Below are 72,089 nucleotides of genomic sequence, written 5' to 3' on the forward strand. Positions count from 1 at the left end.
TGCCATCCAGTATAAACAGAATTAGAAAATTCGCGTGGCCGCGTATAAGCTATTTGGGAATTTTCTCATATGTCTGACAAAAATAGAAACAATCCTCATTCGAATGTCATTCCACTGCAAAGTATTTTCTTATCATATCTTGTTTGTCACATGCTGCAGCATAAAGATAAAAATAAAGTTTGAAAGCAATTTGCTTGATGGTATGACGTCACAATTATTCGAAAATATAAACCAGCACATTTCGTCTGCCGGAGCCAATAAATTCTCCAGATAGTGGTAATTCGGCTGGTGTAAGGACATTGAATACATGTGCACGTTTTCAAATCGTACAAATCGTGATGGGGTTACCAAACAGCTGAACAGTATTCTAATCGTGAAAGAACTAAAGAGCAATACAAAATTTTGATGGCATTTACGTTCTTAAAATGCTTAGAAACTCTATTGATGAAGTCTAAGGTACGGAACGCAGCACTGGATATATTTAAAATATGAGTAGCGAAAGATAAGTTGAAAGAGAAAATGAGACCAAGATCACGTATTTCTGTTCTAGAGTTCAGCACATAATCATTTATAACGTAATTATATGTTAAGCAATTCTTTGAATGTGAGAAAGGGATCGTTGAGCATTTAGATATACTTAAAAAAAAGTTTGTTACGTTGGCGCCAGGTAGCTAGGTTATCAAGGTCTTGTTTAATAAGTACAGTACTAGTAAAATCCTCAATAGCAGGAAAGAATTTTAAATTGTCGGCAAAGAACAGAAAGAAAGAATAAAGAAAACATTCAGAAATATCGTTAATGAAAAGAATAAATAGTAAAGGACCGAGGTGAGAACCCTGAGGAACTCCAGACGTTACACTAATGACATAGGATCAAATTTTTGAACTAGATTGAACCGGAATTTTTGAATTTTACAATTTGTGATCTAGATGATATGAAGCTACTGGTCCATGTTAGTAAGTTACCAGAGATACCATGTACATTAAGTTTTACAAGAAGAATGGAATGATTAACTGAATCAAATGCCTTCTTAAAATCAGTATAAATAGCATCAAGCTGCATTCTTTGCTCAACTGCATTTGATAGATAATGTTGGTATAACGTAAGATTTGTTTCAGTTGACCTAGCCAACACAAAACGATGCTGCTCATTTATTATAACATTTCTACAAAGAAAAGAAAGTTTTTTTAGTAATTATCCCTTCAAAGATCTTAGAAAATACATTCTATAAAGTGATCGGTTTATAATTAATAATATCAGATGGATCGCCACCTTTGAAAGTAGTGTTGTGTCAGACAACGCCCATCCGTGTAACTTAGTTGCGTCACCCGAGAACGGTATAGAAAGACACGCGTTCCGCTAAGCACGTTCCGCTAATTCAGCATCGACATCTTAACGTTGTCGCTAACAGAATCATATATGGTAATGTGTGACCTTATCAAAAAACGTTGAGCAGAATTTGAGATAGGTAGTTGGAAATCGAGGAGTTCGAAGCAAACCACGACCGAAGACAAGTGGATGCGATCACTGTAAGCTCTTGGTCAGTTCAGCTCTTTGCTCAATAAACGGAGTTTTGTTGAAATCACCTGGTGGGTTTAATCCTTTAACCGCTCATGGACCCAAAGGTCATATCTCGTCCCTAGTCCTGCGAAGCCACCACGCGGGGCACAACAATATTGATATACGAAACAGATGAAATACATTAACCTTCTGCCAGTGAATGTGTGGTTACAAATACTCCTTATCGTTTCGTGTAAGAAACAAATACTAATGATTCTTAAACATGTTATAGCACTAATTGAGAATACGGGTAGAAAAGAAAAATGAAAGAAAAGTTATACAGGAAAGGAATTGCCTCTCTTCTCTTTATTTGTCCACATACAGGGCTTATTACTGATCGATTGAATTTTTCATACCGATCCGCACAGTTTATATCTCCTTAGCGCCATTGTTTCGCAGGTAACCGGAGAGCCAGAGCGGTCGACCCGTCGTGACCCAAACTTGTCATTAAACATAAATATTTTCAATTAACCCCATTAACGATTCTCGTGACTCTTCCTGTAGCCTGGCGGCCCCGGATTGACCATTTTTGATCTCACCGTGCACGCTTTTTAACCTTCACACTCAGGGAGATGGCCTCCCTCTTGAGGTTTATGGCGGCCTAAGGTCGACGTTTTCACGTCTACCTTTGCACGCTCGGCTTGAACCACGACTAAACGCTGCTGCGTAGTCGAATGTTTCTGTCAGCGAGAATTCGCGCGTTTTTTAGGGTAGACCCGCGCGCTTGAAGCCAATGCATCCGCAGATGCATACATGTCGGGACATCAATTTTCACTCCGTACCCCCCCGCTATGGCTCTCTTTTTGGGACCTTCCTAGCCGCGTACACTCTCATCCTCATACAATTTCGCCCTTAATCTTACACATTCGTTGGATTCAATCATCTTACAATGTTTTGATCTCGTCAACGCACTCACATTGGACGCGGAAGCATTCACTCATTCAGAGCTTCTCGGATAATTTGGAAACGGCGTTCCTTGTCGAGTTTTTTAGTCAACTATGATCTAAACATAATCCGTACCACGATGCGAGTGAGTCAATCACACTCCACACACTCTTACCTGTCCGCAACAAAAATAACGCACTTATACCTATCCACAACAAAAGTTATATTATATTTATTACTTTATAGTAATGTCAGTAATTTTTAATAGTTAGAAATGCATTAATTAGTATATATTATATGAATCTGTAATAATATATAACAATATTAAGGTTGCCAGATGTCCTGAGTTTCCAGGATTATCCTGATTTGTGGCCTCCGATCCCTATGTCCCGATAAAAGGTATTGGGACCGTCGAATATACCAGTTGATCAAAATTAACAGCAAAGTCCTGGAAATCGCGCTCGTTCGCTTGTTTTGTTATTAATATTTAATTACTAATTGTTAAAATAAAAGCAACTATCACGTTTAATGTTTAAAACTTTAGTTCGTTTCAGTCGATTTCCTGCATCATAAACTGTGTTGTGTTGGGTTCTTATTATTATTGTCTTGTGTGTTGCAACCTTGTCAACGATATTTTTGATAACAATGTGCGTTCAATATTTAAGTTATCGAAAATTAGGTTTTGAATCAATAATTTTAAAAAATACCAAAAAGGCAATGCAAATATTTAGATAGATACAGCAAAGAATATCCATTCATGAAAAAAGGAAGAACTGAAAATGAAGCGTATCGCAAGCATTGCAATTGTTATTTAAGCATTGGTAATGGAGGAATTGACGATCTAAAAGATCATATAAGCAATCGAAAGCGGAATTATGTTATGCATATCACATAATTAAGCAACACTGATCTTTTGACTCTTCAGACTGCATGAATAAACTTATACGAAAGGTACTGGATGATTCGAAAAGAGCAACAAAATGTACTTCAGCTAGGACAATGTTACGTGTAGAGACCAATATTAATTCGCAAGAATAAATTTATTTCCTTTTTTACATGACTAATATTGCACATGGCACAATACGGAAAAACCTTCAGCTCCTCTTCTTAGTGAATTCATTTAAGAACTTAACAGGGATGAGGAGTAGTTAACGTGTTGGGGTTTTTCTGTCCTTTTCCTACTGAATGCTCAGTTCAGATTAAACCTAACTTTGTCAAATGGAGGTTGTTCCTTGCGCAATTTAGGAGAAAAGGAAAGTCCAAGTGCAAGACCGAATGCAAGGAGCCCACCCAATTTTAGGCATCTCCTATTGTTAAAAGTATCGACACACAGACCAGCCGAGAGACACTGACTCTCCAAAACATCCGGGCACCATCCATGCCAAAGATTTTTGGAAAACTTGAACGCGCGCTCTATTCAATGTCAGGATTATTGCACTGAACCCATGCGACCCCGTTTGCATTGTTTGATGGTCCTGCAACGCACATGTGCATGCCTTTCTTTAGCACTTTCTCTCTCTCCTGTCTATGAAACGAAAGTTTCGTTACGGACGTAATATCAAAAACGATAAGTTTAATTAATCAAGTCCTCGCATTATATTCAATTGAAATTGTTTGTAATGACTTAAAAACATGTTCATTCTATAGTATTAGCACCGCTGCTATCAACCATAAAGATCAGAAAATGTATCCACATCTAGTTCTAAATTTTACAAAGGCTGGTATCAATTTAAAGTTTTTAAAACTAGCAAACGTAAAAGTGGAGACTTCTCACCCGGTTTTAAGTTTTTGTATAAAACTCTAGAAAATTAAAAAATTGTCATAAAAGTATGTATTGGGTTTGATGGTGCTAACGCAAGTGTCAATTTTGGCGGATGTGGGAGAAAAGGGGTTAATAACGTTTAGAGTAAACTGAAAGTAGAAATTGGTGCAGATATTGAAGGAATTGATTGCCGTGTACATATATTGCATAATACATTGCAATCCACCGCTGATCAGTTACTCTGAGAGGTTGATTAAATGTTCTACAATTATTTAATTATTTCACAATATACACCGTTAGAACGCAAAGACTGAAAATTTTTTGTGACTCTGTGAGTGCTGAAAGAGAGAGAGAGAGAGGGGGGGGGGGGGGGGGGAGGGAGGGATGCTGTCACAGGATGTACTCTAACTTACATGCTCCGCGCTTGCACAAAGACGCCCGCTAGTCTCACAGACAGACTTGCACCAGTCCGTACACCGGACTCCTGCTCACCCAACAAGTGACAATTTGATGAGGTTTGCGGTCTTGGAAGCGGGGGTTGTTCCGATTCTGCGAGTTTCTTCTTCGTCAAGCTGGGGTGAGACCGCTCCCTCATTAATTACGAAGCTACAGCACACAACAGACAGGGCTATCGTACGTGCTTATACACTCTGTAGCAGCCCCCTACGCGACGAACACATGCACACGGTGACGTTAACGGCACGTCGTCGAGCCTCTGGCCGTTCTCTGCCACCAGGACTGACATCTACTACCTATACCGTGCCCCATCGCTCGCGAATCATCGCTTTAATCGGTATTTGTGCGAAGCAGGCCTTGCTCTATGGTGCAAAAAACGAAATTAAGGGGCCCCCTCCACTTCGGCTAGTAGTCGGAGCATGGACTCAGGAGGATTAGGTCTAGCACGAAAGATATACTCTCCCTTACCGGTGCGGTTCCACCGCTCTATCGTTTTTTTCCAGATGTCAGCGTCGATGACCAGAGTCGATGCCTAAGGAGGGCTCCACACTCCCTAGCAGGACCAATCGCCCCGCGAAAGAACAGGAGCCGCCCGAAACTTACTTCTAAATAATGGTCGTTCAGCTCTTTTCACGGCCAACCAATTTAAATTGACAGCGTGCAACTTCTTTCCAATCTTATCTCTCACAACTTATCTGGACCTCGTTAGTTCCCTTAATCTAAGCAATGCTAACACAAACTATTATCACATTCGAAAACTAGATGGCTGTTAGTGCAACCTGCAATTGAGAGAATTTTAAAGTTATCTGATACGCTACAATCGTTTGCTGGTCAGAGGATAGAACACCTAAAATTTCACTTGGCTTTTTTTAACAATGCTCTAAGTGAAGTTTATCTTCATTTCATACACAGCCAAGCCAGCGCACTCAATACTCAAATTTAAAAACTGAAGGGAGAGAGAAATCAATAATAGAAGTCTTGTCTGTCATAAAGTTGACTGTAAACTTGGGAATGGAAAGATCAAAGTGTCATCTTATACCTAATAATGCCGAGACAATTTTATGTGTACATGAATTAAATGTAACAATTTCTAAAAGAGATATTAATAAGTTCTATGATAAAATATGGACATTTTATGAAATAATGACTCAGTATTTAATAAATGGATAACTCGCCTTGAAAAATATTCAATGTGACGTTGCGCATAGCGCCGTCTACGGGTTTAGTGAAAGTGGTGACAAGAAGGACCGTACGGCTCGTTTGCGGAACACGTGCCAGAGACGCCTCCTGGAGGAAAATACCGGGAATTTGAATCGCCGCTAATTTCGGGTGATTCCATGCCGAGCTATCATGACGTTTTAGGGCCGTAGAAAGAACCTGTGTGACCCCGAGGCCGTCCCCATCCCCTGACCCAATTCGGATCCGCAGTTTCCGGATTCAGGCGCGCTATCAACACCGGATGGTACAAGAGCCCTCCATCCCCGATGTTGAGAGACTTACTGCCTCCGTGGAGGACCAGTGCACCCGGAAGAAATCTACTGAATACGAGTCAACAGAGGCTCAAGAGGAAAGCAAACGTGAAGGCGAACCGGGAGATCGCTGCCCAGGTGACAGGGGCCATAGGAAGTCCTATGGAAATCTCCGCGATACCGAAGAAACGCGGATCGTCGCCGGAGAGGAACGGCCTGCTCGAAGGTCCTGCTCCTCGCATACGTGCCTGGACTATAGCACGACGAAGACTGACAGCGAAGCGATCAGCGAATAATTAGGGTAAGCTGCACAGATTACTTTGGTCTTGATTATCGGGCATGAAGTGCTGTACTGCTAAGCGCGATTCGGGTTTCCTTCATGGTGGTCACAAATGTTGCCGTATCGGATAATTCGTCTCGATTGTTCTAGCGTAATTTCGGTGTCATTATGACCGACACGAACTTTGTAACGGGCGAGACCGTGCGTGTCGATTTTTGCGGGTGCCTATCTGTTTCTGTCACCGAAAATCTGCACGATCTTCCGTTGCCGTGCTGTATGCGTGGACAATAATTATTGTCGAATAAACACCTGTGGAAGATACACACCATGTCATTATTGCTTTGCCGTGAAAGCTAGATTCCTCCACGCGTCCGGACTACTATTGTTCCTTTCTTCCTGCGAGCTAGTTGAGGTTTCCGCCGTACCTGCACTGCAAGGGTCGCGTATTATCCGAATTTTCTCGTACTCGGCAGGAAGATGCCTAGAGCCCATCTGGACGACTGTCCTGTTTATCGAGCGACTTGTAGGGCGGATACGCCGAAGTTTATCAGGCACCCCTGCCTCGATCTCACAGCAGCTTAATACAGTGAAAACACCTAATTAGGTGTTTGAAAAGTATTTGAAGTATTTGAAAAATAAAAATATTAGTACAAATGACACATTTTTATTCAGTCAAATAACTGTTGTAAAAAACATTGTAGAAATTGAACTAAAGTATTTGGATAGGAACAAAAATGTAGCTGCAGAGAAATGGGTAAATATATTCTCTAAAATGGAAACAGAATTTCCTGAGCAATACGTGGATTTGTACGCAATGTGTCAATACATTTTTTCAATACCAGACTATAATGGCAATGTAGAAAAAATATTTTCTTTAATGAAAATGCAGTGGCTAGACGAAAGGAATCGTCTTTCTACAAATATAGTAGAAGGAATTCTGCAGTACTTAGAAAATTATAATCTGAGTTATTATGAAATGTTCGATTTTTATTTATTTATTTTACATAAAACAATTAAAGATTGTAGTTACACTGAAAATTACATATAGAACATAAATACAAAACAGTTGCTTAATAACAGTTATTCAATAAGATAATTCGTAAAAGTAATTTTAAGCTTCAGAAATCTTTAAAATTCTCAAATAAATATTTATTAGTAAATATATCATTAGTTACGTTCTTTTTAATAATACTGCATTCATAACTGGAATTATTCGTAACTCGCATTGCACGTGCCCGTTCCTCACGACTGCTTAAATATTCTCTATATATTTCGCTAGCTTCTACATAATCATAATTTGAATGTTCTTGAAGCTGCAACGAAAATTTCTAAGATGTTGTGACAAGATGCTGGCGAAATTATAGGAAGTAAGAAATCACTTAAAATAACTATTATAGAAAAGAATAATATTAAAAACAGTGAGACTTGATCGAAGGTAATCCTTGTACGAAAGTATGTTTCTCTATATTTCACTCGTCCGAATGCATACAAAGGATATTCATGATAAGCGTGACGCGATCCTCGCGGCCTTTGGTCTCCGGTACCGATGGCTCCTTTCAACTTGCAGGGCAATACCTGCGGCCATAAACGGCCACATCTGCGAGATACTTGTTACAGTCTCGTACACTAATCCGATATGCCTTTGCTTTCCCCCATGAATTTGTTCGCGATTTTTTCAACCTGGAGCAGACACCTTCACTACCACCTTCACTAGAAAAAGTAACCGGGGAACACTCAATCCCGTTGGTATCAATAAACAAATCAAATCTGAGTATTTCGACGAAGCTACACCCCGAGAAGTCGCGCTAGATGGATGCTAGAGCACGAGGAAAGAGACTTCGGGAAAAAACGGCAGTATCGATCGTAATTTCGCCGACGAAATGTGTAACATCTTCTTTTTATTTACGGAATGCCACGACATTCGAGCATCGCGCCGCAAAACGTTTCAAAATGATCCACAACCGTGGAATGTTTAAATTTGGTGCGTTCCGCGATTGTCGGTCATTAAAAGGTCAAGTGCACGTTTGGTGAGGTGATCAGTGTTAGTGATCGCGACGTGTCATAAATACAAGGTGGCTACCTGTGGCGTAGGATATCTGCGATCAGCAGACCATGTGCTGTACGCTGCCGGGCATCATTCTCCAACGATCGGGATCGACGCAGTGACTCACAAGGAAGGGTTTTTAGGTGTCCGAGTCCGATTCTTTTGATTTTCAGATATGCTATAGAGGACCATAAAATAAGAGACACATCGGCCCGTTTTCATATTTAGGGGGTGAAACTACCCCTCAAAGTTGATAAGATGAAATACGAGAAATACCTTAAGTTAGTTACAAAATTATTATCAGACTTGATACATATTTAATTTACGGCATATCCGGGTGGGTGCATAATGTCCCTGTTGTTAGACACCCTTATCACGGGGTAAATTACTCCTAATCGTTTAAATACACATTTAGGACTTGAAACCTGCAAGAAGATTCTTAAAATCTTTAAGAAATCTTGGATTTTATACTAATAAATTATTCCATGATATCAAATTACTGGTTTTATTACCTCTGACCCCTACTGAGGGGTGCACCACCCCTGACTGGTGAATTACATTTGTCATACTATGAGCTGATCAAATTCAAATAAAGATTACTTCTTGAAAATTGAGTTCTGCATAAGTACTTCATGAATAAAAATTAATTCTTTTAAAAAAATTGTATTAAATTATTGTTTAAAATTTAAGTTGAAATTAAAATATTATAAAAAATAAAAAAAAATGAAGAAATCAAATATCTCTGAAATGACACTTGTTTTCATTCGTACGAAATACATACAGTCAGCTGGATAGTTTTTATTTTTAGAACATTATCAAGTTACGCGTTATTTGTGGCAAGACGTTGCTATTCTCTTCTTCGAAAACGCGTTCTTTAGTCACAGCCGAGTACTTGTTAGCAGAAGTAATTTTGCTATTCCAGTGGTTAAAAATGGTTACTAATCCGATAAACGTGTTGAATTTATTTTGGCAACATTCAAAACAATGTACTTGATGGAAACTCCTATAACAAGGGAAGAAATTCATTTGAAAGAGTCTATACAGAAAATTTTACTTGATAGCATATTTGAATTTAACGCAATTGAAATTTCGGAAGAGTCTTCACTGGATTTTCTGAATCAGTTTAAAGAGTGTGAAGTTGAAGCTGTTGATGAAAATGATAACGATGAAAATTAGTCTGAAGAAACATATACAGGAGTTTGTTCACAGCGTGATGAAGATGTTGATATTGACTATAAGCAGAGAGCTGTTGCATTCTGGAAAGGTGGAGCAAAAAAACGTAAACTTAATACAGTTCAACATAATTTTAAGCTTGTCTCTTCTAAACGGCAATTACGTCGATGGGCTAATCAGATCGAAGGAGGAGGAACCAAACAAGATTAGCAAAAGTTTCCGAGTATGTAATAAAAAATTTCAAGAAGGCTATTGATGCCGGTTATATCTTGCATGACAGAGACATTCGACGATGGGCATCGAAAGCATATGCAGAGAAAAGTAATAATAATATGGAATTTGTAGCTTCCAGAACATGGTTATACAATTTTAAAAAAGCTCATGACATTGTTTCACGAAAAGTAACTAAATTTGTTACCCGAAAGGCAATAGAAGACGATGAAGTTTTGAAGACTAATGCTGCAGACTTTGTTAACGTGGTAAAGGCTCTGGTTACAACACATGGATCAGAAAATGTATATAATTCAGACCAGAGTGAATTTCAGTTGGAAATACATTCTGGACGAACCTTACAAACGGAAGGCGTGAAAAAAGTAGAATGTGTCGTGCAATCTGCGTCTTCTACGACACATAGTTATACAATACAACCAACGGTAACTGCTGATGGAAGATTGTTGTCGCCTCTCTTTATGGTCTTACAGGAAGTAAGCGGACAATTTGGATCAACAGTTCAGAAAACACTATTTAAGCCGACGAACGTGTACGTGACTGCATCAAAATCTCGGAGACTCACTTCAGGTAAAGAAGTATTTTAAAATTATCATAATTAAGATATCTTTTAATAATAATTAATATATACATAGTTAATGTGGATATTATTTTAATATTGCAGCTCATTTTAAAATCTGGTTGGAAGAGGTATTTTTTCCTAAAACTGGAACCACAAGTGGGTTGCTGCTAGACTCTTAAAGTGGACACTGTGAAAAAGATGTACATGATATAAAACCAATCGGCAAAGAAATTATAATTAAGACAATTCCAAAAGGCACCACTGGACAAATCGAGCCTTTAGATGGTTACAGATTCAGGGTGTGGAAGAATTATGTTAAGCAATTCTCCGACGATGAATTGTTACATGACTACGACGTTAATCTTCATTAGAGAAGTAATATTATTAAATTACAATCGCTTGTACACAATCAGTTGTCTTGACTAAGATATAAAAATCTATTTGAGTGTGCTTGGTATAAAAGTGGATACATAGAAAATAAATTAGGAGATTTTGAGAATCGTGTAGGTTTTGCTTTCGAACAGAATACGCAAAGAAAGTGTGCACTATGATAATACACTATAGTTCGAAGCTTCCGTATGAAGTTAAAAAATGGGAAAAAATGTTGGACAATGGTGAAGGAATGGTTGGTAGGTAAAATAATACCGTTTCCAATATGCGCGACGATTCCAGGCTTTATTTACGCGAGTTGACCTTTACACTCTCGGTCTGTGCGAGACTCCTCTCAACTCTACATTCGTCTTCCTCCTAGGCTCGGTTCCTTGGAGGAGCTGTTTAACTAATTTTCATTAGTCAAAGCAAATCATTTCTTAACCAATGAAAATGTCCTCAGACAATCTACCCACTCTGCTCCCTTAGCGCGCTCCATCAGAGTGGGGCGAACTGTCGAAGGCTAATTTCTTAACGTAAATATTGGTGATGCAGCGGGGTCTCATCAGGACCAAATCTAAACGACCCGTCAGACCCTGGAAGTTACGTGTCACCACGTGATACTTCGCAAGCCAACAGCAATCCAGGCTTCGGCTCGCCTGAAACCCAAGATTTATGACACTTGCGAACGCTATTGAGGCTGTCGTAGAAAATTCCTAAAGAACACTTAATTGTTCGACTCAGACGGTTAAAACCGGTGAAAACAGCGTACTCAAAAATAGCTTCTCTGGCGCGGACGTCATAAAACTTTCTAAACATTTGTACGGCAAGAAAACATTTCTTCATATGCAGCTAGCCGCTACAATGACATTAATGATATTTATGTACTGAATTAATATGATCATAATCCAGCTTTGCTACAATACTAAATCGGCATTTTTCAATACTTTTCTCTCGTTTTTTATTTTTTATAACTTGGACAATTAATTTAAAAATCTGAAAAAATTCCATAATATCGCGATAGCTAACGTGTCCCTGATTTTTTTCATAATTTTTATTCCAATAGTTTAAGAGAAATTGGGCAATAATGTAAAGATTTTGAGTTTCTTGTACAATGCTAGAGCATGGCGAGTAGTGACCGTTACGCGTAGCTTGTACGCTGTCATTGGACGGCTGTCCGTCCGATATAGGCGCTGTCTGATTGGTTGATGTTTTTCGTTAATAACTCGTTAACAAAGCTTTAGAGAACGTTTTTGCAAAGGAAAAGGTTGTTTAGAATCATCCTAGGAATCTTCCTTTAACAAATCCGTCCCCTTTTTATGGGACACTCTGTATAATATTTTTTGGAAATTACTCATATCTTACTCAATAAAAAATTCGACAAAGAAACAAAGATATTTCAGGCACCAAGAGGCTTACTATAGAATTTTTTGAGATTTTTAATCAATAATTGAAGCCGTGAAAAATAAAAAATGCCAAAATACACGGATTTCGCATTGAACCAATTGCGGAACTACAAGCATATTTCTACAGTAAGTATACAGGGCGTAACAAAAATGTCACTTTTCCTTGAAAGGAGTGATTCCGGGAGTGATTGGAAACAACTTTTTCCTTGGCGAAAATGTTATCCGAGGCTTCGTTAACGAGATATTAACAAAAAACCCCGACCAATCAGAGCGCGAGAATGCAGGTGGAGCGCCCGCGGTAGCGTAGCCTACGAGCTAGGTGGCCGCGCTCGTACGCGAACAAACGGGTCAGCACCAGTGGTGGGATATCGCGAACTTCGGAGTCGATTTTCTCGAAAATGGTGCGAGATATCGAAAAATGTTACTCTTGCTTTTTTACTTGTTATAGATAAGAGAGTCGAATCCGAGTAACATTCTATGGCATGCTTCTCCGCATGCGCTGACGATAGATGGCGACAGAATGTTGACGCCGCGGACCTGTCAGCAGGCAAGCCTCTCGGTACGTCTACGCGAATACTATGACACGCATGCGCCAAAACAAACGATTAGAAGCAAGTATCGTGCAACGGTTCCCATCCACGCATACGCGACACAATATTTCTCCTCCGCTGAGGGGAATCACTGGCTCCAAAATAAGGAGGCAATCTCCGAGGATAAATATGTCGGCGCCAGCTACAGCAAAGCGTTCTGGAGTTCGATTGTGTTTTTTCAATAACACACTATCACACTGATCCTAAACTTTTCCGAGGCATTTTTAACCAACTCGTTAGTTCCTCCACGTCGAGGTAGCTTTTAACCAGCATCTTGATTACCACTCCGAGGTAACTTTAACCAGCTCCTGGGTCACTTCTCACCGAGGCAGCTTTAACCAGTCCCTTGATTCCTCTGCATTGAGGTAGCTTTTAACTAGCTACTTGATTACCTCTCCGAGGCAGCTTTAACCAATTCCTGAGTCACTCCTCACCGAGGCAGCTATGGCCAGCTCCTTGGTTACCGATCCAGGCAACTTTAACCAGCTCCTTGACATATTCTCAACCCTTATTCGACTATAATCTACCGTAATCCGACACTGCCATCTGCTCGAATCAGATCTCATTAGTCATCTGAAGTCAAAAAGTATTCGGTCGGTAAATAAACAGTGCTAGTTACCAAATCAGTGAAAATACGTAACACAATATTGTTCTTTTTATTTGCTATTGATCTAAGGACGGAATTAGTGATAATACTAGAGTTAGTTTTGGCAGACCTCTAGGGGATTTATTTCTCGGGTCTCCAATGAATATGTGAGACTGAAGTTAATTCTTCAAAACAACTACTTTATTAAAAACTTTGTAAAATATAAATATAAGGAGCTGATTAATAATTCTTAGTAATGCAAATCTTTTGATCCTTCTTCCTAGAATTCCCGGTATCGATTAAACATCTTGTATCTTATTAACTAATAAAACAATAACGTTCCTTTAACATTTGAATCTTCAATAACTGCAACTTCGTATCAAGGAGTGTCGCCACGGTCGCCATATAGTTATCTTAAGTTTATGTATAGAGTTTAGTTAACAAGTTTTGTTATATATTAATTTAAGAGAAATCCTAGTCTGTGAAATTTATTTCTTCATCCACGCCACACTCCCTGTTTACGGCTCTATCTGTGAACATTCTGTGTACGACGAAGTCAGACCGTTACATTAGCATTGCTTACTGTAAGGCTGTCAGCCGTTTACTTGCTATTTAAATATATACAGACCTGACTATGAGATATTCTAGTGGCAAGCCTGATATTTTCAGGATCTGTTAATTGTACCATAACCTGCTCTTTAGTGGAAAATTGCATCTGTCGAGCTATTTAGGTGTATGATTCTCTAACTGAAGTTTTCTGTGTGATCGGATTCATGGTAGAATTTAAATGCGTTTGTGGAGAGTGCCCCTGTAGGCACAAAAACTAACACCCTGGGATTTGTCATCAATCAAAATGTTAGTTTGTTCGAACTAACAGCTACCACTATTATTATCCCACAAGTGCATTCATATTTACTAACACGGCACTCGTAAGCATGTCGTAACTCTACGATGGTCGTGTAAGACTTCCAAATTGAATATACCAAAAAATAATGTTGTGTGGGTACCTAATATACTGTATATCAACATTTTGTAGTGAATCATTCAAGAAATGTCGTTGATCCAATCACAAGTGTCCATACCCAAAATATTGAAGGAGTATGGAGAGACATTCGTGGCAATACTTCTAGATATGGTCGTAGAGAATATCATTTCGACCACTATCTGGCAGAATTTGTATTTAATAGAACATTCGATTTTAACGAACGACTGGATGCTTTTTTTCAAGTAATGGCAGATACATATAAAATAACTAAAGATATAAGGAATAAACAAGTAGGAACATGCCTATTATTTTGGGGAGGGGCGGCAGCCCCTCCGCGCTAATGAATCTAACCCAGACCAATTCCGATCACACTTTTTAATATTGAAATCATTTTTGCGAATGTCTCTAATCTGTAATCTATATAAATACATAGCCTGATAATTTCACCCTATCCGTCCTGCAAGTCGCTCGACAAGAAGGGACGAGTGTCCAGACGGGCGCCAGGCACTCTCGTGCCAACTATAATGAAATCAACAACGCTACGCGATTCTTGCCAAGGAGGCACGGCGGAAAACCTCGACTAGCTCGGCGGAAGAGGAAGGGTCGCGATTCGGACGCGCAGAGGAATCGCCTTCACGGCAAACCAAACGAAACGGCGAGTATCTTCCATAGATGTTTATTTTACAAAATACTTGACCGTGCAGACGGCACGGTAACGGAAGATTACAGATGGTCGGTAACAGAAACAAACACGTGTCTCAACAATCTTGGCACGCGCGGACTTGTCCGTTACAAAATTCGTGTCGGTCGTAGTGACACCGGAATAAGCGATACCTCGATAAAATACACAATTCCGCGATATCAGAGACGCCCTGGAGAGAACCCGAATCACGCCTACCATTAACGGCACTCCGTGCCTGGTAATTAGGGACCAACGCAATCTGTGCAGCTTACCTTAATTTTCGCAGTCAATCGCCTTCGTCGTATCGGCAACGAGTGACGACGCTCGGCATGCGCGCATGCGACCCTCCTGATTCGCGGCACATCCCTCACTCCGCGTAAGCGCGACAGCCCCTCGGCGTACTCGCTATGGGTCAGGCGCGTATGCTAGGAGCGGGGCCCCGCTCTCTTCGGCGACGATCCGCATTCCCTCGGCATCGTGGAGACTTCCCCAGAACTTCCTATGACTCCTGCCGCCTGGATAACGATCTCCGGGCTCGCCTCCATCCTCGCCCTCCGCTTGAGTCGTTGTAGAAGGGCAGCACCGTGGGATCATCCCTTAGCTTGCTATGGCCAGATTTTCCTTCGGCTCCCTGATCCTCCGCAGAAACAGCAAGTCTCTGAACTCCCAGGGTGGAGGACCCCTTGTACCATCCGGCGTAGATACGGCGCCTGAATCCGGAAACTACACGGCCAGGAGACGGAGACGGCCTCAGGACCGCCATCGTCATTCCAAGTTCACGATATTTTCCCCCAGGAGATGTCTCTCAGCATGTTTTCCGCAAGGGAGCCGTACGGTCCTTCTTTTCACTAACTTCGCGTAATTTCACAAAACGGGGACGGCGCTATGCGCAACGTCACAAGATCAAAACACAGGATGCAGATATTTTTGAAGTTTAAATTTTAGCATTAAAAAAGATATATTCATGTTCATAACTTATCCGCTATTTCATGTCAAACGGTTCCAGAACGAATTATTTTCAGAAGATTACATAACTCTATTGTTACGTCGTGTAACATAATGCAAAATACATAGGTAGGAAAGAAGCAAGGAATAAAGATTATCGTAAATATCGCTTAAAACACTCCAGGAAATGTTCACGTATATCTACGAACGAGGATATTATTCACATGCGCCTTGCTTCCTTTGATCCCTACATAAATAATTTAAAAGATGAGCCGCAGAAAAAATTTTTGGAATTAAATGAAGATGTAATAGAATTAGAGAATAGCAGTTAGGGAAATGTTAGTTTGTATGGTTATACCTCTTAAAAAGTTATTTGAATATTGAATACATTTTTTCAAAAATCTCAACATTATATACTTTATTTTTATTTTTATTAAACTACAGAAGCGATCAGTAGCACCTCGTCAAAGCAGAATGGGCACCGAATCTCTTTCGACGAATTAGGAGCGCTGTTCAGTCACTATCTTCTCTGTCTCTCGTGGTCTGATCCATTCGATCTATTCGAATAATACGTACTGTACGTGCGACAGTTCAAGCAGCTAGCAATTCGAGTGATCGTTTTTGGCGACTAATGCACTGTTGGAACCGTGCATTGGATCTCACCCTGATTCCCTGAGATTGCTATTTGCTTTAGGAGCAATCAGACCACTTCTTGGTTGACCACTATACTGGGTTCACTGAGAGAACACAGTCGTTTCACGCAGATGGCTTCCATTGCCCCGGCTGACTTTTCCACTGAGATTGGTGAAGGATTCAAGAGCCTAAAAGGACACGCCTTGCTCCTTTTTACTCTGTATACCTAGTGTCCAAATGAAACAAATGTTTCTATCTATTAAGAAACAATATTTATTGAGATATCAATGTATAAGAATCCACAGCTTATTTGATTATAAAGAAACAGCAACGGTAGAACTGTTTCCTGGATTTCCTACAAAATATTCGATGCGACCAGGTAGTTTATGACACGGGAAATCTAGGGTCGTTTATGGTATTGCAACGCAGTAAGAATTCTGACTAGTACCAGTACGTTTTCGGTCGACAGAGAGGATATTCAAGAAGATTTTTATTTGCTAACAGAGCCGCATTAATACTTTCGGAGAAAACTAATATCTAAAAGAATATCGTTTGCTTGCTCAAAATTTCTTTCACACCGTTTATGCGCTAACACTTGAAGAAGTGACTTTCTTTAGAAATGGTAGGACCTACAAGGGCCCAATGGGTTCATGGGTAGGGATGTGCTCGGGAGTGACAGAGCCAATAACTAATGAGCGTAGGCGTGAACTGCGCAAAGGGTATGAAAACTCGTCAACCGACAACTGCGTTCTCCCAGTGAACGAAGTATAGTTAGCGGTGCACTCACCAGACAACGTCGACCTGAGTTAGTTATATACACCTCCGTTGTCAAAGCTCTACCACTTTGTCTAGTAGCAATGAGTGTGGTGAATAAACGCATATGTGCGCTGTGAATGTAAAGTCGTTATTGGCCATTAGGACCTGCACCGCTAATAACCGTTACTGTCACCGCTCACGAAGGATAAGTGCGATTTTCATCATACGTTATGGGGTTTCGTATGGCGTACAGTAATAGGCAGAAATCTACGACTTTGACCTTTTAACAGTAACAATTGAAAAAGGAGCTTATAGAATTAATAATTAAGAGAACTGAATTTTAGTATGGCAGTATTTATACGTGTAAAATGAACATGTGACCATAATACCTACATTCGATCCTTAACCTAAATGTTTCTTGTAATACTGAACGTTTCCGTGCTTATGAACGTTTTGGAATGAATGATTAGTTACACTAACGTGAAAAACTGAAATAGTCGTTTGGAAAGGAGTTCGATTAGGTTATAATTTATGCATGATTACGTGTACACATTGACAAAACATATGAATAAACCTAACATCCAATGTATCTTTCTATCACAGGCAAACGGGCTCCTATGACCCCGTTACCATTTTTGTGTTATTCTCGATGTTACCGATTCAGTCAGCAAATTTAGCTTCTTTCGCCAATATTTTAAACGTAAACTACTTCGATTTTTAAGATTACTTTTAAGAAATAGGTTTGTAACACATAAGCCCGTGAACTCCACACTCCCGCGAACCATGAAACCGCGATAGTTACCGCCGCAGCTGTGGAACCGCCACCACGAAAATCTTGATCACGCGATTACACTGGTAGTGTAAGTAAGCGAGAAGCGAAACAACGCCGAAGCACTCTCTTGTAACCGCTCTTTTTTATGAACCTCCAACAGATCTCACCGAGCAGATGCATGCCATCCGCTGACTGATAAGCCCATTCATCCTCCGGTCATTAGCAGGAGCTATTCCACGCGGACCATCCTTGGGCTTCCGTTATAAACGACTAGGCGCACGCGGAAGTCCACGGGTTGCGGGTTCTTCGGTTAAGGCCAAGCGAGTAGGCGCATGCCATCCCAGACCTGCTTGACCATCGTCCCACTCTGCTTCCCAAAAGCATCTGCTGTAAGCAAGCGACCGTTCAGAAGTCTCCGACTCCACTGCCAATACCGGGAGTCCCCGACTCCACCGTCCGACTGATTCGGCTCCGGGAGTCCCCGACTCCAACGTCCGACTGATCCGGCTCCGGGAGTCGCCGACTCCAGCCGAGCGACCAGCGTCAACCGTGAAGCAGTGACTAGAATCGACTAGCAAGGGCAGCAGTCCCTGTCTCGTGTTAGGCTACCAGTAATACCGCGTCGCCCGACTCCACCATGCACGTAGGCTAAGGTAGTACAAATTTTTAACACAAAAATTATGCAAACATAACTGAGACAGTTATACCTTTTATAAAAATATTAATAAAACTGAGAAACTCGGTAGAAGTAATATTTGCATTTTTTGTACAGAATGTTTCAAAATTATTTGTCACGACTGCAAGAGCGGTACTGTATTCAAGGTCCAAGTTTTATTATTGCATTGTATTATACTCGTCATGGAGATGAAAAGTCTTAAAGTAACCACGAATCAGAACTCAATCCGTTTTCATGCAAAATGATGGTAATGTTTCATTTACCTCTTAACCAGTTAGCTGTGGCACCCCCTTTTCAGAGCGCGCATCTATATGTGTCGCGAGAATCAAGTGATGACGGGTATACTTGTCAAACACAGAGCAAGTATCGCTGTTAAAATATTAGATCAAAAAGACGGCTTTATTTTATAAAATTAACAATTTTATTACTAATACTTACTTATTCATTTAACATTAACATATAGTATACATAATAAACGAAAAACGTAGGAAAAATCAAATACTTATAAAAGTTAAAAATTCAAAGTGCTGCTGTAGAGTGGTATTCGGCAAAGCAAGAAACGATACATAATGGCATTTTGCACGTCGAACACCAATATCGTGATTCTTTTCTAATCTTATTTTTATTAAAAATGTTATCATCGCGCATAAATATATTCGTTATGCGAACTGAGAAGCTGTTTCAGCCAGTGCATACAGAGACGCATGAGTTTATCTCAAATTATTCGTACTTTTTATTTATTTGTTTTATTCTAGCCTGGCCTCAAAATATTCTAAACATCTTGAAATTCGAGAACATGTTTTTGTTTTCACTAAAATTCCAATTTAAATAGCCAACGATAACTAGTTTTTACGCATGACGAGTATACCCGGTTACGAATTACGAATGTACATAAATAATACGGTAACAATTGATAACACAACTACCACGTCACCTATAAGTTGCTTCGCGTAACTAAACAGTGCTATATCTTGGCAACTATTAATATACTAGTATAATATAGCGCAATTTGGCTGTACGTATGCGTGCCTGACAGTGTCCACAAATCCTTTGCCGATTGTTTATATTAGTGTAATAAAATTCTAAAATTTAGTAACGTCATTAATTTTCTTTAGCATATTTAACAGTGTTAAGAATAAAATAAGTGATAATATAGATTTGCGTAATTGGCAGAAAAATCTAATCCAAACCCTATCCTAATCACGATTCTTTAATTCAAACAATAGCGTCTACGATACGCTACACGCATGCGCATAAACGCCAAGACTCAGATATTGTTCGCATGAGTACAGCACACATGCGGGACACAACACTTCTACGATGAGGGTAATGATTAGGTCCAAAGGAAGGAAGCAATTCCTGAGTACGAATATAACATCGACAGCGACAGCATGCACTCACAGGCAGAGTTTAAGATTCTGATGCTCATCCAGAATACTGAGAGTCTCACCGATATGGAGTCTCGGCAGAGACTCCCGCCAAGTACAGGGTGTAAAAGTTTGTTTGGTCATCTTCTGCACCTCACTCACAAGAGACTACTGTTTGCGTTACTGTCTCTGATGCCCCTCTCTCGTCTGCTTGGGAGAGCTAGCATGTTCTAGCGTATTTCAAGTCTTTGATCAAGTCTTTGATCAGGTTAAAGACTTGAAATTCGACTTGGACTTTACTACTTTTTATTCAAGCATTTATTAGCTCTGGTAAAGACGGGCTACGTCACAGTGCGTCGAACGATTCGGCGGTTAGCGATTAGGTGAGTCAAAACGGGGGGTGGGGACACATTGCCAAATCTCCTGGAATTCGCAAATTTCGCGTGAAGCCATGCGACTTAACACGGTTATGCGTCAAAGCATGTTTAACTAAGCCAAGTTCTAACATCTCTTAACTGTTTCGCCTGGTCAGCGGTTTCAATGTGTCCACTACTACAACTCGCATAGTTTTGTAATTCATGCTTCAAATTTCTATGTGCTTCGTTAAATATATCGTTTTTATTACGTAATATATGAAAAGCATCATTTATGCGCCGTTTGAGTACAGCAGAAGCTTTAATACAAAAGAAATCCAGTGCATTTAAGTCCGCGGTGCGTGGAGGCCACAAGATCCAAACATTTCGGACAGATGTATCCGGACTGATCTTCTGAAATGCGACGGTTCACCATCGTACATAGAATAGGCGGGCGTACACAATCCTACGTAACTCAATTATTAGTGTATTTTGAAGAACATATAAATAAATGTTGCTGGTCAACAACGTCAGAAGATAAATGGAGCCAGTTATATTGTTGCCAATGATACCAGCCTTTACAGTTGCGGTGAATTGGTCTTGATTAAACTGCTGCACCATGGCATGGGAATTTCGTTCTGTTTAGATTCTTGTGCTTTGCCTATTCTGCCGATTGGTGGTGGGGGAAACTGCTTTCGTCCGTAAATAAAGCATATTTTAGGAAATCTACATTTGTGTGCTGGTTCCGTATTATCCAATTACAGAAATCCTGCTTTGCCGGATAATCAGCTTCCTTCAATGCGTAAATCTTCTGAAAGCGATATGGTCGCAGGCGTTCTTTGCAAATTACGCGGCGTACCGTAACGTTTCACGTGTCACGTGAAATATGTTCACGCGTCGTCCAATTTCACGGAGTATTATTACTGGATAGCTCTGTGCAAGTCTGGAATGCCGAGCCTCACAGTTTGAGGCAGCATTGCTACGTGACAGAGTAGTGGTAGGCTTATACCCCTATGTGACTCGATACAGTGAAGCCGATACTAAATCTTTAATTTTTCTTGACCATACAGTTCGTTTGCGGCATACGGTCCCTTTCAAACATTTTCCTTTCTAAATGATCTGAATACTATTACGAAATAAAGAAAATTAGTACTGATTTTCAATGTTATAAACAATTTGCGGATGGGTCTTTTTACAAGTGTCCACCGATCCAGACATGTAGATTCACTCCCTTCAGCCGCCACCATTAATATTTCAATATCTTATACATTCGCTCCACAAATGATGGAGATGATCTGGCGGGAGGCTGTCGTCGACACTGTCTATGTACGAACCGATGAAAATAAGAATACTGAAACTTTAAACGTTTTAAAAATATCTTAGAAGATACAGTTCTGACTGTTAAGACTTTCGGGTGTAAGCCGTGTCCTTCTGGAATTATATTCCCAACGTTTCGCCAGCATTGCAGCTAGCTTCATCAGGTGGTCAAGAGACACACTGATACTGTACTCATACAGTCTCCGAAAGTCTCAACAATCAGAACTGAATGATGTCGGGCCGTGAAAGCCTCAAATCTCTGATCTTAGAAGATGTTTTCTTCATGGAAATTGATTAACTATAACTCTATGAATTTTTACCTATGTATTGATGCAAATATGAACGAAATTAATGTATGCATTATCGAAATACATTATAATATTCAGCTATATTAAGCGGTTCGTGCATCGGCAAGCATCTAGTAACATGGCAGTTTACTGACATAGTAACACTATTAGAGCGAGGAAGATCGGAGTACTCGTAAATGTACACAGAGATGTACAAATCTACAAATGCATAACTCGCAAAAGATTAAAAACAAACCCACGATAGAAACCCGACACAGTAAGCGGCAAAGTTACCAAAGAGAAACAAGAACCAAAACTCAGATTATCCAGCAGAGAACAAACACCCTTGACCAACTCTATGTAATAAAGTATACGTATACACATACGTAATGATATTTTATTATAATTGTATGTTACTCTCATTACATTATACATTACTTTATATATTATAACCATGTATGTATAAGAAATAAGAGGTCACACGTCACAAGATATGGGGCAAGTATACCGGAAAACCCATGGCTATTCCTCTCAAAGGGGAGAGGGATGTTGTGCCGGACAACGCTCATCCGTAAGCCAAGAACGTTCTGGATAGGCACGTGCAAGCACGTTGTGCAAAACCAGCACCGACATCTCCATCGTCGATGATGTTGCTAACAGGACCATATACGGTAATGTGTGAACCGACAACAACGCGAAAACAGAATTCGATATAGGCGGAATCGAGGAGTTCAAAGACGACCACGAACGACGAAAGGTCGAAGCGACCACTTGTACACTCGCTAACTATTCAGACACTTTGTTCAATAAACGAAGATTTGTTGAAATTGTTAAGTATATAGTACATTTGATCTTCTTTGTAGCGACTTTTTAGTATTAAGCCCAATACAATATTTATTGAATAAATATATATTTTGAAATTCCTCTAAAATACACGTCTAGTCTCTACCAAATCTCAGAAGTATCTCCCGACGATCGTTACCATAAACAAATTAATAGTTGAATTTTTAAACAATTAAATAACGCGCGTAAATTGAGTTTACGAAGATGATAGCTTCATGTTTCCGGTTCTTCTTCAGACTATACAACCTCAGGTTCTTCATGAGATAAACCCCACGATAGACTTGTAGCGATTCTTTTATATTAAAAACTACAATATTTATGAAATAAATGTATATATTAAATTTCTCACAAAATACACGACTGTTCTTCACAATCTCAAAACCAATTCTCTTTTCTCGTTACTATAAACAAATTAAACAGTTGAATTAACAAACAAATAAACATAACGCGCGTAAATTGAATTTTTGATGACGTTAGCTTCCTGTTTCCGCTTATTCTTTTATGAGGTAGGCTCCACAGTACTCCCCTCCTAGTAACCTACGCAAATGAGAGTTTCTTCTTCCCAGGGTATGTTTTCGTTGCATACCGCGAGGATGAAGGTTGATGATCATTTTCTGCTGTAGGTATTTCAACGACTTCTGTGGGAATTTCTTCAAAATAAGCCGGTTTAAGCCTTTCAGTGGAAACTGTAACTAAATTATCATTACATTTAACGGTATAAACTAAATCTGAATTCCTATTTATAACTTCAAAAGGTCCTTCATAAGGTGCGTCTAAAGATCCTCTTGTAGCATCAACTCGTACAAATACGTGAGAACAGGTATTTAATCCGTTAAATCTGAAAGGTTTTCTTTTAGAATGGTGTGAGGTAGGAACAGGTCGGACTTCTTGCATATATTCCTTGAATTTGTTTATGAATATTTCAGATGGAGGATGGAAATCAGAATCGTAGAAGAAATCACCAGGAATTCTTAATGATTTTCCATAAACAAGTTCTGCTGTTGAAATCCTCAAATCCTCTTTGATACAGGTCCGTAAACCTAATAAAACGGTTGGAAGAACGTCCGTCCATTTAGTATTTGCATGACAAATTATGGCGTTTTTAAGAGATCTGTGCCAGCGTTCAATTAAACCATTGGCAGCAGGATGGTAAGCCGTAGTCCGAATTCTATTTGCTCCAATAAGTTTACACAAGCTTTGGAAAAGTTGTGATTCAAATTGACTTCCTCGATCTGTAGAAATTGTGGCTGGAGAACCAAATCTGCATATCCAATTATTAAAAAATGCAGTAGCTACAGTGTCAGCAGAAATGTCAATGATTGGAATAGCTTCTGGCCATCGAGTAAATCTATCGATGATAGTTAAACAATATTTAAAACCATGGGAAATAGGAAGAGGTCCAACAATATCCATGTGAATATGTTCGAAACGAGAGTTTGGAACTGGAAATTGTGTTGGTACGTCTTTTACATGTCTATGAATTTTACTTCTTTGACATGGGAGACAGGAACGTGTCCAATCTTTTATGTTTTTCCTCATAAGTGGCCAAACAAATCTTTGTGAGATTAATTTTAATGTAACTCTTCCACTAGGATGTGAAAGATTATGTACTTGTGTATAAATCTGTTTCCGTAAAGAGATGGGTACGTAAGGTCTAATGTCTTCTCCGGATGTGTCACAATACAGTAGAGAATCCGAATTATCTACGCGTAGACCGCAAAGCTTCAGTGAAGAGTTTGTTGCTTGTAAGATATTTTGTAACTCCTGATCCTTCTGTTGTTCCTTTAGTAATTCGTCAATAGTAACAACAGTAGGCATACTTATTGATTCTACTCGCGAAAGAGTATCAGCAATAATATTAGATTGACCGGCAATATGAACAATGTTCGTGGAAAATTGGCAAATGTAATCGAGTTGTCTTGCTTGCCGTGGAGAAGCTTTTGAAGACTTTTGAGAAAAAGCAAAAGTTAAAGGTCTGTGGTCAGTGCGTATCGTCAATTGTCGACCTTCTATTTGATGTTTAAAAAATTTAATGCTGCTGTAAATAGCTAGTAATTCTCTGTCATAGGTGCTATAATTTTTCTGAGTGTCATTTAATTTTTTAGAGAAAAATGCTAAAGGAAGCCAATTACCTTCATGGAATTGTTGAAGAACGGCGCCAATGGCGATATCCGATGCATCTGTACGAATTTCTAAGGGAACATCAGCAATAGGATGAGCCAATAAAGTAGCGTCGGCTAACTGATTTTTACAATAGTTAAAGGCTTGGAGTAACTCAGGCGTCCAGGAAATTAATCTTTTGTCCTTTTTTTTAGCATTACCCAGCAGAGCGTTGAGTGGAGCTTGAGCAGTCGCAGCATTCTTGATGAATCTCCTGTAAAAGTTGATCATTCCGAGAAAACGACGGAGTTCAGAAATATTCTTCGGAGTGGGGAAAGTTTTAATGACTTCAACTTTGTCAGGAAGAGGTTTAAGTCCCTGTTCAGATACTGTATATCCGAGGTAAGTGACTTTCGATTCGCCGAAAACGCATTTTGCAATATTTATGCTTAAACCAAAATCTTTAAGCCTTTGAAAAACTTTTCTTAGATGATTTTTGTGTTCGACAAGGTCTTTCGAAGCGATGAGGATGTCGTCAATATAACAGTAGCAAAAATCCAGTCCACGTAGAACTGTGTCCATGAATCTTTGGAATGATTGTGCGGCATTACAGAGACCAAAAGTCATGACTTTGAATTCGAAAAGGCCAAAAGGTGTGATGACTGCAGTTTTTGGTTGATCTTCTGTGGCAATTGGGATCTGATAATATGCGCGTGTAAGATCTAACGTTGTAAAAATTTTACAGTCGTGTAGTCGGTGTGTGAAATCGTGGAGATGAGGTATGGGGTATTTGTCCGGGATGGTAGCTTTGTTTAACCTTCTATAGTCACCACATGTACGCCAATCTCCCGTCTTCTTCTTAACCATGTGCAGTGGACTCGCCCAAGAACTGGAAGAGGGAACGCAGATGCCTTCTTTCATCATCTTTTCAAATTCCTTCTTCGCGATTTGTAACTTCTCTGGTGTGAGTCTGCGAGCTGGTTCATAAATTGGAGGTCCAGTAGTAAGAATGTGATGTGTAACATGATGTTTACATCCACGTTTTCCTAAAGGTTTCGTAATGTCAATAAATTCTTTCAGGAGAGATGAAAATTTTCCGGCTTCGTTAATTGTCGATAAGGTAACGTAAGATTTGGATGTGATGTAAGCTGGGGAACTTAAAAATGTGATCCCATCCAGTAACCTTTTCCGTTTCAAATCAACAAGAAGATTATAATGTTTTAGGAAATCAGCTCCTAAAATAGCCTTGGAAGTATCTGCGATTATGAATTCCCATGTGAATTCTCGGTGTAGACCGAAATCGATGGATAGAAGTTTATGACCGAAAGTATTTATGACTGTACCATTTGCGGCATATAATTTTAAGTCGTCTTGTTTACGCGTTCCTTTAAAACCCTTTACTGGAATTACAGAAATATCAGCTCCGGTATCAACTAGAAAACGTGTTTTCGTTTTCCTATCTACGATAATGAGGCGATTCTTTGAATAGTCATCCGGAACTGCCTCTGATACCGATGACTTTACTAGTTTTCCGTATGCGTCGATGCTGCCTGATTTGGAGCTTGTCTCCAAGAACAAGGTGGGGTGCATTTCCTTACTTTCTCGGCGAAATTTTGATGATAAAAACAGTATTTACTATTTCGGGAATTAAATCGATTTTGTTTCTGTTTTGAACGACGTGTGTAAATATTTTCCGCTAATGCTTCTATCATTGTTTTCAGCTCTTTGTAACGGTCATCGGATAACGAAGGTGTGCCCGTATTTGTCGAAGAAGAAATTGCCGAGATATGTGATTTTGACATTTCATATATCTTATCCGCTTGTAAGGCTAGTTTCTGCAAGTCAGAAACTTCACTGATGGCTAATATACTTCGAATATTGTCTGGTAATCTTTCTAAGAATAACGAACGTAGTATTGAATCGTTACATTGGCCGTTTGATAAATTTCTTAATTTTTGTAGGAAATTAGAGGGTTTTTCCTCAGAAATTTCTAAACCATGCATTAATTTTCGTAATTTGGATTCATTGGTCTCTTCGAAAGCGTTAATGATTCTACTTTTTATCGTTTGGTATTTATTCTGTTGAGGTGGATCGATAAGGATGTCTGACACCATTGGGAGGATGTTCTGGTCTAAATGTACGACCACGTACCTGTACTTCGAGTCATCACTGGATATGCGTGCAATGCTTAACGCTGCCTCGACTTGAGCGAACCAAAGTCCTGGATTTTCTTTCCAAAACGGGGGAAGTCTGACGGAACTGGTTGCGTTGATTGCACCGGAATTTTGTTGTTGACCGCTTTCTTGAGTTCCCGGATCATTTTGAGCTTGATCCTGTGTTGGATCTTCCGTTCTCGAGTTAGATGGCGAAAATTCCGGCTGCCGTAATGGAGAACGATCAAGAGGCATTTTCTTGTTAAATTTGTAAAAATTATTTAATTATCTATTTGTATCCGATCACGTCGGGGTCACCAATTAAATATTGTAGCGATTCTTTTATATTAAAAACTACAATATTTATGAAATAAATGTATATATTAAATTTCTCACAAAATACACGACTGTTCTTCACAATCTCAAAACCAATTCTCTTTTCTCGTTACTATAAACAAATTAAACAGTTGAATTAACAAACAAATAAACATAACGCGCGTAAATTGAATTTTTGATGACGTTAGCTTCCTGTTTCCGCTTATTCTTTTATGAGGTAAGCTCCACAGACTCCACATCTTAGGCGACATCTGTACCTAACCATGTAAACTAGCAACCGTTTATTAGTATGTTTTGAAATGTATCTTTTGTTCTGACATTCCGTTGTTGCGTGCGAAACGTGGCTCGCACAATGTCTTGATATAATAAAACTTCCCTTATTTTATACCAGTATTAAGTCGGTCCTTGCTAACTATTCCTACAGAAATCACCCAATGGATTCTAATCCTTTAACCGCTCACGAACCCAAGAACCAAATACCGTGCCTTATCCTGCGAATCACCTTGCGGAGCACAACAAAAAGATACTGAGATTTTTTATAGGGATTTTGATCGAGACTATGGCGGCAATTGGTACTGTTCAATTAAGGTAAGATTGGTACTAATGTTTGATCGAAGATAACAAAATACTCTATACGTTTTTAATTTAATTACTTAAATTGATTTCATAACTTCTTTCATTTAGGCATCATTCATTGGCTCACAATTTTTTCCAGTGATGGATATTTAAGGTAAAAACATTTATAAAGCAATCTTTATTACCAATTGTCAATTAAATTAGAAGCTTTGATCAAATATCTGGTATTTGGAGAACAGAGCAATCTTATACAATTGTGTGTGAATGTCGAATTTGGTACCGAAAAGCAGGTCAGTGGAATAACAAACTTTATAAAATGATATAATCAAATTTTCATGATGCAATCACAATATCAAAACTAATGTGTTTCTTTCCCAGATGAATTCAGTTTTGTTAGTCGAGTATTGGATAAATTATAATCAAGGGCAAGAACAAAAGCTTTTAGTGCACTATCTATAATATGAATAGTATACTGACTGTCTATGACAAATTTTGTTTGCAAGCTAGTTCAGGATACGGAAAATTTACTGAACATTATCATAATGTTTGAAAAAATTTATTAGTGGTATATTGTAGCTATACGTGTTGGCGATAAATTATGACTATTTTTATATATATTATAATAAAAGAATTTTATTTGTAACAAACGAACTAATTATTTCTCTTCCTGTTTCTCCCTTTCCTTTATCCTCTATTACGGAATTGAGAATAAGTATTTGGCTTAATAAGTATTTGGTTTGTTATGAGAAGGACCGTATGGCTCCTTCGCGAAACCTATGCCGCGAGACCTCTCCTGGAGGAAAAAACCGACAATCAGAATCGCCACTAATTTCGGGTAACTCCGTGCCGAGTGCGCACGACGTTTCAGAACCGTATGAGAAACCTGAAGGACTCCGAAGCCGTTCCTGTACCCTGGCTGCGCAGTTTTCGGAATCAGGCACCATATCAGCACCGGATGGTACAAGGGCCCTCCACCCTCGGAGTTGAGGGACTTGTTACTTCGGCAGAGGACCAAAGGAGCCACAAGAAATCTGCCGTATACGAGCCCTGGGATGGTCCCGTGGCTGCCCGTCTCGGAAGGCTTAGGGAGAAAAAGAAGGTGGAGACGAGGTCAGAGGTTGTGGCCCAGGCGCTAAGAGCCACAGGAAATCCTGGAGAAGCCTCCACAATACCGGAGAAATATGGATCGTCATCGGAGTGAAGCAGTTTGTTCCGGCTGCCCAGTTCCTCGCATACGCGCCTGAACCATAGCGAGTACAGTAATGTTGCGGACGAGAGCCGCTCTCGGGTCTGGTCGCGGCTCTCGTCCGCGACTGGTAGTCGATTCGGCTTCCTTTGCTCTCGGTCGCCGAGATAATTGGTACACGACCGGGGAAGCAAAAAAAAGGGTCTCGCTCGAGCTCGATGCCCGAAATCAATGACGTCAGAAAAGACAAGGATAACATTAGGGATTTAATAGGAAAAATTGAAGTTCCTTATTTGCAAACAGATTTTCATGTAAGTAACACCAATCGATTCCTTGTGCTCTCCCGATAAAAATGATATCAAATACGACATGATTCCAATTATTTATAATAAAGATATTTAAATAATAAAGGTTGGAACCCTGCGACGGTTACGGAGAATCGTTAAAGTTACTTTTCTATCAGTTCTTTACGAGCTAAAAATGACAGTAAATGAAGATTTGGCTAACAGAATTTATGTATATTATATTTAATAGATGTCGGAAAGAAGATATTGAAAATAAAAAAATACAAATTTCTAAACATTTAAAACGGAACTTATATACTTTTTGTGTTACGCTTTCATTTTCTTAATGATTTCAGTCATTAAATAATTAAACACAAAAATATAAGGAAATAATACGGAGTTAGCCCTACGACGAGAGCCGCGCTCGTCGAATCGACTACCACTCACGGACGAGAGTCGCGCTCGGGTCTAGTCGTGCCTTAGAATCGACTACCATTCACGGACGAGAGTTGCGCCCGGGTCTGTTTAGATAACGCGATGAGCATGATCTTTCGTTCTACAAACCAAGTTTTATGTATCTTTGTTAAAAATAATCGGAATCATGTCGTGTTTCACATCATTTTAATCGGGAGAGCACAAGGAATCGATTGGTGTTACTTGCGTGAAAATCCGTTTGCGAATAAGAAACTTCCATTTTTCCTATTTAAATCCCTAATGCTATCGTTGTTTTTTATGACGTCCTTGTTCTCGGGCGTCGAGCTCGAACGCGATGGTTCCAAGAATTGGTTGCTCGGCGGCACGTATCAAACGAGGTAGTAGGGATAAACCACAGCTCTCGTCCGTGTAGACGAAACGGCTCTCGTCCGCAACATTACTGTAATCTGAAGGGCTGCCGCGCTTGCGCATGGGAGGGTCTTAAGGGCTTAGGGTAGTCACGTGACTTTACGAGATTTCTTGGTCGGTATCTACCATTACAGTTTTCTTTACAGAAATAAAATTATCCACAGACATGTGGCTGCCTATTGAATGCGAGATGGAGCCGCACTATGATTCCCCCTCCACTATATACACTACTATACGAGCCGTATGTACGTGAATTCGGCCCTTCGGATCACTTCGGATAGCTTCGGAAAGACGAGAGAGAAGGCAAATGTCATATCTTACTCTCGTGTTTCTAAAACGCCAAAACCCTATTATGGTTTGGTGCAAGTCACCCGTAAGCGGCATTGAGCGGCACGAGTCACTCCCGAAATATTTCGAGTGTAAACTCTGATTTGATCTGCAAAAGTAAATCAGTTTAATAAAAATTACTTTTCGAATTTATATAACTTGAATGTAAAAGATGATATACTTACAAGTTTTACACATTCTACGTTCTTGATACCAGCCTTTAAAAATAATTAAAACAAGTTCATGTTGATTTCCTATTAATTTACTTACAAACAATAAGAGTAAAAGGATTTTACTTATCTCTTTGTATATGTGGCGAATTATTCCCAATTCGTTCTTCCTTCCGGTTTGGTCTGGGTTAGGTCAGGGTTATCATCAAGATATGCTAAAAGGGAACGAACTAATGTTATATGTATGCCTGTAGATTAGGAAAGGCGAAGGGAAGATAGGAGGTGAGAACTAACCGAAAAAAAGAGACAAGAAGAACACAATAAGGAGCAGGGAAAGAAGAAGGGAAAAGAAGAGAAAACAGTCAGGCAAAAGAGGGAACAAAACTAAAAGAAATAGAAATTTTTGTTTCAGAAATCAGAAGCAGAGGGACAAAAGGATAAATGGGACCAGGAGAGTGAAGGGAGAGAATAAGAGGAGAAAGGAAGAAGGAAAGGAGGACAGTCAGGAAGGAGAGAGGAAAATGACACTAATACGGACAAGAGGGAAAGTCTGATTACAGGTAGCAAAAGGGGATGGAAATAAGGGACAACGAGGAGAAGGGAAGGAGGACATGCGAAAGCACGGAAGAAGAAACGAAGCAGGAGGAAGGAACGAGAGGAGACAAAGCACAAAGAAAATAAGAACAGAGACAGGAGAATGGAACGAAAAAAAGAAAAAACTATATATATATATAAGAAATTGTAAATAAAGCCGGATGGGGCAGGAAATCTGCCAAACGCGAGAAAGAAGAATATTAATACATGTAAATATGGTAAATAAAGATTGGGGGAAGGGTGGGGAGAGAGTACTGATTAATATAATCCCAATAAAGTGACAGGAAACACATCAGAATGAGGAACATGACGCGATAAGTGAGCAAGGAGGTGACACGATCGAGCATTAAATAATGATAAAAGAATGGAAAGTTTGATTTCAGATAAGGGAAACGAGCGTGGAAGGAACAAAGGTGAACGGAAGCAGGAAGGGAATCGAACGAGGAAAGAAGACAAGGGACAGAGGCCGGACAGTGGAGTTAACCAGTCTGGTCTCTAAGGTAAGAAGGTAATCGGAGAGTCCAACTGGGTGGTGGTGTCCGCACAGGGGACACCATCGCCGCGTTAAGATCATCCTACGGGATGATAGGGTCGAGAGATCCTGCGGGTACTCACGGGCGGGGGCGAGGTCGGGGCCCCTGCAGCAACAAAAAGAAATTAATAAACAGGTAAGATGAGGAATGATGGAAAGAGGGAGAAGGGAGAAAAAAAAAATATAATAATAAATTAAGATTAGACGAGCGTAAAGACAAATATAAATATATTTTTGTGATTTTGCAGCCTAAGAGAGGCAAGGAGACGAAAAGGGAAGACGAAACGGAACCTGAGCACAGGAATAGAACGCGGGAGGGATAGGAAGGAAAAGCAGGCGAACGAGGAGGAAGAATCTACTAGCAAGAACAAGGACACGATGCATGGACGGACAGACGGAGAGAGAGAAGAAGAAAACTCCTTGTCTTTTCATTATTAAACAGTGTAGAAATAAGCATATGAAGAAAAAAGAAGAATATTGGGAAAATGATCTTTTCCTTCGGTTATATAAATATAGAAACTAAGATTTCCGAAGTAGGGATTAGAATGTAATCTGAAATAATGAAATAAGTAGATAAAAAAGTAATTATATGACTAGATTTGATAGGGCCGGGAGGGCGGGTTAAAATTTAAGATTTAAAATGCAAAAACTAAAATTTTAGGAGGCTAGAAGTCTAAGTTATAAAATAAGTAAATCAATGATACATATAAGAAGAGATAAAAGAGGAAGAGAGGCTAGTCCTTTCCTCCGTTAAGGCGAATACATAGATTGCATGTAACAGATGCAGCGCATAAACGAGGAATCTTTTGTATCCTCAAAACATGTAATGAAGAATGGATGTAAGCGATACAAGAATATACTAGAGAGGCACGAAAGACAGGGAGAACCTTAGGGAAACGAAAAGAGGCGACTGGTAGGAGGAGAAGGAAGTGAGCTGTATATGGTAAGACAGAATGAGAATACGAGAATATGTAATAATGTATAGAAATATATATAATATTAATAAATGGTGGAAAATATATACGTATGTAACGTTGATAGACATAGGCGAGCTATGTATTATTTGTAAAATAAAGCGATAACACATAGGCAGTAACAACAGTGCGAGTAAGCGGAATAAAATGTAATAGGAAATAAACATACCTGCGGGCAAAACAGTCCTGTAAGAGAAAAGGAAGAAATAAAGAAATGCAACCAAACACCAAAAACGCAAGACTACCCAGTAATTCCGAAACACCCTGATCTATTTATAGTTAAGAAAAAAAAAAAGAAAAAGAAAAGAGAAGAAAAAAAAATATAATAAGAAAAGAGAGGAAGAGAAAAAGAGAAAGAAAAATTTTGTAAAAAAAAAAAAAAACGAGAACGAAAAGATGCATAGCAGGAGGGTAGAGGGGATGTCCGTCGAAGCCTATAGACGAAATTGATACGTCATAAGAAATGACAAAGAGTAGTCTAATGTCTCCAACTCATATCGAGATAGTCTAAATTCATAGCGAACCTTGTACGGCAGAGCATAGATATTAGACGACCCTCGATTCCTGTAAATCGCCTGCTTCATAGTTCCCTGTTGTTGGAATCGCTTAAAATAAGGGATCCAACGGAGGTCCGGATGAGGTGAGATGGAGGGAATGCGAAAGAAACGAAAACACAAGTTTTAATCTTTTGTCGGCCCTGAAAAGGGCTTTTAAAAACGACGTTTATTTAAACTTTCGTGTAGGGGGCTGGGTGCTGCTCCGGTCCTCGGCGGCTGTGGACGGCGGTGGATCGGAGGGCCCTGTGGTCGTGGCGACGCCGGTGCTCCCCTTAGCGACGTTGGCGTCTGAAAAAGAGAGATAGCGGCGGAACCGCGGCGGTAAGCAAGAGTGGAAGTCTAGCTATACCAAAGATTCCCAACTCCAGGCTGCGCTCGCGAGCCTATTTGGAGGGGATAGCAAAACCTTGCCTGTAACGCAAAGGTAATGCAGTGGACTGTATTATCGACTCTTCTTTTGGTGCGAAGAAGAAGTCGATGAGCGAGTGGCTAGAGAGAAGGAGGGACCTCTTCTCTTCGCCTTGCACCTTTTAGAAAGGTTCGTTTCGTACGAATCCAAGTAACTTAGGGATTCGTGAGCGGAGGGACACGCTATAACCAGCGAATTGCTGGTCCTGGAGGCTGAGGACGGCCAGAGGCTCCGCGACTCCGTTCACCTTACCGTGTGCTTCTATTCGTCACACGGGGGTTGCTTCTAAACGGAGTGGCAGAGCACGAGTAACGCAGAGGTGATAGGCACGTACGTTATCTCTCTCTGTTGTAACCCGTCTCTCAGGGATCCAACAGGCAGCGGCCTTTGTTGCTCCGAGACGAAAACGAGACTTAGAGAATCAGGGCAGGCCCCGATTCCAAGAGTGCAAATCTCGATCAATTGTCTCCTAAGACAAACCAGGTGCTCTTTCGTACGTATTATACGTACGAATCGAGCAGAGCTTCCTAGTCTGTCGGCGACAGAGGTTCAGCTTTTGAGAGCTAGTGAGATTTCAAGTGTCTGGTAACCAAACTACTTGAAATCCGAAGGCTGTCTAGCTGAGATGCGCTTGACTACCGGTCGCACTGACTGTGTCAAGCTTGATTGTCGTAAGACGACTGGGGCGAGAGCCGCGCGTGTCTCCGCGAAGCGGAAGACGTGCCAAATTTTACCACTACGCGGCGCTCACAAATTATCTTTTGTCTCGTGCTAATGTAGTACGATGTACTCTCTCTCTCCTTCAGGCTCCGATGTCCCCACTCGACATCGAGCCTGGAGTTCAAAACCGTTGCTCGACAACGCTTACTTTGTTTGAACTTTAATTTTGACGACAAAAACAAGTCATACGACAGCTGATCGTGTTTTGCTGCTAGGACAACGTATGCTCCAACCGAAGGCCACCTTCGGTCGGTCACGTATACCAACAAATTACGAATCTCGCGGACGAGCCAAATGCCCGTTATATAACCGCTTTTTAAACAGTGGCTATTCCTGAAAATTATGTTTCTTTTCTTTTAATGTACATTTTTCCTTTCCACACTTTCCGTCCTTTCCCACCTTTCGTCAACATGTGGTTTATAATTTGCATTACGAAAGGACCCTTTATTATTAAGTTATACAGTTAATCTCTTTCATTTCTGAAGTATAACATTTGTAAAAAAATTTCATTTTGAAGAATCAATTCCAATCACTGGTTTTTGTAAATGAGTTCTATAGGATTTTAATTAACGGAAATAATCAATAATTACGGACGAAATTATGTTGTTTTTCATGTATAACTTATATTTTGACCTATCGATATCGATATCAAATTATCGATTATTATCTGTAACTATCGATGGTAATGACTATTGATAGTTTTTATCTTTATACTGTAATTCGAGGCATGAGGCACATGTACGTGAGCTCAGCCCCTCGGACTACTTCAGATAACTTCGGAAAGCCGAGAGAGAAGACGAACGTTAGCCTTACTCTCTCACTCTTGAAACGTTATATTCAACTGTTCAAGTTGCTGGCAAGCGGCACAAGCCATGAGCTATGCGACCTTCACGATTGTCCTTACATTTTCACTCTCCGATTTATGTTAAAAGGGGGCTTTTTGGTGAAACTCCCAAGAGATTTTTATCACATTTTGAAGGACAATTGTGAAGTTCAAATAATGACATTCCATAAAATATGTTGTGCCAAAACGCATGTTTTATGAACAATTGAAAAATGGAAAAACAATTTTCACTTTTCTTTTTTAACATATTTAAATTATTGTACCTAAAATTATTTCATGAATACTGCAACTTTTTTAATACGAATTTTCATTTATAATATACAATGAGTACATATTACGTGTACATGTACATGCATATGCATATACACGTATAAGTATGTAGGTTTTACGAAGAATTAGAATTGCATACAGGTGTTTGAACTTAACAATAAACAATTTAACCGTGCATAAGTAATACACATAACAACATCTTCACAACAGTTAGTACAGTTCAATTTTATCAAGTTGCTAGTAAAAGTTCAAATATATCAGTTGCATATTGATTTATAAATAAAAATTTGTATAAAAAATTATAGTATTTGTAAAATGCATGCAATTTAAATATCTAAAAAAAGGTTCTGTTTATACTGTATACCAAACCTAGGATCTGTCATTAAAAATTAACTGTCATTCGCAGATGTTCAATCCCTGTCCATCAGGATACCATGAAATTCTACTTATAACAAGGCCAAGTTGGGCATATTTTATTTAGAATAAGTAATAAAACATAATGAATAAATTCAAACAGTTTACTCCCGAGTAATGGATGACAGTACAGATTTATTCATAACTAACGAATAATTTTTTATCAAATAAAACTGTCATTCTACGTCAAATCGATCACTTTTCGACCTTGATATCAGGGATTTTCTTCAAAATTAAATATGATGTAGTGTACATGAAATTATGGGGAGGTTAAGTAATTATTTTTCTGTTCTCGAATTTGTTTAAAAAATACAGGCGGTCAAAGTTTTCAATCTTTGTCTATTTTTGTGAAACTGGGGTTGTTTAAAAAAGCGTTAATATAATGAGAACTCTATCTCGTTCGCGAAAAACCGTTGTATGTTGATCTACGTGCTTAACCGAAGGTCGCCTTCGGTTGGAAATTCAGTGTCGCTAATAACAAACACGGTGAATTTGACGAAGGACTCGTTTTTAAATAATTACAGTTGAATTCGAACAGGTGAACGACCTGTGTCAGCTGTTCGAATTTCAGGCCCGACGTCAAGTGGGAGCCTGAAAGAAAGAGAGAGAAAATCGTCGAATATTAGAAAAGGACACAGTATGATTAGCGAGCGCTGCGTAGCGGCTAATTAGCGTATTCCGCGCATTCGCGGAGACACGCGCTAGTCTCGCAGTCAGTCTTGTTCCAGTCTTTGACAGAGAACAGTTCGATTAGCAGAAGTATAGCCATTTCGAGATTACTTCGAATAAAGCTTCTTGATTTCTCCAACAAGCTCGAAGCACTCGAAGAGCAAAATCCTCGCTAATCGAACGATTTTCTCTGGCGACTGAATCTATTCGTCTGTTCGGTTAACACGCATTATACGTGCGACAGACGAATCAGCCTGCCAAAAGAGATTATTCCAACGATTGAATGCACTCTTGGAATCGGTGATTTTCACGATTCTCTGAGCTTGCTTATCGTCGGAAGAGCATCGAGCCCACTGCTCAGGAGCCTTGTTTTGACGGGCAAATCCAGATAGAGTAAACGTAAGTGCTTATCACCTCTACGTTACTCGCGCTTTACTAACCGTTTAGAAGCAACCCCCGTGTGACGAATAGATGCACACGGCGCGGTGAACGGTCTAGTGGAGACTCTGGCCGTCACCTGCCTCTGAGTCTAGCACCAGCTAGGGACAGTGCATCTCACCGCTCGCGAATCTCTGCTCTCGCAGGGATTCAACCGACGTGCACCTCTTTATAAGGTGCATAAGACGTAGAGAAGAGGTTTCTCCTCTCTACGCACTTGCAGGTCGACGATCCCTTTAATTGTAAAGGAAAGTCGATCATACAGTCCACTGCTTTACCTTCGCGTTACAAGCAAGGTATTGCTATCCCCTCCATACAGGCTTGTTGTCACAGCCAGGAGTCGGTAATATTTGGTATAGCTTGACTTACGCTCTCGCTTACCGTCGCGGTTCTGCCGCTATTTTCTTTTCAGACGCCAGCGTCGCTGACCGGCGTCCAAAGACCAGGCCCTCGGATCCACCGCCAACCACCAAGGAGCCGCCGAGGACCACAACAAGGACTCCTGGAGGACTCCGTTATCGCAAGATACCTGCCGCCCATGGGAAGAATCTAGGCGTCGAACGTGTAGCCGCTGGATCCTCCATGCAGGTCCTAGCCCGAATACAACTCGGTGGGACAGTAACGTAACAGTACCTCTGGTTGATCAAAATACTTTATTAAAGAATAGCAGAGTATAACAAATGACAAACTTACACTCAATACAAAATAGTGTTACAGAATTAAATTTAATACTATAGTAAACCAAGATCAATATACAAGACCGTTTTTGAAATCAAATACAAACATTCTAATGTTTAAAAATGTCATCGAAGTCCGGTTAGAGAAACGAGCGACAGAGACATGTGAACCGCATAAGGATTAATAGCCTTAGCCAATAGATTCAAAAGATTTATATTTGTTAGAATCGCTGAATTCAGGGATCTAACGGGGTCCGGATTGGGTGGTTGAGAGGAGGGTGTCAAAAAAAAAGTGTATAGGGACTGCTGAACAGTAGACGGTAGGCGAGGCGTCCTCCGCGCGCGCCGCTGTCATTGAGTACCACTGTCGCCGCCGCCCGTTTCGCCAAACTATTTTATTTCTATATTGAAAACAAAAATAATTTTGGACATTCCCCTGATGCTTTCCTTAGTAGAAAGCTTTGCTCTATCGCGTGGTATAGTCAAATTTTCTCCTAGACCCTTACTTTCTGAAATAAAGTGAAAAATATCAGCAAAAATGGGTGCGTTTTGGGTGTCCTTTTCACTTTAATTCTTATTTTTTACCTATTACGATGTTTATAATCTAATAACTATTTATATCATTTTATTCAGGAGAGTCTACAGAATCATTTCGTGCAAAGACCAACTAAATAACTACTACGGTAAAAGCAGAAAAAAATCCCAAAGTTGAAAATTTGTCATTTTCTTCAAAATTGATTTTTTCAAAAACTGTACGTTCTGGAAAAAAACGGTTTGCAGATTCGTAATCAGTACGTCGAAATCTATAAGAAATGTTTATTCACGCTTACAAAATCGAAAAAAAGTCAAAATTTGTCGAACAGTGTTGTCAATTGGTACTCAACAATCTCTGATTGCACGAATTGCACAATTTGAAAGATTTAAACAATCGACGAGTATGCGTTTTATGCAGGAAGGTGCAGGACATTCAAACAATGGTCTTTTGTGGCGTGAAATAGAACCTACATTCGAAAATCGTATATTGGCAGGTGTTGTAATAAACCCAAATTATATCGATCCACATAATTTCCTTCATGGTGCGAAGAGTATGGAGCTTTTACAGGTGAGACACGCATCGGTGAAACACAATTCACTTAAAGTGAATACGATATTAAATGAGGAATTTATTGCGGGTGATAAATGTGGAAGGAAAAGCTTAAATACTAAAAACTGTGAATTATTTCTCGCATCAGATCTTGAAGAGTGGTATGAACGATGTATTGTTAAATATAACATAACATTGTTGGAATAATTTCAGGAACGTGATAGCGGATGGGCATTGTCGAGAATACTGAATCTAATAGTGAATTTGAACAAGTATAATCCAATGCGTGCTGGATTCCATTTCAAGCTACCGCGAGAAATAGTATTAAAAAGAGCAGTGATTTGTGTAAAATCTGATGATGATGCATCTTTGGCATGGTAGCCGCTTTGTATTGAGCTAAACATCATCTATCTCAGAGAAGTTCATATCCACATTATAGAACCTTGCTGAACATTCAAAATATTGAATTTCCAATATGCATGAATGACATTAAAAAGTTTGAAACAATGAACAATATCTCAGTGAATGTATTCAGCATCGAGGAAAACATGAAGAAGGAAACAGATAAGGATCTGGATCAAATCATCGTTCTATTACATCTCATAGACCAGAAGAGGGATAGACACGTGAATTTTTTGTTTGTAGAGAATAACGACAAAGGGCACTTTGCATGGATAAAAACTTTGTCTCGTCTTGTTAGCATGCAACTAATCAAACATAAAAGAAAAAAGTTCAACTGTGATCGGTATGTATACAAATGTGGAAGAACATTAAGATTTTGATTTTTATGCGGAATATAAGGAAGACTAAATATGTATATTTTACAGATATTTACACTTCTTCAATTCCCGCGAAAGGTTGGATGCTCATCTGAATGATTGTTGAAATAAGAATGAATGCGCTGTTCTGCTACCGAATGAGGATCATAAATGACCCAGATTTAACAATTATTGCAGAAAGGATCGGCTTCCGTTTGTAGTCTATGCAGACCTCGAGTGTGTTTTGCAAAAAATTAAGGATAGAGTTGAAGATGCACGTATATCATAAGCATATCAACATCATAAGGTATTCAGTATTGGATATTATGTGCACTCTTCATATAATGTATCATTATTATCATATCAATATCGTCGTGACACAGATTGCATTTCTTGGTTCATTCAGGAACTCAAGAATTTAGAACAGACTGTTAAATCTATGTTATCTAATAATGTCACTATGGTAAGTCTAATGAAAGAGAAGTGGGATAAATTTTACAATGCGATACATTGTCATATTTGTGAGAAACCATTCAACACCAATGAAACACATATGCGAGATTCTTGTCATTTAACAGGATGCTGTAGAGGTTCAGCACATGTAGACTGTAATATAAATAATAAAAATTCATTTGGCATCCCTATAATCCTACACAATTTATATGAATGTGATTCACATTTTATTATCATGGAATTAGCTAATGCATTTGAAGGCCACATTGATTTACTACCTATAACCAAAGGAAAGTGTATTGCGTTTACAAAACATGTTAAAGATGTAACGGAAGAAAAATTAGGTTGTCGAAATTATATAAAAGTACGGTTTATCGATTCGTATAAAGTTTTAAATACTAGTTTCGATACATTAGCAACTTTTCTCGGCAAAAATTTGTTAAAAATTTTGTATTTTAAAATTGAAATGTTATTCAAAGGAGAATTTGGTTTATTGACGCGAAAAGGTATCTTTGCATAAAAATACATTGATTGTTTGGGTAAACTAAAAGATTCATTTTTACATTCATTCATTTCATTCATTTTTATTTTGGGTGGTTTAGACAGGCTCTCGAGGGGGTTGACGTCACAGGGGTGGGGGGTGGGGGGTGACCTCACGCCTGATGACGTCACGACTGATGACGTGACCACTGATGAGGTCAGACCTGCCGCGTCACGCCTTGATAACGTCACGCCTGGAATAGGATAAAATCAATGCAAAACTGTTTTACTGACGGAAAAATTGATCGATAAAAATGCCCATTTGTTTTACCAACGGAAAAATTGATCGAAAATATGCAAATCTGTTCTACCGACGGAAAATTGGTACTGTTTTACCGACGAAAAGAATTGATCGATAAAAATATAATTGGTTACTGGGCAAGGACATTGTCGTCATTTTGTATTTTTATCAATCAATATTACATAAGTTTTGGGGAAAAGAAGAATGGTTTAAGATCTGGTCTAGGTCTGGGTTAAGTTTTGAGTTGTGCTTCAATTATGATACACATATGATGCATGATGCTTCAATTATGATGCTTCAATTATGAAGCATCACCCAGACCTAACTCAGTCCTAGACCAGATCTTAGAGTAATAGGCGATTAAGAATGTGAAATTTTAATTTTAAAAACAATTTTTAATATGTATTTACCGTGTAAACTAAAACATGTTTTTAAAATTTAAATTTCATATTTTTAATCACTTATCACTTCATTGATAAGGGGAAGCGTTATAGGTAATTAAAGTAATCAAGTATAAACTGAGAAATAATATTTTATTAAAAATAAAAAATAAAAAATAAAAAAATTCGCCTTATTCGTCGGGAGTAGTTAATTATCTGAAACATGTAGAAAATATTATATAAGTTTTTAATTTATTAATATATAGAATTATTAAGAAATCGTATTGTAATATTCATACTAACCAAATAAATAATCTAGTGATACATCATTCCACTCCCATAACTCCTCGTTGTACAGCCGGCGGTGGTGGCGCTCCTGTCGGCGCCTTATGAACATTAAGTTTATAAGCTGTAAACAAACGCAAAGATACAGAAAATTAATAAAAAATTAAATGAAATAAATATTTAATTAAATCAATGGCTTATGAGCTGAAAGGAATACAGGAAAATTAATTGTGTAAATTTATGGTGCATGTCCACTTGAAAGAGTAAAAACTATCGCGAGTTGCTACTGACAGTACTTTCAGATAGTGGCATTGCACTGAGAGTAATTGAAAAGAAATTGTCTGAGAGTACTCCCGAGAGTAGTTCGATATAGCTTAATTAAAGTATAATTAAAATGAAAAATACTACTTACAATATCTAACGCCGCTGACTTTAATCGTGGAATATTCTCCATTTTATTGTTTCTATTCGTAATATTCTGTATAGTTTCAGAACTGTGGCAGTATCTCTCATGCTATATATAACCATCCCCACTAACTTTGTCCTCACTAGATCATGAATCTTATCATTCACATACATGACAAGATCATTATCATTCACAGAGGCAATGTAGCGATGAGTTATATGATATATGTATATTCAGGAACCAGAACCGCATTCCTAATCAGAATTGCGTCGTATTAATATTATACTAAAAGTAATAGACCAATCTACATTGATCTATGATTGAAGCGTATCGAATCAAAATCGAATCACATTGAACCATGATCAATCCATATCGAACCATAATTGAACTGTAATTGAACAATGATCGATCTAATCATATCATCAAACTATCATTGTACCACAATTGAACCATGATTGTACCACATCGACCCACAACTGAATCATAGTTGAACCACATCAAACCCTGATTGAACTATATACCAAATCGCAATTAAATCACATCATGCAATGATTTATTAAGGTTACATACTTCAAATTTTTATTAATTAACAATCGAATTATATCTAACAGTAATTAAATTGTTATATTAAAAGTAATTAAATCAGTATTGCTATTATCTTAATGTAAATGGGTAAGGGGAAAGAAGAAGGACGAACATATCTTTTGATAAAATGAATATGTATATATTATGCAATTCTCTTAAACATTTAAAATTAACAATTGAATAGCTTAAAATACAAGTTTTTGATCTTATTTATTAGTTCCTTTTGCGTACAATATTTGTTAATAGATTGTATTCGATTACACGATCATATAGAATAAGACAATAAGCTGTAGTATTTGCTGGAATATTTTCACTACAATCAAATTCTATGCGCACAACCACAGTGCTGTTCTTGATTGAATCATTTTGATGCGAACAATGTTGAAACGCTTGTCTACTGCTGCATCCATAATATGACTTACAAGGGAAGTTTGGGAAGTGTTAATCGACGATTTTAATGAAACTTTGTACACTCATTCTATGTTCCTACCTAAGAATTTTTCCGTCCAAAGTAGCTGCTAATACACACTTTTAAGGGAGAAACTACCCCTTTAATTCAAATCGCCCTTTTCCTTTCGATGCTTATAGCTCGCAAAGTATAAGCGCTATAAAAAAATGTTTTATACAAAAGTTTTACTGTTTTTCAAGACCTATAAAATGGCTTTACAAAATTTTGAAAAAACGAATTGTTTATAAAAATTCAACCCCCCCCCCCCCCCCCCCCGCATTTTTCTAACAGAAAATGTTTTTATGATTCCGCGGTGGCCGCCTCGCAGCCGCGGCGCGAACCATGTCCGCCTGAGATGGCCTCGAGTGGGGAGTTCGCGGCCTCCCTCTTAAGGTCGCTTCCCATTGCTATAAGTTCGGCTATAAGCTATAAGTTAAGAGCGCATTCGCCGTCCACTTGAAAGTGTCAACTCTACGAGCAGGAGGGTCTGAAGTACCCAGCGAGCCTGCATCGTGATCTGCTTAATCACCAAACGAGTTCGGCAGACCCAAAGCGACCATGCACCTATGCTCGCCTAGTGGAAATGTCTTTTCGAACAAAATTCGCCGAGCACGCACAATTTATGACCGAACGAGCCCGTTACAGCAATGAGAAGCGACCTTTACTTGTTACACCATTTCTTGCATACAAAAAGGCTGCATCATTTCTGCGTAGTGTAGTATTCGCCGTTATTGGTACGGTGAATTGAAGTAAATATTCAATTATTACATTTTTTATTCTGATTTTCGGGTGTTGTCGTTATCGTTGTTTGTTACAATGCCCTGACAACAATAAGAAACCTTATTTTCTGACCTTTGAATGCTACCGGTAATGCAATATATTTTTTGTATAGATATGACTCGTGTATGGAATGGCACCACTTGTATTGCAGTTGGCAGCTCTGGATGAACGAGAAAGAATTAAAAGGGGAGAAAAAATAGCAATATCAGTTAACACATTGAGTACGGATCACGTGAATTTTCGTACATAGCAATCCGAATGTGGGGGCCGGCTTATGATAATTCTCGTTTTAATGTTTTTTTTATTTAATCGACAACTCAAAGAATTAGAAATAGATTTTCTTGTTACGTTATTAGAGTAACGAAGTTTCACGTATTCTCGTAACAAATGAGAAAAAAATGTGCGGGCCCTGGAAGCGCGTTAAGCAAGCAGAGTGCTGTACGCAATGTGTTAATTTTACCCATGATTTTTTATAATTTTTATTTATTTCAAAATTAAAGAACATACAATCAGGGAGTGACAGTAGTGTAGTAATTCGATCTCACCGTCTACAATAACGAAATAGGATTCCACAATACAATCCGACATTATATTCTGTTAATTTATTCATGTATTTATTGTACGTAATTTTCACAGTAATGATACTCTTCGTAAACATGTTTAAAGCAGAAGTATTTTTTACACCAAGCACAACGAAAAGTTTCAATTTCTCCGCATATGTGACACCTATGAATTTCGATATCTTGTTTCCCGAAACAATAATCAACTGGATTCTCGTAACGATCTGGGCGATTTTCGAGGTATCCACTTTTAAACCATGAATGTTTAAACATATTATGAAATCTAGGCGAAGACAGCTAATTATGAGTAAGAGATTGTAATTTTATAATGTTATTTCTCTGGTGCAAATTGACGTCGTAATTACGCAATATTATGTGACCAGATAAAGTTTTTACGAAATTCTTCCAAATTCGAAAACCAAGGACATCTAAAGGTTGTAGCTGCCCTGTTGTCTTTTTTGGTATTGTAAGAATAATTACTTTCTTACCATGAGGTACAAGCTGTTGCGCGTGATTTGGGCAATGTCCACTCCAAGAATCCAAAGGTCAGAAAATAAGGTTTGTTATTATTGTCGGGGCATTGTAACGAACAACGATAACGACAACACCCGAAAATCAGAATAAAAAATGTAATAATTGAATATTTACTTCAATTCACCGTACCAATAACGTCGAATATTACACTACGCAGAAATGATGCAGCGTTTCTGTATACAAGAAATGGATTAATTGTATATTGCTATTGTTTAAAATACATTTAAATTTCGAAGCATTGTTTCGTCCGCGAGAATCGCAGTACGTTAACGTGCTGTGACCGACCGAAGGTCGCCTTCGGTAGGAAATTCAGTTGCGTTGACAATAAACTCGGTACATTCGAATTGCGACTCGTTTTTTCATCCGATGCGGTTGAAGTTCGAACAGCTATACAATGCTGAATTCACAACAAACAGCTCTTTATTTATCTGAAATAAAAACATTTTTTGTTAGAAAAAAAGGAGGGGGATTGAATTTTTATAAACAATTCGTTTTTTCAAAATTTTTTAAAGCCATTTTATAGGTCTTGAAAAACAGTAAAACTTTTGTATGAAACATTTTTTTATAGCGCTTACACTTTGCGAGCTATAAGCATCGAAAGGAAAAGGGCGATTTGGATTAAAGGGGTAGTTTCTCTCTTAAAAGTGCGTATGGGCAGCTACTTTGGACGGCAAAATTCTTAGGTAGGAACATAGAACAAGTGTACAAAGTTTCATTAAAATCGGCGATTAACACTTCCCAAACTTCCCTTGTTAGAAAAATGTATATACACGTTATACAAAAGAGCATGGATATTTTTATTGAAATCAGTGTTTAGATCATCATATGGATAAAATTCTGAATTGAGATAAATTTTCACGTTGGTTAGCTTACAGTTATCAAACTCTGTAGCATTTTCGCCCATTGTATTTTCTTTTACCTCTTTGCAAAGCAAAAATTACATATCGCGGCTTTTCCAATTGTGTAGCCGTCTTAACAGACCAAGAATGCTTAGTCGTGTTTTATAACAAGGGATACTCATACAGATCCCACGAACGAAAACACATGCTCAGATTTCGTCCACTTTCTAAAGCACGTAGTAATGATACGTAGTTTAGAAATATCATTCAATAGCACATGTGATACGCGCTATTGTACTTTAAATAATTCGATTTCAGGTTCTAGCGTCGAAGATCCTACAAGACAATTGTTATCGTTGCGTGATCGTACTAAAATTAGCTCGTGACGAGCGTTAATTACAATGCGTTTATAATCTTCACAAAATCTCCATAAAGTTCTTAGTGGTACGCAAAAATTGAAATGGTATTTTACATTCTTCTCATCGTTCCATCTAATGTTCCATCCAGCATTCTTCATAATTTTATCTTCATCGCATGTAAATGATATGTAGTTCTTAAGTGTGCTAGTTATTCCAACGTTTCTATTGCGATCAATTTCCACACCATTCAGTTCGTATCGAATTTCATCAAACATGAATGCTATGCAATTATTTCCCAACTTTATAATTGATTCATCATTTGGATGTTTTATCACCACCTTGCCTTCCACATATAGAAAACTCTCACATGGCAATGTGTATAGATCTTGTTGTTGTACAGATATTCTTATCTCATCGTTATATCCAAACGTCGAGTTAGCATACGGATTGTATGTATGTGTTTCAAGTTTGACGGTACGATCGTCGAACATGGGTTGTACCACAATATTTGAAATATCGACTATTTTTAGTAATTATGCACAATGAATCCCTATGATTTTAAAAATGCAATTTTCACTGCACTTAGCTTCTCCCTTTTTTTCCTTTCAATGTATTCAGGGGAACCCTTAATGTTGTACGAAGTTTTATTTGTAAAGGAAAACGTTTTTTGATGCTATGTTTCGTTGAATACAAGCACCTCATTTACATCTAATACATGTATTGCCGACGTCGCCGTACATGTAACCTTACGGTAATTTCTACTCCACGAAAAGCAATCAATCGTCCAGTCTGATCTATGATGCATATTGTTGCATCCGTAATGTTCCGTGCAATGACTGGAAGGTAAATGACTTGAGCAGGCGTTTCTGATATTTTATATCCTGGTGGTACATTTGGGGAGAGTTCATGTATCGTATGTGCGCACTTATCATTGTTGTATGCGCCAGCAGTTATATTGCATTCTACTCGAATAATGTTTACATTCATGATATTAATTGGGCTATCCGATTCATGCCACTGATGTGGTTTCAAAACGCGAGTGGATGAGAATCCTAACAATGAACCAATGTTGTTAGGTTTGGTAAAATTTATTCGATAAGCACACTTTATTTCACTCTTCATGGTATTGTTATTAGCCCGAATTAATAAATTATCATAGACATTGTTATCATCATCATCATCATTACTGTCAGAGTTGATATTCATTTTAGATACATCTGTTTTTACATAATTATTAGAATGAGGAGTAGTCTGCATAATTGCGCGATTTAGATACTTTCTTATTGCATACAACTCATATGATCCATCGGGAATCACTATTGCTTTGTCATGTTAGACCAAGCTCATAAGTATCATCACTCAAATCTATAGGCGGAAAATAGCTTACCGCCAGAATGCTACTCTTACCACTTAATGTAAATGTTATCGACATGTTTCAAGAAACAGCCCAATTCATGCTGAATTACGATTGTAAGGATTCAACATTTAAATTTGCTATCAACCGTTTGTAGAAATTGTAGACACAATTGTCCACAATTTTGTTGATTGTAGTGTTAATAAGGTGTGTAATTGTATTCAATTTTCACGACATCTTTCTGAAGATAGTCTATTAATTCTTTAGGTGGTCGAAGGTTGCCAAAACTATCAAAATATATAGCTCGATGTGCTCTCTTTGCGTAAGCTACCCAATGTGTGCCAGGTCCTTCGGCATTGTCCAAATTTATGATACCACTCCCATTTCAATGTACGCCATTTGATGGTAAAGCATTGCGTATATAAACACCTCTAAAGAATGGAATATACATACATTTGGCGAGTTCCCTTAATTGTGTATCAGTTGTTACGCCTATGGGCATACTTAGCGCCTTTTTGACTTTTTTTTTTTCTTATTCAGCATGCCTCGTCCACACCTATATGGAGCGAGATAAACTCCTTGCCCTTCCATAGCTCGATTGTAACGTTGCATTTTTTCCAGTTGACGTTGCGTTGCCTTTTTATCATTTATCGCCTTAGCTACCCCCGCTGCCCCACCAACTAATGAGCCCAGAACACCTAACAATGGTAAAATAGGTAAAATACCACCACGTTTTGCAATTGGAAGTATCCGCTTTCTTTTTGTTCCAGTCTTATTTTTACATTTATTTTTTGTTTTCATTCCCATTCCAAGTTTCGTCTTAGTTTTCATAGCAGCCCAAACTGCTGCAGCTGCAGCTGTTTCACTCAGGGTTGAATCTTTTGCAGTGATAGGTTTTTGCGCTTTGCCAGCGAGTATATCGTCAGCTGTATGTCTCTCACCTACATTGTTGCGAATATGCAATATCGTGCTCACGACATGCAGTATCCAAGGGATTGATGCCTGAATCACTTCTTGATAATCGTTTCGAAAGACGAGTTCCTGGACCACAAAATTGATATCCAGGAATATGCAATTCAATGGGAAGAGCGTTTATTGCTCGATTCAAAAACCCACTACCAGCTTTTACTTTTGCCGAAGACATTCACTACAGTTTTTAATCAGTGGTGCTGGACCATCAATATGTGTTTGTTGCCAAGGACGATTGTAGTGTTCCAAACACTGACGATATTGCTGAACCTCCTTGTCACCTTTTATATATTCAGGAAGCTTGTCCCACAAATTGTCGATATATGTACCAAATTCTCGCAGTAAAATACTCTTTGGTACATATTTCAACTGTTCAGAGATTAAATCATGAATGTCGATATCATTCAATACGATGAGAAACATTTCGACTACTGAGCAAATTTTAATTTGGTGCATGCATATATAAAGAGCGACATGGATGCATATGTACCGGAATCATGAAAACATGCGGTTCATGAGACAACCTATGATTATACGTGTAAACGATTTCGGCAATAGAATTCAAATAATTGGTAAGAACATGTAGCGCAGACATGACAATATGTTACCAAACACTATACGCGGAATCATTTGTGGTCCATCCAATTGTGGGAAGACTAACGCGTTAATAAGTTTATTAGAATGCCCTTATGGTGTACGATTTGAGAATGTCTATGTGTATTGAAAGTCCCAGCAGCCGAAAAATCAGTATTTGCAGAATTTATTGGCATCGATAGATGAAATTGGTTATTTTAAATTTTCAAATAATTGCGATGTTATTTCACCAAACGAATCGCTTCCAACTTCAATTTTCATTTTTGATGATGTAGCATGCGACAAACAAGATAGGATAAGAGAGTATTTTGCCAGGGGAAGGCATTCAAAGGTAGACTGTTTCTATCTCTGTCAAACGTATGCAAAAATCCCAAAACACCTTATACGCGATAATGCGAATCTATTGATTTTGTTTAAACGGGATGGTACTAACTTAAAGCATGTGTATAATGATCATGTAAATACGGACATGTCTTTTGATGATTTGAAGCATTGTGGCTTAGTTATTGGCAACACAAGTATGGCTTTGTTGTAATCGATAAGGATAGCTCGATGTCTAGTGGACGTTATAGGAGCAAATTTAATGAATTTGCAATACCATAGTACAATAAATTGTTAATTGTCGCGCTGTGTGAGAGCAACGTTTATGCTCAAACGATGATTGATAGTCAAGGTATTAAGGACTGGGAGAGAATGGCAAAGGAAATTGTTAGCACAGGTGAATATATTCGCAAAAAATATCGAGTTTTGAAGACAGGCAAGATGGATGAAGATACTGCATTGAACAGATATTTTGAACCACTGGTCGGTCCCTTGAAACAAATTGTGGAAAATCCTTCTGCAATGGAAGCTGATGAACAGATTGTGGAAAATGTCTCTGCAACAGAAGCTGATGAATCATTATTACCGAGTTCAAATGCTAAATTGAAGGATACATTAACACCTATACAATCAAAAGTTAATAATATAAAACGAAAACATTCATCCGATAAATCATTCATGACCTCTACACCAATTCAATCGAAACGCAAAAATGCTGTCCGAACCAAGTCACCGATTTCTTCTATATCAGCGAATCCGATGGCACAATCGCCGACTATCCATGATAAAGTTTTTGAAACTATTAATAAATCGATTCTAACATCTGCTAGATAGCAACTACAGACATCCGAAGGTCAAGAAACACTTTATAGCTATTTTGGCCCATTAGGTATCAAAGACGTGGGCGCACTTTTAAGTAGTGATACAAAATATGGCCATAGATTATATATATGGAGTACATTTCCAAGATGATGATGCAATGCTTGGTGACAAATAATTCAATATAGACACGGATGATAATTGTTTAAAAGGCAGTTAAATTTCGAACCTTTGTTTCGTCCGCGACAATCGCAGTACGTTAGTATACGTGACCGACCGAAAGTCACCTTCGGTAGGAGGTTCAGTTGCGTTGACAACAAACTGGGTACATTCGAATTACGACTCGTTTTTCATCCGATGCGGTTGAAGTTCGAACAGGTGAATGATCACGATCAGCTGATTATTTTTAACAAAGATACATAAAACTTGGTTTGTAGAACGAAAGGTCATGCTCATCGTGTTATGTAAACAGACTCGGGCGCGGCTGTCGTCCGTGACTGGTAGTCGATTCTAAGCGCAACCAGTCCCGAGCGCGGCTCTCGTCCGTGAATGGTAGTCGATTCTCAGGCACGACTACACCCGAGCGCGGCTCTCGTCCGTAAGTGGTAGTCGATTCGACGAGCGCGGCTCTCGTCCGTAGCATGTCAGAATGCTACGAAAAGTTCTCCAATTCACTAACTCCCTATTATTCCCTCATATTTTTGTGTTTAATTATTTAATAACTGAAATTATTAAGAAAAAGAAAGCGTAACACGAGAAGTATATAAGTTCCGTTTTAAATGTTTAGAAATTTTTATTTTTTTATTTTCAATATCTTCTTTCCGACATCGATTAAATATAATATACGTAAATTCTGTTAGCCAAATCTTCATTTACTGTCATTTTTAGCTTGTAAAGAACTGATAGAAAAGTAACTTCGACGATTCTCCGTAACCGTCGCAGGGTTCCAACCTTTATTATTTAAATATCTTTATTATAAATAATAGGAATCATGTCGTATTTGATATCATATTTATCGGGAGAGCACAAGGAATCGATTGGTGTTACTTGCGTGAAAATTTGTTTGCAAATAAGGAACTTCAATTTTTCCTATTTAAATCCCTAATGCTATCCTTGTGTTTTGTGACGTCATTGATTTCGGGCATCGAGCTCGAGCATCGACGGTCGAGCGAGACCCTTTTTTTTTTGCTTCTTCGGTCGTGTACCAAGTATCTCGGCGACCGAGAGCAAAGGAAGCCGAATCGACTACCAGTCACGGAAGAGAACGACTCTCGTCCGTAACATTACTGTACACTGCAAGTTGTTAATTAATTTATTCACAACGAAATGTCAATCAATATGTTTGGGGTATCACTTGGAAAGCATGAGACCTCACCAGTAGAGTACTATAAATGGACTGACATATTCCGAAATTATATGCGCAATAATGCACTCTGCATTATCGGATCCAACTTTGATGCAAAGTACTGCACAATTCGAAATGCCGCAGAGCATGAGGTCAACACAGATGCAGTCAATAAACAGTACTTGGAAGAATATATGTCAATCTTAAAGGTTCAACAGCAGGAATTTGAAGAAATGTTGATTACATTTCAAAGCAATGTGATAAGAATACATAATAATGTTTAACAAATACAGCAGGAATTTGAATAAAGATTGATCGCATTTCAGAACAACTTAATAATACTGCAAAATGATGTTCGGCAAGTATTGCAATTATTGAATCCACTTTCTTAAGAGGAAGATTATATAACAAACAACAATAGCAACAGCAATGTACAAATCAATGAAATCTAAAGAAAAGCAAATCCTCGAAAAGCAACAGCTTGTAAAGGAGTTGCATGCGCCAGCTCGAAGAAATTTCTCCCGCAGACGTGTTATCGTACATGGATATGATGATCTGTGGCAAGCTGATATGGTTGAGATACATCCATACTCAAGAGTCAATGAAGGTCATCATTACATACTCACAGTTATAGATGCATTAAGCAAGTATGCATGGGCTGTACCACTCAAAACTAAAAATGGTTTCGAAGTAGCCAAAGCATTCGCAAAAATAATTCGTGATCGATGTCCAAAAAATTTACAAACCGATCAAGAAAAAGAATTTTACAATGCTGATGTACAGAGATTCTTAAAAAAAACATAATATTAATCACTATTCAACATATTCAGTGACGAAGGCTCCCATCGTGAAACGTTTTAAACGTACTTTAAAATATCATATGTGGAAACTATTTAGACTCAATGGAACATATAGATGGATCGATGCAGAAACAGAAATGCTATTCATTTTCTTCTGTTTGGCAACTGCAGAAAATGAGGTAGACTTTCTGTTCTGCCCAGCAATTAAGCCATAAATTGCCCGAAGATATGCTCGGACAAGGTCAAGCATCGTGAATGGCGTGGAAATTATTTTTCTGTTCCTCTTCTCTGCGGGCCCTTTCGACTAGATACACGTGCAGTCTTTGTTTTCTATCTCGAAGCAATGAATAGATACGTTCACAGTGAAAAGACGGAGCGCACGCTTTCGTGGAACGTCAGGATTGTCCGTTCTTGGCCCTTCTGCAACGCAAGTGTTTCCAAAAAATGCTGATTTCTTTCTACGTGAATCCTGTTGTCCTGGTGGGGATACCTCACAATGGAATCACGAGACACTACTTGGAGGAAGAGGAAACTCCTTCGAAAAAATCTTGTCGGTCAGTCAGAAAGCCTCTGCGAAGACATGTTTACTCCCCAAGAGTACTACGGGATGTTGTCGGTGTATGTGGAGAACAACGGAGACGCCAATGTTTCCGTTGAAGCATATCAACGACGGTATCCAGAGCGGCGAGCAACCAGTGCAAATTCGTTTCGCAGAATGGCATCCCGATTTTATACCACCGGGTCCGTGATACCGCGTGAAAGCGAAATGGGTCACCCCAGATCGGCGAAGAGCATCGCGTCCACCAATGACGTCCTCCAAGCCAGAGAGGAGGATGGTACCGTCAGTGTGCACGATTTAAGCCTCCGCCTAAAGTAAGCTACAATACAAGATAACTGTAACAATGATTAATTAAGAAAAGGGGTGTTATCTAATAGTGGATGTTTCTTTATTTTGTTCTAGTGTCAGCAGAACGATGGTGCACCGAATTCTGAAGGAACACATGTTGCATCCGTACAAGTATGTACGGGTGCAACATTTGCTCCCGGCAGATTATGATCGGCGGATTGAGTATTCAAGGTGGTTGATGGGAGAAGTGGGAAGGAATCCGTCGTTCTGTAAGTACATATTGTGAACGGATGAAGCCCTTTTCACCAGAGAAGGATGCTTTAACGACCACAATATGCATGTGTGGAACGACGAAAATCCTTCCGCACTTCGGTCACGGGCAGCACAAGTTCGCTGGTCAATCAATATATGGGCCGGCAATTGCGGCAACTTTATCGTTGGACCGTATATCTTAACAAATAGGCTAGACGGTCCAGTATATAAAGTTTTTTTAGAACATGTTCTGCCAGAACTCCTGGACTACATTCCATACGAGATCCGACAGAACATGTTCTACCAACATGACGGAGCTCCAGCTCACTACGCCGCGAATGTCCGCGCCTATTTGAATGAAATTTTCCCGGATAGATGGATTGGCCACGGCGATCCTGTTCCGTGACCCCCACGATCACTGGATATGAATCCGCTGTATTTTAGCTTTTGGGGGTTCCTGAAGGTAATTAGACTATTGCTGTTATTGCTTACTTATTTCTGTCATAAATATTGTGTCTTTACTTACGTTTTGTGTTTGTTCTGCAACAATCATTTTAGACTGAGGTGTACCGTCAACCGCTGGAGTCGCCAGAACAGGCAGTCGCACGAATGGTGTGCTGACGAAGATTACGCCTGCTATGTTGGAGGGTATTCAGCAGAGCATCGTCCGGCCTGCTGAAATATGCATAAACACTGGCGGTGGCTACGTGGATCATTTGCTGCATTAACAACAATCGGCCCCTTTCGGGGCCACCAATTCTTTACAACGTAGGAACAAGTTCCATTAAAAATAAATTCAGTGATTGTATCACTTGATCAGTGTTGGTGGGCATGCAATGAAGTGAATACATCTTCGATACAGCAATAACTCGGATACACTTCACGTGGCGACCCTTCATTTTGGGTAGTGGCGCATACCTGCGATCAGCTGTGCACAGGGCGCTGACTACCATACAACTATTTCTTCCGCAGATGTTCCGGTTCAGCACAGTGACCTAGTGGCACAGATTTCTAAAAAGGAAGGAAAGGAATTACCGAAAGGGTGAGTTTTATTCAATTTGTCGGTAATCAGTATTTTTTAAATTTAACGCAGGCTATGACTTCTTGTCGACGATATTTTTCCAACGGAGCGAAATATCGAAAAATGCCACTCTTCCTTTTCGAGTCCTTTACTCATAATAAGTAAAGAAGCAATAGTAACAGTTTCCTATATCTCGCACCGTTTTCGAGAAAATCGACTCCGAAGATCGCGATTTCCCACCACTGGTGCTGACTCGCTTGCTCGCGTACGAGCGCGGCCACATAGCGCGTAGCTTACGCTACCGCGGGCGCTCCACCGGTATACTTGCGCGCGGATTGGTCGGGGTTTTCTGTTAATATCTCGTTAACGAAGCCTCGAAGAACATTTTCGCTAAACAAATAGTTGTTTCAAATCACCCCTCGAATCACCCCTTTTAAGGAACTCCAACATTTTTGGGACACCCTGTATAGCAATGTAAAGATTGCTGCTCCACCGAGATTCAATGTTGATGACTCTGTACACGTGAGCAAATACAAAACAGTTTTCCACAAAGGATATACCCCAAATTGGACTGCTGACACGTTTAAGATATTCAAAGTACTAATCCTGTGATTTATCTGCTGCAAGATTCTTGCGGGAATCCTATTGCAGGAGGATTTTATGAACATGAATTACAACGCGTTATCAATTCCGATGTGTATTTAGTGGAAAAAGTATTGCGTAAGAAGGACGATACGGTATATGTGAAGTGGTTAGGATTTGATAATTCGCACAACTCTTGGATACATGAAAATAATGTATTGTAAACATAAAAAGATGTTTTTACTACAATGTTAATATAAAAATGCAAATAAATCGATTTCATAAAATAATTTCAATTTATTATTGTATAGCTTCTATTCTTTACAATGTTATTTTATGATGCCCCCAAGGTAATGTTTCATTTGAATCAGATATAAGATATCGCTTATCATCATGTGGACTGAGAGCTATTTTCAATTCTGTTACAGTATACACCTTATGCAATTTAAATCTCATGCATGACTGACGATGAGTTATTTCAAATGCATCGTGTAAACAATACTTGTAATCATCGAAATTTATCGCTTCGACTACAACGTTGTTTTTGACACCTTTCAATTTTTTCACATCTTTTTTACCAAATACTTTCAAAGCATACATCTTTGCTCTAACAATAAGTCCAATGAATTCAGTCATTATTGAACCATTGTTTTCATCTATCATCAAACCAGGCACTTTCTTATTGACAAGCGGTATACCATATACATTGTCTATTGGATAATCGCTGGTGTCGAATCTATGGATATCGCGTTTCATCATCTCATAAACATCTTCACACTGAATATAATAAATTAAACTGTCTGTGTCGGTGTAAATAATTTTACAATTTCGTTGGTGTTGTTACATCCGGCCTTCACCTGGGGTCCCCTTTTCCGTTGTCAATAAGCGAGAAATGCTGATGCATTTCACAACATTGTTATGCGAGCGAGTATAACCGACACCGCCGAGCTAATGTAACAAAATAACACATAAGCGTTTTCCTTTTGGGTATTACGAAGAATGACCCAAAAGGAATATTATAAAGAGCAGGCGAGCCAATCGATCGAGAGTCTTTTAGAGTCGTTAGAGTCCTTCAAATCAGGCTCAGCCACCCCGAGATCATAGCGAATCTCTGACCATCGCCGCGACGCGAGAACTGTAACATCGTAACAGTGAGGGCGTAACGCGTAGCAACGGTAAATCGCGTATAGAGTCGAAGGGAATAGTTAAGAATTCCGCGCAGTTCGAATCCGCCATCTCTTGACCGCGTAGAGTAACTCAGCGAAGTACAAAGTAGGGAAGTGCGTGAGACAAAGGAACTAGCAACGCGAAGCAACCTCGAGCGACCAGCGACCGGCTACAAAGGCGAGGTGGCGTCAGCGACTTTATACTCACAAACATAGAAGGAGTTGGTATGTAAACAACGAACCGCCAAATACATTTACAATTGTTAAACCCAAACAAGCGATACAGTTCACTCTCCACCCTCTCCTTACATTATTTATAAGAGAAAGTTTACTCAAGGTGTGCTTTAGCACTTTAAAAGAGCAAGAACCCCTAAGGTTGATCTCTGCCGCTCGAGATGACCGCCGTCTAGTTAGGACGTAATAGTGTAATGGATACATATAAGCGTAGTGGAATTTGTACAAACATGTTTTTGATATGTCTAGAATGGCCATACCAACGTAAATTGGTTTGTCGAATTTAACCATAAGTTTACGCAACTCAATTGCAATTAAATTTTCTGAAAAAATACTTTTGCTATGAAAGTTAGGTTTTGTGATCATCGCCTCCACACCAAATCTTCCATCCCATTTTGTCAGAAGCTTTACATCAACATGATTTCGAACATTTTCCATTATTTTACCAAATACTGCATTGTTTATTAGTTTATACAAATTTTTTTTATAATCACTTGATGCATGCGTTCGAAATTGAGTATTGAGATCTATATAATCGCGAAGCCATGGGGATTGATTAAATTGGAGAATGCGGTGTATCTTTGTAATGCGAAGGCCATCATGTATACACTGTTGTGAGTTGCGATAACGAATAAGGTAACGCTCTGTTGGAATATGGGATAACGATTTAAAATAAAAAGAAATTTAATTTTAATACAACGCACGGAAGAAGTCTGTACGATATCAGATCCCACATGAATATATCCAAAAGTAAATAAAATACCATAAAAACAACACAGAACACTTTCCGTATCCTTCGATACTTGTTTTTGTTCCTTGATTATATAATCTAACAGGCCCCCTCAAAAACAAGTCGGTGCTGTTCACACTAATTGTACACTAATACGTGTACTACGAGTATTACCGTACAGACTGTTTAACTTGTGTTTTATTTTGACTCTAATTCTGGGAACAAAATACAAATCCAACATTCCAACATGGTCCAACATTCGTTGCAAGGGAATGGGGAAACCCAGAAAAACCCATCCAGACCATACAAACTATACACAAAATAATAATAATTTTTATGCTTATATTAATCTTATTATTCTAATCCCATTTTTGCTCTAAATTCCAAATATTTGCTTGCTGACAACGGCTTCATTAAAGCATCTGCTAGTTGATCACCTGTAGGAATATATTCAAATTTTATTACATTCTTTTCAACTTGTTCTCTTGAAAAGTGGTATTTTATGTCTATATGTTTCGAACGCTTATGACTACTTGGATTACTCGCAATATTAATGCAACCCATATTGTCTTTGTAAATTATTATTGGATCAAAGACACTTATATTAATACTAATTGCCAAGGATTTTAACCATAATTCCTCTCTCACAGCTTCAAAAAGAGCTATGTACTCTGCTTCTGTGTACCAGACAGCCACTGATGTTTGCCTTTTCGTATTCCAGCAGATTGTACATTGTTCATACAACTTAAATAAATATCCCGTTGTGCTCTTACGATCCATATTTTCATTACCTCCCCAATCAGAAACGACATATCCACTGAATAGATTTTTATAATCAGTTTTAACGTATGTTAATTTAAGATCAGCAGACCCTTTAAGGTACCTCAGAACCCTTTTAAGGTTTTGCCACAGTTCTCTGTTATTTTTACTTGAGTATCGACTTAAAATATTTACCGCTATACTTAAATCGGGTCTCGTACAAATCATTATATACATCAAGCATCCAATTAAATTACGACAAGGTGCATTATATTCTTCTTCTAAATTCAAAGCTATATGATCTAATACACTTGGAAGAGGTGTACTTACAGGTTTGCAATCTAACATATTAAATTTCATAAGAACAGTCTTAATATATGCACTTTGATCCAATATTACTTGTCCATTAGTTCTTCTCACTTTTATTCCAAGAAATAACTTAATTTCATTTAAATCTGTCATGCAAAATCTATTTTTCAAATAATTTTTGAAATTTTGCATTGTCTCAAATTCAGCAGTCATAATTACTAGATCATCCACATATAGTACCACATATATATTCTATAATATATTCTTTTTATCTAATATATAAATACAACGATCCGCTGATAAATTTCGGAAACCTTTCTCTAGAAGAGCTTTTTCGAAGATCTCAAACCAGCATCTGGCTGATTGCTTGAGACCATACAAAGCTTTATTCAATTTACACACTTGATTATTACTATCACATTTAACACTTTCGGAAATTCGCATATAAATTTCTTCCCTTAAAATACCATTTAAAAATGTCGTCTTAACATCCATTTGATGCACTAGTAAATTATGCTAATTAGCAAAAGCCATAAGAAATCTAAAGCTTGACATTCTAGCTACAGGTGCAAATGTTTCATTATAATCTTCTAAATATTTCTGACTGAAACCACGGGCCACTAATCGAGCTTTGTATTTTAACGGATTTCCGAATTCATCATTTTTGATCGTGAATACCCATTTACAATCAACTTATTCTTATTCTTTGGCTTCGATACCAAATCCCAAGTTTTATTTATGACTAACGAGTTTATTTCATCGGCAATAGCTTGTTCCCACCATTTAATTTCATCAAATGAGTTGGGTATTTTGCAAACTATCGATTGAGCGCACAAAAGATAATTATCGTCATCATTAAATTCATTATATGACATAGGAGTCCTCCGTTATCGCAACTTGCGCCGCGCGCTCCGGCTGACCACCGGGCCACGGGCCCATACTTACATCCGTAAAGGGCCATGGCCTGCACTACTCCCACATATAGGCGGCGTACCTTCGCATTGGGTCCCCCTAGGTTGGGCAAAAGTCGACCAAGCATGGTCGACGTGGCCACAACCCGGGGGACTAGGCGGTCGAAGTGCTCTTCAAAGCGCCAGCGGCTGACGATTTCTAGGCCGAGGTACTTGAACCTTCCCCTGACCTGGATGGGGGCATCACCCACCCAGACCCGAGCCTGGGGCGCGCGCCGCGACAGAGGCAGCCCATGAAACCAGACTACCTCCGTCTTTTGCGGCGAGATCCGGAGCCCCAAGGCTCGGATCCTGGCGACGACCAGGGCCACCGCCATCTCGGTCAGACGGACGGTCCTCGTCCATTCCCTCCCCACGGCAACGAGGAGCGTGTCGTCGGCGTAACAGACAACGCTCGTACCGGTGGGGATGGGCCCGCGCAGCACGGAGTCGTACCCCACGTCCCATAGGAGTGATCCTAAAACGGAACCCTGAGGCACGCCCCGGCTGAGCACCTTCCGCTGGGTGTTGTTCCGGCCCGGGAATTCGATTTCCCTGTCCCGCAGGTAATCCGACATCACGGCCTGGAGGTAGGGCGGCACCCCGTATTCTCGGAGTGCCACCCTTATTGCCCCCCAGGGCAGGGAGTTAAATACGTTGGCGATATCTAAACTTATCGCCAACGCAACCCCACCCTGGGAGACGGCCGTGTCCGTGAGGGATTTGACGTGATCGATCGCGTCTAACCTCGATCTTCCCCCACGGAAGCCGAACTGACAGTCGGCTATGCCGGGACCGTCACGGGCCAATGCCTCCTCGAATCGACGAGCGAGCACGCGCTCGAATAGTTTGCCGATTTCATCGAGGAGGCAGATGGGCCGGTACGCGGAGGGTGAATCCGCGGGCTTGCCTTTCTTCGGGACGAGGACCATCCGTCCTCACTTCCAGAGAAGCGGTACACGCCCCGACTGCAAACAGCCATTAAACAGGCTTAGCAGCCGGGACCCTGGGACGCGCAGTGCCTTCTTCAAGGCAGGTCCGGGCACTCCGTCCGGGCCGGGGGCGGTGTCGCGCACCCCCAAGCGACGGACGGCGGCAGCGAACTCCCCTTGGCTGACCCCCAATTCGGCGGACCAGGTGGTCGGGTCCGCCGACTCCGGCGGCCGTGGCTCCTCCGGATCGACAGAAAAGAGAGTGTCCACGATGCGCCGGAGAATGGGGGTAGGTCGAGACTCGCCGTGACCGGGGGTGCCGCAGGGCGTAATCGCCCTAAGACGATTCTATACGGTCGCCCCTATGGGACACGGTCTAGCGAGTCTAGGAGCTCGCGCCAGGCCTCGGACTTGGCCTTTTTGATGGCCGCCTGGAGGGCTACCGTTGCTTGCCGATAATCCTCGTACAGCATTTCTTCCCTCGCGGCGTCGCGGTTGGCACGTCTGCGGGCCCTGGTGTAACGGCGTCGGACTGCCACCCTTGCGTCGCGCAAGGCGGCGATTTCGCCCGACCACCAGTATACGGCCCGCTTGCGAGGCTTTCCGGTCCGGGGCATGGCGGCGTCGCAGACCGCCGCCAGAGACTCCCAAAACCATTCTGTCTCGCTATCGACGTCCGCGACGAGCCCAGCCGGCGGCTCCGGCCAGGCCATCGCGAGGGAGGCGGCCCATCTGCGGGGCGGCTGACCGCCTCTGGGGCGACGGGCTGGGTGGGGGTTTTCAGCGGAGATGTGCATCAGCACATGGAGGTGGTCACTTAGTGACTCCACCTCATCCGCCACCGTCCACCCGGTAACACAGCGCGCGGCGCAGGGCGTCGCCCATGATAGGTCGACGATCGATTCGCCCTGCCACGGCACGCATGTGCTTGCGGAGCCCCGATTGAGTAAGAGGAGCCCAGCGCCCGTCGCCCATTCCAGCACCGTTTCTCCCCTCGCGTCTGTCCCGGGACAACCCCAAGCCGTCGACTTGGCGTTGAAGTCGCCCAGGACTGGGGTGCGGCTGACTGGAGAGCGGGACACGACGTCCCTGACCTCGTCCAGCAGCCGCTCGAACGTCGCAAGGGGGGCACTGGGCGGGGCGTATATGCCGACCACCGCTAGGCCGTCGTAAGTCGCCGCGACATACCCGCGACCATGCGCAAAGGTGCAGAGGGCCGCGGAGCCGTCGGCGATAATCGCGACGGAGCCGAGGGCATCTCCCGCCCAATTTGGGCGGTCGAGTACCCTATATGGCTCCGCCACGACGGCCAACCCTAGACCAAGCTCGGCCAACGTCTGCTGCAGAAGGTCCTGCGACACGGCCGAGTGGTTGAGGTTGGCTTGTAGGATTTTGGTCGTGGGGGTGAACTGTATGCCGTGTCCATGGCCTCCCCACGGCCGGATCCTTCTTCCATCGGTGCGGGCTCTTCTGCCCGGGGCTTCTCCGTTGGCTTCGGTGCTGGTTCCCTTGTTGCCGAGGCGGCCGGACCAGCTTGGCCGGACGCCCCGGGTGAAGGCCGGTTTTCCTCCCCCTTCTCGGCGGTGGCGGCGCGCAAGCTTTTGCGCCCAGCCTATGGTTCAGGGCGGCCCAGGTCTGTGCGGACCGGGCATTTCGGCGATGCCGTGCATTGCCGCGCCATGTGCTCGGTGCTACCACATGTGTAGCACCTGGCGCGACGGTTTGCTTCAGTTGGGCACTTCTGCTGCACGTGCCCCAGCTCCAGACATTTGAAGCATCGCTGGGGACGCGCAGCCAGGGCCTCGACCCGGGCCGATGTCCAGCCGACCCTTATGCACCCGGCGGCCATGAGTTTGGTCATGGCCGCGACTGGATACCTAAGCCAAACGGTGCCCAGCCTTGACGCTGATCGGCGGACTACGCCGGTGGGCACTGCTTCTATGCGGCAACCGGCGATGCCTGCGACGGAGGCCGCCACCGCCTCCGCGGTCACGGACTCGCCCAGGCCGCTTATGCGCGCTTCGGCGCATTTTACGGGCCTGGACACTTTTACGTCCGTGCCGCGGAAGTCTTCTACCAACCTCTCAGAAAGGCGATCAGCGCCAGCTGTGTTTTCTGGGCCGGGGACCTCGAGGATCGAGGAACCAAGTTCAGCATAAGTCATGACGTTTCCAGGGGGTAGGGTCAGACTGACCGCTGCCCTTTTGGGTGCGCGGGGCGGACGCACGCGCGGCGCGTTATTGGGGGCTGCGTCTGGTGGCGGGGGAGCAACGCGTGCACGCTCTAGCGTCTGCAATCTTCCGCCTCTCCTTCCTGCAGACAACCCTGGACCAAGTGTCGGCAGTGGGGCGGGAGGAGGCTTGTGGGGCCGACGTGGGGCCCGGCTGAGGCGGGCGCGCGGTTATGGCGGCCTTGCCGCGGCGTTGGCTGCGGGCCCTCGGTGCGGCCGCAGCGGGCGGCTTTGCCTTCTTAGGTGCCGCCGTGGATGTTGCAGCGTGGGCGACAGGAACGGCTGCGCGGCGGGTGGAAGGAGGGGCGGCGCGGCGTGCCGCAGTTGGAGGAACAGCGGCCTTACGGTCCACTGCTTCCCTGTCCTTTTTTCTTTGCCGCCTTGCTCGCCTCTTCTGTGTCGCGGTTAGTCCCCCTGTAACGGTAGCGGCCGCAGTTGGCCGCGGGGGTGCCGCAGCAGGATCGGGGCGCGGTGAGTCGCGCAGCGTGTGTGTAGGACGCGCCCGCGAGGCAGCGGCGTAGCTCGGCGGTTTGCGGGCCTATGGTGGTGGTGGCGCGCCCAGGCGGGTCGCGAGCCGTTGCTCCATTTCGCCGCAAAGGCGGCGTATCAGGCCCTCGACGCCGGCGAGTGGGTCCTGACAGGCCGTGTCGGATGGTGGTCCCGATGAACCGCGAGTGACGGGCCGCTGCCTTTGGACCTTCGGCGCTGGAGGCGCTGGAGGCGTTGGAGGCGTTGGTGGCCGCGGTGGTGGTGGTGGTGGTGCGACCGGAGGGGTTTTCACCCTCGGCGGCGACGCGCGGCGAGCCGGGGAGGTGCGGCCCATGAGCTTTGCCTCAAGCTCGGCTACGCGCGTGTTCAATTGCGCAACTATGCGCTCGAGCTCGGCTTCGCGGTCTGTGGTCTTGGACCTCTTGGCTTGCTCTACCGCGGTCTGGCGGATGGTTATGGCCGCCATTCGCAACTGGCGTACCATTGACCCCTTCAAATTGTTGCTACACTTAGCAACTTTTAGAATTGTTTCCGAGCCCTCGAAAATCCTCGCTCCGAGGTCGGTCGTCAGGGCGTGCCGCATTTCCTCCGCGAGCTCGTCCTCCCGTATGGGCTCGCAGGATCTTGAAATTGGCGTCGCCGGCACCGCGGGGTCTTCGGCATTTAGTTCCTCCCTCAGCTGGCGCTCCTGCAGCGTCAGCTGTATCAGCTGACACTTAGCTTCGGCGAGGCCGACGTAGTCCCCGGTGGTCGGGGGACGACCGCGCTTTTTCCCTGCCGGTCGTGGGGCACGGGTCAGCCGGACGGACCGAATGGAATCCGCAGAGCTGGCTGAGTCCCACCCGTCGTCGTCCGTAATTCCTACGGACGAGGATCACCAGGGAGATTTCTTGCGGCTGTGGCCGGAACTCGGTCCCGGCAGCCGCTCTAGTCGCACCACAGGGCGCGCGAGGATCATCTCACTTACTACCCTGGGTGCGCCAGATATCGAAGCAGACGCCGGGACAGACGATGTGCCTTCCCCGGACCCCTCTTCACCACCCACACAGCACCATAACATTGCAGCAATGTCTCTGCAATGATACGATGCAAGATTGTAATATTGCACCGAATCATTGCAGAGACGTTGCAGATTCATTCCTATGTCCGCCTTGGGTAATATTGCAGGAGTGTATTCCTGCAAACTTGCGGCAACGTTACAGGTATTTATTTTTGCAATATTACAGTAATGATCCTGCAACGTTTCGGCAAAATTGTGGCATTGATCCTGTAACGCTTTGACAATAATATGGTATGACGTTGCAGGTTCACTCCTTTATTCGGCCTATGGTATTGCATAGTAATATTTAGCAGGAGTGTATTCCTGCAACGTTTCGGCAATGTGATCGCAATATTACGGAAACGTTAAAAGTAAATGCAAGGGAAATGAATTAAATTACAATAAACATCAATTAAATGTTCATATATTTCATGTATAATAAATTAAATATTTGTAGCACTATTGTCCGATACAGAGTGCGAACGCATAACCCGGGTTTTTGCTTGGGCTAACCATTTAGACCCCGCATTAATTATTTCTGCATCGCAACATTTAAGTCCTCTTTCTTCGCATGCGGCGTGTACTGATCCTGGGATAATACGGTTAAATTTATTTTACAATTTTAAGTGATAAAATAAGATAAATAAAAAGTTACTTACTCAGTACTAGCTTGTGGATGTTGACGAAACTTTTGAATGGTTTCTTTGACTTTTTTCCGTGCCAACTATAGCTCATTGTTGGTATCGCTTAAAATAAGGGATCCAACGGAGGTCCGGATGAGGTGAGATTGAGGGGATACGAAAGAAAACGAAGACACAAGTTTTATATTTTGTCGGCCCTGAAAAGGGCTTTTAAGCGACGTTTATTAAACTTTAGCTTTGGGGCTGGGTGTTGCTCCGGTCCTCGGCGGCTCCTGTGGACGGCGGTGGATCGGAGGGCCCTGTGGTCGTGGCGACGCCTTTAGCCCCCTTTAGCGACGTTGGCGTCTGAAAAAGAGAGATAGCGGCGGAACCGCGGCGGTAAGCAAGAGTGGAAGTCTAGCTATACCAAAGATTCCCAACTCCAGGCTGCGCTCGCGAGCCTATTTGGAGGGGATAGCAATACCTTGCTTGTAACGCAAAGGTAAAGCAGTGGACTGTATGATCGACTTTCCTTTAAAATTAAAGGGATCGTCGACCTGCAAGTGCGTAGAGAGGAGAAACCTCTTCTCTACGTCTTATGCACCTTTTAAAGAGGTGCACGTCGGTTGAATCCCTGCGAGAGCAGAGATTCGCGAGCGTTGAAATGCACTGTCCCTAGCTGGTGCTAGGCTCAGAGGCAGGTGACGGCCAGAGTCTCCACTACACCGGTCACCGCGCCGTGTGCATCTATTCGTCACACGGGGGTTGCTTCTATAGTCTATATATATATATATATATATATATATATATATATATATATATATATATATATATATTATATCATATATTATATATATATATATATATATATATATATATATATATATATAATATATATGTTCCATAGTATTCCATAGTAGTCCTATATATATATATATGTACATACCGTGATGTTTACTTACCGCAATGATGAAAATTGTTTCGAGAAGATATTCAAAGTTCACTATTTCGATAAATAGGTTAACAAAGAAACAATGAATTAACTAGATAATATAAGAATTATATTTATATTTACTTATATTTACTTATATTTACTAGATAATATAAGAACGTATAAGAACAATGAAATATGTATAATATATAATATATTATTTTATATACAATAACGCCAACTATAAAAAGGCGATGAAAACGTAAGATGATTGTTCTTCGGGGGCGTGAATGACATGCAGCCGGCAAATGAAGAAAACAAACACATAACGACAGGATCAAAATATTATTTTTCATTCGCATATGAAATATGTTCAGGTTATTATGGCGGACAAACGTATCAGAAAAGATTTCAGTTTATGTTCTGATCGTCATAAAAGAAGAATAGTCCAACACTATTTGAAAAATATTGAGAGCAAAAATAATCACTCAAGGCAATCACTTCAGAACGAAATCAGACAACGCACTGATGAAGAATCGATAACACTCAACCAGCTTTCAACACAGTCACATTTCTTAGAATGTAACAATGGATCAGACAATGAACTCAATAATTCACAAGAAGTTTACGAGTCCTGCGGCAATAGCAATGAAGATGATGAAGATCTTCAACAATTATTGGATGAAGATAATGTTTATTATCATTCTGTAGTTCATCAGGACTCATCCAGTGATGAGTCAGACAGTGTTATCGATTACAATGAACCAGACAGCCAAACACTAAGAATGGATTTGTCCAACTGGGCACTTGAAAATAATATTACTCACAAAGCCATAAACGAACTTTTGAGGATATTTTCATCATACATGCCCAAATGCTTACTTCCAAAGGATGCCAGGACGTTACTAAAGACTCCCCGTACAATTAATTGTACCAAAATACAAGGGGGAGATTGTTTACATTTTGGTGTAGGGCAAATTCTAAATTCATATGTTGAAATGTACGTTCAGGCGAATGTTAGCAGAGAACATATAGATCTGTCCTTAAATATTGACGGTTTGCCTTTATCGAGGGCCTCTTCCAACAGCTTTTGGCCTATTTTAGTAGCGGATAATATTTTCAAACGGATAGAGATGGTTGGTGTATACTATGGGCACAAGAAACCACAATCATCAAACGAGTTCCTGGAAAAATTCATCGATGAGATGACCTATTACATAAATAATGGGTTTATGTATAATAATAGTAAAATTACTATTAGTCTGTCCAAAATTATTTGCGATGCTCCAGCCAAATCATTCGCATTATATACAAAAGGTCATACAGGCTTCTCGAGTTGTTCGAAGTGTACAATTGTTGGTAAACTGATTAATAAAACTATTTGTTTCCCGTATACCGAAATCTCTGCTAAACTTCGAACAGACGAAAATTTTGTACGGCAAAACGACGAAGAGTGCCATAGAGGTACAACTTCTTTATTAAAAGTGCCAGGTATTGGACTAGTATCAAACGTGCCCCTTGATTACATGCATTTGATTTGTTTGGGGGTTGTGAAAAAGATGTTATTGTTGTGGATGAAGGGACCGTTGTCCGCAAGAATTGGTGGACAAGCCACAAATTCCATTTCGGATGAGTTAATCTTTGTAGGAAATTATATACCGCGAGAATTTTCACGTAAACCAAGCAGTTTGATAGAAGTCCTATATTGGAAAGCTACCGAATTTCGGCAATTTTTACTTTATACGGGCCCCATTGTATTACGGCCTGTACTTCAGAAAAAGGTTTACGAGCATTTTTCAACTCTGCATGTGGCTGTAACTATATTAGTCAGCCCTACACTAATTAACACCAAGCAGAATATTAAATATGCAGAGGATTTGCTGAAATACTTCGTACAACATTTCGATGAAGTGTATGGGGAACAATACATTTCTCATAATGTCCATAATTTACTTCATGTCTGCAATGATGTAAGAGAATTTGGAGTAGTAGACAATTTTAGTGCGTTTCCATATGAAAACTTTTTGGGAAGTTTAAAAAAATTGTTTTGAAAATCAGAGAAACCATTGCAGCAATTGGCCAGGCGTTATGGAGAAATACAGCAGAGATCTGTTCTCAAGACATCCTCAATATTGGAAAAATATTGTTTAAAAGGTTCCCATCACAATGGGCCACTGTTACACATTTTTACAAACACAACAGTGAAACAGTATAAAATCTTGCAAAGTCATGGATTTTACATAAATTGTGACGATATTAAAAATAATTGTTTCATGATGATGGACGGAACGATTATTCAAATTTCAAACATAACTTTAATACAGACAGGAGAGGTTAATGTAATAGGCCACAAACGCAAAGTATCTGCTGATAACCTATATGAAAAACCCTGTCCATCATCATATCTGAAAATTTTTATTGTTTCAAGCGAGGTACGGTTGTTTCATTGGCCGGTATCACAAATAATGTGTAAAATGTGGAGTATTAAAATAAGGAACGGAACCCAACACTACGTTATGCCATTACGTCATAAACATGATTAAAAATGGAAAGAGATTGTTATCTGTAGTAATACCCAATAAATATATCTATGTATGTATACATATATATACACTTTATATGTGCATGTACTTATTTCCATGTTCAGCTAAACATATAGTGACTTTCATAGTTTAAAATTTGCTGATAGATGTGTGAAAAAAACGGAAATGAATTCTTCACTACTGAAAGAAATTTGAAATTGCTATGCTGTAAATCAGCAAAACCGAACATATCAGTATAGGTTTAGCCATTTGTCCACAGATATGTAAGCAATATTGCAGGAGTGCTGCCAATACAATCTTGCAGGAATATAGTGTGGCAATGTGGGTGCAATTTTACTGAGGCATTGTTACTGGAATATTGCACATCGATGTACGCGCAATATTACAGGAATATTGTAGGATCGTTGCCACCAGAATATTACACGGCAATGTGGGTGCAACCTTGCAGGAATGTTGTAGGATCGTTGCCACCAAAATATTGCATGGCAATGTGGGTGCAACCTTGCAGGAATGTTGTAGGATCGTTGCCACCAAAATATTGCATGGCAATGTGGGTGCAACCTTGCAGGAATGTTGTAGGATCGTTGCCACCAAAATATTGCATGGCAATGTGGGTGCAACCTTGCAGGAATGTTGTAGGATCGTTGCCACCAAAATATTGCATGGCAATGTGGGTGCAACCTTGCAGGAATGTTGTAGGATCGTTGCCACCAAAATATTGCATGGCAATGTGGGTGCAACCTTGCAGGAATGTTGTAGGATCGTTGCCACCACAATATTGCACGGCAATGTGGGTGCAACCTTGCAGGAATGTTGTAGGATCGTTGCCACCAGAATATTGCACGGCAATGTGGGTGCAACCTTGCAGGAATGTTGTAGGATCGTTGCCACCAAAATATTGCACGGCAATGTGGATGCAACCTTGCAGGAATGTTGTAGGATCGTTGTCACCAGAATATTGCATGGCAATGTGGGTGCAATATTGTAGGAATATTACATTGCAACCTGCAACATTGCAATATTGCAGCAACGTTCCTTCAACGCTCCTGCAATACAGTGTGCTGTGTGGGTATGCTACATTAGGCTAGAATAGCTGTTTGGACAAGTTTCGTGACATTTCGTTCAATAACCATCGAGTTTCGTGAAATCTTGCACGTTTCACGGCGAAAGTCAACTTTGGGCGTGCAAGTAGGCTACATTAGGCTAGAATAGCTGTTTGGACAAGTTCCGTGACATTTCGTTCAATAACCATCGAGTTTCGTGAAATCTTGCACGTTTCACGGCGAAAGTCAACTTTCGGCGTGAAACTAGGCTACATTAGGCTAGAATAGCTGTTTGGACAAATTTCGCGACATTTCGTTCAATAACCATCGAGTTTCGTGAAATCTTGCACGTTTCACGGCGAAAGTCAACTTTCGGCGTGCAACTAGGCTACATTAGGCTAGAATAGCTGTTTGGACACGTTCCGTGACATTTCGTTCAATGACCATCGAGTTTCGTGAAATCTTGCACGTTTTGCAATAGCTATACTAACTGTGATAATCATAACATGGTGATAATGAACATAATAATCGTGGAAATAACCTTAATAATCATTATTATAGCAATAATAATCGTAATAATATCATAATAACCATAATAATCTTACTGATTATCATAATATCAAACATAAACATACTAAGAGCCATAATAATCATAACAATCATAACAGTAACCATAATGCACCTGGAAATAGTCAGAATAATCAGTATAATAGCCATAATAACCATACTAATCATAGTAGCCATAATAACTGTAATAGTCATAACATCGTAATAATAAACAGAATAATGATAGAAATAACCTTAATAATCATTATCATAGCCATAATAATAGTAATAAACATAATCACCTTAATAATCTTTGTGATGATTATATTATTCGTCATAATCATACTAAGAACCATAATAATCATAGTAATCGTCATAATAACCACACTAATCATAATAATCATAATATTAATGATAATAATCACAGCAACAGCCATGATAGCCATAATAATCATAGTAATGGTTATACTAACTATGTTTAAAAAGCGGTTATATAACGGGCATTTGGCTCGTCCGCGAGATTCGTAATTTGTTGGTATACGTGACCGACCGAAGGTTGCCTTCGGTTGGAGCATCCGTTGTCCTAGCAATAAAACACGATCAGCTGTCGTATGACTTGTTTTTATCGTCAAAATTGAAGTTCAAACAAAGTAAGCGTTGTCGAGCAACGGTTTTGAACTTCAGGCTCGATGTCGAGTGGGGACATCGGAGCCTGAAGGAGAGAGAGAGTACATCGTACTACATTAGCACGAAATAAAAGATAATTTGTGAGCGCCGCGTAGTGGTAAAATTTGGCTCGTCTTCCGCTTCGCGGAGACACGCGCGGCTCTCGCCCCAGTCGTATTACGACAACCAAGCTTGAAACAGTCAGTGCGACCGTTCGTCAAGCGTACCTCAGCTAGCAAGTCTTCAGATTTCAAGTAGTTTGGTTACCAGACACTTGAAATCTCACTAGCTCTCAAAAGCTGAACCACTGTCGCCGACCAACTAGGATTCTGCTCTGCTCAATTCGTACGTATACTACGTACGAAAGAGCACCTGGTTTATCTTAGGGGACAATTGATCGAGATTTGCACTCTTGGAATCGGGGCCTGCCCTGATTCTCTGAGTCTCGTTTTCGTCTCGGAGCAACAAAGGCCGCTGCCTGTTGGATCCCTGAGAGACGGGTTACAACAGAGAGAGATAACGTACGTGCCTATCACCTCTGCGTTACTCGTGCTCTGCCACCCCGTTTAGAAGCAACCCCCGTGTGACGAATAGAAGCACACGGTGAGGTGAACGGAGTCGCGGAGCCTCTGGCCGTCCTTAGCCTCCAGGACCAGCAATTCGCTGGTTATAGTGTGTCCCTCCGCTCACGAATCCCTAAGTTATTTGGATTCGTACGAAACGAACCTTTCTAAAAGGTGCAAGGCGAAGAGAAGAGGTCCCTCCTCGTCTCAAGCCACTCGCTCATCGACCTCTTCTTCGCACCAGAAGAAGAGTCGATAATACAGTCCACTGCATTACCTTTGCGTTACAGGCAAGGTATTGCTATCCCCTCCACATAGGCTCGTGAGCGAAGCCTGGAGTCGGGAATCTTCGGTATAGCTAGACTTCCACTCTCGCTTACCGCCGCGGTTCCGCCGCTATCTCTCTTTTTCAGACGCCAACGTCGCTAAAGGGGGCTAAGGCGTCGCCACCACCTCCCAAGGGCCCTCCGATCCACCACCGTCCACAGGAGCCGCCGAGGACCGGAGCCAACGCCCAGCCCCCAGAAACATAAAGTTTAAATAAACGTCGCTTACAAGCCCTTTTCAGGGCCGACAAAGAGTAAACTTGTGTATTCGTTTCTTTCGTATTCCCTCCATCTCACCTTATCCGGACCCCGTTGGATCTCTTATTTTAAGCGATTCCAACAAACTATAATAATCGTAACAATCGTAATATTAAACAAAATAATCATGGAAATAATCACGATAATCATTATTATAGCCATAATAATCATAATAATCATAATAGCCACTATAATCTTAATGATGAATCATAATATTCATCCTAATCATACTAAGAACCATAGTAATCATAACAATAGCCATAATAAACTTGGAAATAATCATAATAACCAGGATAATAGCCATAATAACCATAATAATCATAGTAGCCATAAAAATCTGAATGATGATAACAATAATCATACTAACAACATAATAATCATAGCAATCGTCATAATAACCACAATAATCATAATAACAATGATAATAATCACAGCAACAACCATGATAGGCGAAATAATCATACTAATAGTTATACTAACTATAATAATCGTAACAATCGTAATAATAAAGAGAATAATCATTAAAATTATCTTAACAATCA

General features: G+C 40.5%; 2 protein-coding genes, 1 long non-coding RNA gene and 1 pseudogene across 3 annotated transcripts; 1 reads left to right on the forward strand and 3 right to left on the reverse strand.

The window, feature by feature from the left end:
• Window positions 1–24,045: 24,045 nt before the first annotated feature.
• Window positions 24,046–25,343, forward strand: LOC143179858 (uncharacterized). The gene is made up of 3 exons (XR_013002032.1): window positions 24,046–24,133; window positions 24,223–24,441; window positions 25,300–25,343. It is a non-coding gene; the product is annotated as an uncharacterized LOC143179858 (long non-coding RNA).
• Window positions 25,344–44,526: 19,183 nt separating this feature from the next.
• Window positions 44,527–45,123, reverse strand: LOC143179690 (uncharacterized; annotated as a pseudogene).
• Window positions 45,124–55,534: 10,411 nt separating this feature from the next.
• On the reverse strand, window positions 55,535–57,051 carry LOC143179460 (uncharacterized). The gene is made up of 2 exons (XM_076378706.1): window positions 56,802–57,051; window positions 55,535–56,049 (listed from the first exon to the last, which is right to left on the reverse strand). The coding sequence occupies exons 1-2, from the start codon at window positions 57,049–57,051 to the stop codon at window positions 55,535–55,537; spliced, it is 765 nt and encodes a 254-aa protein (XP_076234821.1).
• A 3,248-nt stretch (window positions 57,052–60,299) lies between these two features.
• LOC143179691 (uncharacterized) lies at window positions 60,300–62,457 on the reverse strand. Its single transcript, XM_076379003.1, has 3 exons — window positions 61,939–62,457; window positions 60,675–61,891; window positions 60,300–60,630 (listed from the first exon to the last, which is right to left on the reverse strand). Exons 1-3 carry the CDS (start codon window positions 62,455–62,457, stop codon window positions 60,300–60,302), a joined length of 2,067 nt encoding a protein of 688 aa, XP_076235118.1.
• Window positions 62,458–72,089: the final 9,632 nt, after the last annotated feature.

Source organism: Calliopsis andreniformis, chromosome 5 (assembly GCF_051401765.1).
Source record: "Calliopsis andreniformis isolate RMS-2024a chromosome 5, iyCalAndr_principal, whole genome shotgun sequence".
NCBI lineage: Eukaryota > Metazoa > Arthropoda > Insecta > Hymenoptera > Andrenidae > Calliopsis > Calliopsis andreniformis.

What these genes read in the sequence shown, in the direction of transcription:
- LOC143179460 (XM_076378706.1), bottom strand. Translation starts at nt 57,051, where the DNA reads ATGGAAAATGTTCGAAATCATGTTGATGTAAAGCTTCTGACAAAATGG. An exon ending in TTATATGTATCCATTACACT is followed by an intron (nt 56,050 to 56,801) that starts ATTACGTCCTAA and finishes GGATGTAACAAC; the next exon opens with ACCAACGAAATTGTAAAATT.
- LOC143179691 (XM_076379003.1), bottom strand. Translation starts at nt 62,457, where the DNA reads ATGACTTATGCTGAACTTGGTTCCTCGATCCTCGAGGTCCCCGGCCCA. An exon ending in CGGCATCGCCGAAATGCCCG is followed by an intron (nt 61,892 to 61,938) that starts GTCCGCACAGAC and finishes TGGGCGCAAAAG; the next exon opens with CTTGCGCGCCGCCACCGCCG. An exon ending in TGGCGCGAGCTCCTAGACTC is followed by an intron (nt 60,631 to 60,674) that starts GCTAGACCGTGT and finishes GAATCGTCTTAG; the next exon opens with GGCGATTACGCCCTGCGGCA.